Source organism: Vidua chalybeata, chromosome 2 (genome assembly GCF_026979565.1).
Source record: "Vidua chalybeata isolate OUT-0048 chromosome 2, bVidCha1 merged haplotype, whole genome shotgun sequence".
Lineage (NCBI taxonomy): Eukaryota > Metazoa > Chordata > Aves > Passeriformes > Viduidae > Vidua > Vidua chalybeata.
In genome coordinates, this window is record NC_071531.1 from 13,638,098 (window position 1) to 13,710,186 (window position 72,089).

At 42.9% G+C, this 72,089-nt stretch overlaps 1 protein-coding gene across 1 annotated transcript; it reads right to left on the reverse strand.

Annotated features, from left to right (window-relative positions):
* Nucleotides 1-15,222: 15,222 nt before the first annotated feature.
* On the reverse strand, nt 15,223-48,766 carry PTCHD1 (patched domain containing 1). The gene is made up of 3 exons (XM_053936649.1): nt 48,297-48,766; nt 35,491-36,151; nt 15,223-17,467 (listed from the first exon to the last, which is right to left on the reverse strand). Exons 1-3 carry the CDS (start codon nt 48,723-48,725, stop codon nt 15,813-15,815), a joined length of 2,745 nt encoding a protein of 914 aa, XP_053792624.1. The 5' UTR covers nt 48,726-48,766; the 3' UTR covers nt 15,223-15,812.
* Between the last annotated feature and the right edge of the window lie 23,323 nt (nt 48,767-72,089).

Sequence of the window (72,089 nt, forward strand, 5' to 3'; positions counted from 1 at the left end):
ACAGGAACAATGCCTCTTGTGTTAGCTGGTCTGTCTGGCATCCCTAAGCTTCATGACAAAGATGAATTGAAAGTTCTCCACACAAGCATTTAATTCTCTGTTTCAAGGAGCAGAAGGAGTTCTATGGACTGTACCCAAAATGGTGGAGACTTCAAGTATGGTGGCAATTTCCTTCGCGTAGGAACTACAAAAATGAGATTCAAAACCGAGGTCAAAATCCTTTGCCTACCTCTTGTGTGCAAATCAAGTGCAAGCATGCATATAATACACAGTTGGAGTGAATGACCCTAAAGGTATTTTCCAACCTAAAGCATTCCATGATTCTATGACAATGTTGACTAAGAACAGCCAATGGAAGAGACAGGGAACATTAATGGCAGAAATGGGATGCCCGGAGGAGTGCTGCTTTTCTTTCCCTGGGTAATCTTGCTTCTCTTCACCCAATTAATTTGGAAAGTGGGACCTCAAGAGGCTCCTTAATTTAGCACTGGCCAGCCTAATCCAGATGCCCACATCAGATCCAGCTGTTCAGATTAGGAGGTTATCCCCCTCCATGGCATCAGTGGACAGAGAGATATCCTGCAGAGCCTGGTGAAAGTGGGACCTTAACTCATCTTGAAGGAATCTTTGCCCTGAGGACAAGAGGAATTTGGTGGGACCCTTGCCACATGTAGGTGGTATGAAACCTGAATTGTGGAGCAAAGCAACTGCAGTGAAAACACACTCACCGAAGGCTATATTAATATAATTTTGAATAATGAGTATGTGAGAGGAAACCAATTTGCTTTTAGATATCCCACAAACAGAAAAAAAATCAGATAAATTATTCATTGTGAATTATTTGCATAGACCGATAGGAACTCATTAAACACCAAAAGACTGATTTGTAAGAAAGAAATGGAGAAAGTATTTAATCTGGTATTTCTTGTCTCCTAAGCTTCCAATAATTGTCTATCGAGCAAATTAATTTGTCTCTTTCTTCTGCTGTTATTCTGTACTTCATGGACCCTTCTAACTGAATGTTTTACAGCAGAGATTTTCTGTGAGCTAAAGAGCTTGAATTTCACATATTAAAGTGCATCAGGAAACAGTAGAAGACATCACATTTTCTCCACTTATTGTGGCTGAATTGCTACAAATTTTAAATTGCCGTACTTAAAAGTATTAGTTACAGACACATAAATCTCCCATTTTTTTGAACACGTCCCAGTCTCTACAGGCCAGGATTCCAGCTTTTATGCTAAGTAACATGACAAGCAATTCAAGGTGCCTCTGTTTGTGAATACATAATCTGAGCCAATTTAAAGGGACATAGCTTGGGGCAACCTAAATTGCTATACCATACTTGAGTTGGAAACACTGGATTTTTGTTAAAAAAGGGGCTGAATCAGTATCTAGGTTGCTTCAAGCAGTTTTTTGTGAAACCTCTTCTTTAAACCCTGCTAAACAAGGTCCCACAGCCAGCCTAGGCATATTCCCAGTGCATGCCTATTCTTGGAATTAGGATATACAAATTGACTTATATTTGCTGCAAATTAAAATGATTGTGTCTTGTTCCACCTTCATGGAACACAAGAAACATTTGATACCAGTTCTTATATATCCTTTTCATACAGAAAATTGTTACTGTGGTTCTCAAATTCATCTCTCATAGAATAAGCAGGCTTTCCTGAACAAAGTGCATTTTTCTGACTCTTCATTCTCCTTTAATTCCATACTCTTTCCAAGGGTCATGTCCACAGTGTTCAGTTGAAGATTCATCTCCTCTAAGGAGAACAGAAAAAAAAGTCTTCCATGTCTTCTGTATGTGACTCTTTTAATGAATTGGATAAGGATTAGATGTGGTGGCTTTGTAGCATTGCCACAGTTTTTACTTACTGTGAAGCAGTGACCAAGTGCAATCTCTGATACTCTTCTGCAAAACTGCTGTTTAATCAGTTTTTCCATACTTTGTGTTTGCACCACTGATTTCTCTTTCTCCCACGGACTTGGCTTTCTGAGTTTCTTGCAGTTGATTTCACATCATTCTTTATTTCAATGGTCTGAGTGTGTTTTGACTCTGTTCTCAGCCTTCAGAATTCTGCAGTTTTTCCTAACTTAGGCAGATGCTAATGCTTTAGTAATATATTCTTTTGGGCATTATCCATGCTGGTAGTAGTGAAAACATTGAATGGAGCTGGCCCTGAATAGCCCATGTGGGATCTCCCCCTCGTGTGTCTGCTAAGAGTACCACTGAGTACACCAAATGTGACCCTGCACACACATGCAAATGTAGAGATGGATTTGAAATGTGACCTGATAATTCCTATTGTACCACAATTACTCTGGGATTTGAACACAATTAAATTTCAGAAACACTTCTCTTTTTTTTTTTTTTTTTCAAAATAGTGCCATTTGACATTGTAATTGCTTTGTATTCAAACCACAGACCAAAACTGCTACCACAAAATGATGATTTTGTAACCAATTGTAAAAAATAATGATATGCCCTCTCAACTCATTGTACTTACACTAAACTCACAGTACATATTTTGTAAAAATTAATAGCATGCTTGTCTTTTGTTCCCTCTGCAGTATTTTGGATATCCGTCATTAGATCATCTTTCTCTGTTTCTTGTGGTGTATTGAGGAAAGGAGAAAAATGATCATTTTGCCAAAATTGTGGATTGCTTTCCTTTGCCAATGGAAGTCGTGTTGGCTCGGGCCACAGAGGAATGGACTGAGATCAGCCTTTTGCATAGGAATCTCTTATGTTCGTGTCTGTGAGATAAATGAGGATGAGAACAAGCAAGGAGAGAGAAGGAGGGCGGCATTGCAGGAGGGCAAGGTGCCAGAGAATCTTCCTCTGAAGAAAGACAGAGATCTTGAAATGTGCATTGTCACTCCCAGAGGAGAGGGGGAGAGGAGAGGAGAGACCTCCTACTGGAGGTCTGCAAAGCTGAGCCTTTGTGTGTTACAGAGACTTGGTGGAATAAACCATGGGTCCTTGGGCAAACTGGCAGGACCTGGCTCCCTGCCAGCTGTGTCACCTCCTTGTTTTCAGGGCATGCCAGAGATGATCAGTTCTCCAACTGTAAGTGGAAGACTTACAGTTTTTCCCCTTTCCTTTTTCCCCCAGACTTTGTAGCCGAGGGAGGAGCCCAGGAATCAGAAACCCTTTGGTGTTTCATTACTGGCACATTGCTGGAAAAAATGCAGTCCTTTAGGCAGTGACCTAGTTAAGGCTCCTACTTGTGCAGAAATTTGGTGTTCCCACCTAGCAAATGCCTGGTGAGCCATTCCTTTTCTCTCCCACACTCTCTAGAAGGTTGTCTCCCTCTCTTTGCAGGTATAATTCAATTCAAACAAGAGCTGCATATTCCTTGCTAGTCATTGCCTATTTCCCCAGGCACTGACCGAGTCACTGCCTTCCCATCAGCCTCAACAGGAAGTTGCCTAATGCTGCAGAGACGCAATGGAGAAAGGCATATTTTTAAATGTGTGCTTTATTTTTATTTTTATTTTTCTTAAATCTGTATAAACAAATACAAAATGACAAAGAGGTTCATGTTTACTAAACATTGCATTTGATTGTATGACATTACACAGTGTGTGTCACAATAGTTCACTTTGTAATTGTGTCCTTTTAGCTGTTGGTGCATAATTCTATAACTCATAGGATACAATTAGTCCTGAAGCTGCATCCAGCCACCCCTTTAGTGGAACCCCTGAGTACTTACAATTGCAAGAGTGTATTAGGGGAGCGCTTGAATCAACTGGCCAAAACTGGGGAATTTCATAAGAGAGGTCTGGCATAGCAAAAGGAGAAGGTAATGGGAGGTGTAGGATACATTCTTGAGAAAAGAAAAAGCAATAAAGATTTGGAGGATTTTTATTTCTGTCTTTTGTCCCCTCAGTGGTTAACAGAAACATACTGGAATTAACCAAAATCAGCAGAAACCACAGGCTTGTTTAGGAATATGATTTTTTTCATGCTCACTGAGAGCAGGCAAATGGATAAACCTTGCATGATCAGTTTTTACCTGATGAGCTGTTTCATATTTGAAAAGGGTAAAAATATACTCAACCACTTGATGAAATGCTGATTCTCCAAACCACTTACCATCCTCACCCATTGAAGGTCAACTGCCAGGGTATTATAGACATTCTCTGGTCATGATTCGCTTGCTTGCTTCTTTAAATTGCACTCCATGTGCTTTTTCACATTCATTCTCTCATTCATTCTCTTCAAAAGGCTTGAATAGAGCTACTTTACCTTCACATTTGAGCTTATAAAAGTATTTGCTGCAAACAATTTTTCAATTCTGTTTGGCCTGTTTAAAGCAAATTGTTTCCAGGTAGGTTAGAATTTTGTATAGCTTTTTCCAACTATTCTGTGACATACATACACTTGATATGTATTTTAGGAGTGGGGGTAGCTCTTAAGGATGGCCTTTGACTAATTGAGATCTATGTGTGGCCACCTGGGTATGGTTTGTATTTGGTCAATGGCTGAATGTATATTAATGATAACTATGTCTAAAGAAACAGTTACAGATTTGAATGGAGTGTGAAAGCCACAGATCTGGTACCCTTACAAATAAGCCATAACAAGAAGCTAAAAATCGCAGAAAGGTTTTTTGACAATCTTTCCCTGACTTTATTTTTCCTGCATTAGGAGATTTTTGGTAACATTCAGCCAATTATGCATTCAAATCTGTGTTTCCATAGAAGTGCAATGTTTGCTATTGTTTGTATTTGCTACTGCCTTGATATCTCTTCTCAGCTCAAGTCTGGCCTCTCCTCTCCTGAATGGAAGGTTTTGTATATGATTTTATGTGCTTTAAGTTTGTCAGACTTAAAGACTTCTCCTTTCAAAACAGATGCAAAAATGCGAGCTTTCTTTGAAAAAAGAAAACCCAGTCTTTTCTGCTGAAAATTTCAAATCCAGTAACCCTATTCACCTCTCCTCCCCTTCCCAATGCTTTATTTCCTCTGGGCAACATGGTTTCAATACAGCAGTTATATTCTGCTTGGAGTATTCTGAAAATCCATAGTTCTTCCTGGCTTAGGAGTGGAATAGTGAGCACCTTTTTAAAATTTGGTACTGGAAAATGAGGCTCACAAAATTCCTGGTAATTGAGCCTCACAAAACTAGCTGCCACTTAACTGAAATGATGGGACTTTTGCTTGCTTTTCAGTTCTCTCCTTTCCTCTGTGGCCACCTTTATTTCTAGATGTACTAACAGAGAATAGAGATGGCAGGTGTGGGAACCTTCTGGGGCGAATAGAAGAGTTCATATTTAAAAAGATTTGTTAGTTCTGAACAAAGTCCTTTTCACCAGAAAGGTATCTCAATGAAACTTGCAATATGAGTGTCAGAGGGACTGCGTGGCATGAAGCCAAAGGCTGAGGGCTACTAAAATTTGGGAAAGCACAAGCATAAGGATGCCTGGACAGCATTCATAGCACATCTACTGCTTAGGGAAACCACAGTGTTCCACAGAGGCCAATTTTTCTTATAAGCTTTTAAAGTACATTAAGAATTGGAATGCTCTCTTTTGCACAGCTGTCTGCTGAAGGAGGAACAATGCTTTGCCTTGCCATGGCTCAGGTATGGATTTCCTGTGCTGGTCTGTGCTGACCTCTGTGTCTCAGGTCCTGTGTCACTCAGACACTGTCACAGGGATCATCTGCCTTGAAAGCAGACTGACAAAATGAAACTCAGCCTTTGGCTTCCAGTGGAAGGGGAGAACAGTTGTCTGGAATGTGCTGGATGGTGCTTTAAACAAATGCTATTAGCTGTAACTCCTGAGAAGTCTGTGGAGTGGTGCTGATGAACACAAAGAATAAGTAATTCAGTATTTTTCCCATAATTTTTCCATTTCTCCCCTACCCAAGTTCTACACTTTAAAGCTTTGTTGGTTGTAGTTGTCAATAATTTAAAACTCTTACCTCATTTTTGATCTGGTGCTGGAACAGACCACCTGAAGAGCTCTCCAGGGCTGTGAGTACATTTAAGAGGTTTTTTGTTCAGGCTTTCATGGAGTTCTCTACAATAAATCTAGGCATTTCTCATCTGAGTTGATTTTTTTGTCTCCCTTGACTTTACAGTTTCCAATTTATATTTGTCATTTCTATCTGTGAAAATGTTCTCCATTAATTTATTATTTGCTTCTCACTTCAAATATTTTGTATTCTGAGATTCTGACTTTGAAGCATATGCTGGAAAAAAAAAAAAAAAAAGAACTTGCTGATGTTAGCAATCTTATCCATAATTCTGAAGTCACATATCACTGCTCCACATTTTCTTTTTCTAAACCAAATTCTTTTAATCTTTTCCTGTAAATTAGATTCTTAAGGTTTGGTATCACCACTGACTGGGAGGCAAGAACTCTTCCTTTGATGGAGAGGTTTGGAAAGTGCTGAATAAACAGTTAAATTGATCTTCTCTCTCTCTCCTCTCCCTATTTCTGCAAATTCCATATAATAAATCTGCTGTATAAACATCCCCACAGATGGTGATATTAAATATCCTATGATGTCCTGACAGTGAGCTTTGGATGCTTCTCCTTGCTAGATCTAGTACTGCTACGTCACTTGTGTATATCAGAGGCATGCCAGGTCAGCAAATTGTTGTTGGTTGTCCTGTGACAGCCATTGTAGCCACCCTTCCAGTAAGATCCAAGATAGTGACAGAAAGGCTCCCATGAGAGGGGCTAATGAGCAGGAATAATCCTGAAATTATAATGTGGCCACTGCCTCTGGAGCCAGAGTCAGGAGATGCTTGGCAGAGCCCCACCTCTCTTGCAAAGAGGGTACGATACACTGATTGGTCAAACTGTCAATAGACAGGTTTGGAACTGCCTGCAATAGTATGCAGAGAGGAAAGAAAAGAGAAATCCAATTGCAGATGGATGTCCTTGAATCAGGAATCACCTCAAGAGAGGAATTTCCCACTTCTTGCTGTGGGTTATATGGCTGGGGTCTCACTTTGTCCAGAGAGAAAATTGATCACCTCTTCAAAAGAAAAGAAAAGAAATCCTTCCAACACACAAGTATTTTGTCAGGAAGGCATGGCTGTTTCAGAACACTAAAGTCAGCTGCTCTTCTCTAAATAGGAGCTGCAGTAAAATAGTGAGGGTCAGTTTGTCATTTTTAAGTAAGTTATGAGCCAGAATCCATGACCAATCTTTTTTTTTCTGTATGATACTGTTTATAGTTCATGTCAAATTCTTCAGCTCTGGGCCCCAGATTAGATTATGAATTATATTCTCCTTTTATTCCAAAACAATGAGGTATTGAATCTATATTTGAAATCATATAATTAGGCAGCTGTGAATTTTTATTTTCCTTGTATAGACAGATCCTGTCTTTTATTAAACAGCCTTAATATACATTACAGCTGCCAGTCTTACATATGTTCATATAATTTTTCTCAGTCCCAAACTAGCTTAGACCTTCCTTTCCTTTGCAACTCAGAGGGTTTTATATAATTTCTTTCTCATCCTCCTGACACAATAAAACCTGAGTTTTATTTGACAGCTCTGCATTTCTGTAGCCAGTTTCTTTGTTCCTAAACTCCTTACCAAACTTCTCTGTTGTTCCTCCCCTGCTGATCCATTACTAATCTCAGTACAGATAAACTATTCTTCCTACCAGCTTTCAACTACATTTCTAGATTGGCTTTTTCTCCTCTTTATACAGAGCCAACTTGTGTTGGGCGTATAATGCATAATTGGTATGGGGGTGTATGCACTATATATACATTAGTGGGGCATCTCATTTTCCTGAATATAGCTGACAAATAAAAAATCAGTTTTTACTTGTAGCATCAGGGAACAGATTGCTTATTATGAAATATAATCAGTGTGTGAAGGCATACTTTTACAAATTGTGTTTTCTGGCATCAGTTTGTTTGTATACATTTAAAATTTTGTTTCCAGCAAACTTCACCTGTGCAAATTGGTAATTTCTAAGAAGATAAATGTCAGTTTAGCTCAAAAGTATGCCTCTTCACAGAGCAGAGCATATTTCAGAGGATTCAATGTGACCAAAAAGAATCAGAATGGAATATTCTGCATTATATATAGCATATGCTATGTATAAACTGGATACCCAGCTAAGGCCTTTGACATGATTCTTACATTTCTCATACATATAAATTTTCAATGGGACTTTTTTCTCTGCTGATGGACTTTTGGTTCTTTCTAGCTAGTGCTTGGCATATATTTCAGTTATATTCTGCCATTAAACCGAAGTCAGCAAAAAAAATCCTGTTCTTCTCAATGAGTTTTATATTGCCATTAACCTTTAAAAGTTTAAGTGATGTTTACAGGATGAATGTAAACATGAGCATGCTTCACTGTTTTGGGCCCACAATCCTGCCTAGTTTCTGTATGCAAATTAGTTGTATAAATAAGGGAATGCGTTATTTGGGAGTGAAAATATTCTGACTTGTATGCAGCAGTGAAAGAATTGCATGTGGAATTCAGACGTGCTGCTCACGAACATTTGTTGGGTTGAACTGTATTCCTTGATAAGCTAAAAATCAGATTTAACATGCCTTTATTTTGAAGGTATATGTACAGATGAACTTTCAGAATAAAACACGCTGATTACACATTTGTAAAGCCTGAATTTTGTAAATTAGAAGGGAGGAGATTTGCAGGAAAGAGCTCTTGCTAACGTAAATAAGGAACACCAGCCTGGTACCAGGGGTTTTGCTTTTTGAGTTCCTGTGTGATGCTTAGACATAGCTTCTCTTACATTACACTAGTAATTGGAAAAAATGATATAGTTTGAGTTTCTGTTTCAGACAGAATTTTTGGCAACAGTGCTTCTGGATTCTGAATTTAAGGCAATGAGAGAAAGAATGACTGAAAGGGACAAGACCAGGAGCCATAACAGGTGACAAGAATCACCTTTAAATTGCAGACCCAAACTTCCCATTAAACTAAAGTGGCTGAAAGCCCTTGGTAGCCAAAAAACTCTAACCCCTGCTATTTGTTGCAGTGACTTGGGATTGGATCTGGCTCACCTGCTTTTTACAGTAAAGTGATGCATATCTCATTTCTGCAGTCACATGTGACAGAGCACTGGTAGCTGTCACCCTCATCAACCTGGTGGAGTGGTTTGCCTCTGCTTTGAAGCAGAAGGTGCATATGGGCCTGTAGGAATGCTGCTCCCCTTCTCCAAAACATTAGGAAAGAAGTGTAAATGGATTATCTCCTTGGGCATGGGAAGAAGATGATTGAGCACAGGCATCGGAAGATCCTGGAGCAGCAGCTGTGGTTCTGCTGGTGAGAGAGGTGGGTCTCTCAGTGATGATGGGGCTTTTAAGTTTGTGAATGGTAAGGTATTGGTTAGAAAATTTTTAATAGTAATAAGTCTGTTCAATTGCAATACTTCTGTTCAACAGTAATACTTCAGGTCTACCTACCTACCAGATCTCAGAAGGTCCCGGTCTTGTTTGAGGAAATGACCTGTAGTTTTTGATCAAATCAGTTTCAGATTTTTGCCTTAGCTGTTGGTTTGCCAGCCGAGGCTGGAGTCCTGCTGCTGGATTATCTAGAACATCCCCAAAAAGCACTTAGATCCCAATAACATGGAAGTGAATAGATGTGGCTTTCCCTGTGCTTGCAGTGTGCAGCCTGGAACAAGAGGGGCTCCTGCAGAAGCAGCATGCCCATCATCTTGGGGACATGGCTGGCTCTGTGCTGAGCAGGTGCCCCTGAACTACTCCACCACCCCCTCTGTGGGGACTTGGAGAGCATGCTCATCCTGATTATTTGGGTTAGGCCAGGAAAACCAGATTTCTGCATTGGCAATGGCATGGGATTTCTGTAGCAGTTTGGGAGCACAGGAAGCAGAGAGAGAGATAGCCATTTTATTTTAGGCTTATGCTATACATTGAGATTCATTATACAATTTTTCCCCTAAATTAATACAAAAATAGTAAAAATAGGTTAAAAAAAGCCTAAACGAAAACCCCTGACATCTTGCAAGCCATTTATTTGATGCACAGATTAAGACTTATTGGAGCTTAAATAATCTAGAATTGTTTCTGCCGAACTTTTTTGTTTTGTTATTCCCAAGAATTAAAAAAAGGTAATGACTTGCAGAATGCCAACGACATCAGAACAATTTGTGCCTGAGAAGCGGCTGCCCCAGGCAGGCGCACGTGATGCTGAGGTGCCCTCTCTCCAGGCAGGAAGCTGTGCCAGGACAACAGGGCAAGGGGTGGCATGTCAGGGCATGCCATTCTGCTCCAACCCACGCACCATGGACAGGAATTTGTGTTCAAATGCCCTCCTGGGATACTTTTGTCATCTCTTTCTCAAAAAAACCCAACCAAACAAGAAGTTTGCCACTGTGCTTTCCTGGCAGTGGATGGGTTTCACAAGGGCTTCCTGGGGGCCCACACCCCCCACAATTTGGAGTTAAAGCTTCTCCCTGTTCTCTAATAAGGCTGGGGATGGGGGATAAGGTTGCCCTCCCCACTGCACTGAGCTGGGGTCACTGGGGGTGCCCTGCAGCGATGGTGTAGTGCCTGGCCATGGGTGGAAGATGCTTCCTACCTTTGGGAAAAGGAAGGGGCTGTCCCCCCTCCCCACCTCCTTCTCATCAGACTTGTGTGTACCCCAGAAAGGCTTACTTATTTCACAATGTTTATACGAAAATAAACGACAGGTACTTTTAGTGATAAATGTAGGGATAAAGCCATGGAAGAAATACTTTGTCCCTACATAGCTAAATTGTACAATCTGATTTTTATGGATTAGGATTTTAACATGTGCAAAGGCAGGGGAGGAAAAGGCTCTGGGTAATTCTTTCTAACCAAGAGCTTCCAGAAAGTGGTTTCCTACAGGGCTGGTGCCTTACCACAAAAGCACTGGTTCAGCAAAACCTGCCAGCAGTGCTGCCACAGTGTGAGTATCGTGAGGAACTGTTCCTGCACGGCAGCTGATGCTCTCTGCAGGCTGCACGCTCCGGAAACTCCAGGGCAGGGCTGTGGGATGGGGACAAGGGAAATGGCACCACCACAGCCCCTGGTCTGGCATCCCCAATACCCACAGAGCAGTGCCAGCCCTGCCCCTCCCACATTCCCATCCTGCTGACAGTTCCCAACCATGCCAGAGGAGCTACTGTCACTGCAGTGCACAGCAAACCCAGAGCTGACTCCTACTAACTCAGCTTCCCTTCCCCGTGTCTACCTGAACATGCTGTTTGCTTTCCGAGTTAATGAAATAGGAAAAACCACCACTTTGCTAAGTTTTGAAGTCATCAGATCTTCTCACTTGCTTTGCTGGCTCTCTCTGTTTTTCAGAGAAGCCAGTCTTCCTTCTGGACTCCCCTGATTTCTGCCCAGTCGTGCCAGCACTTAGTTTTGTTTTCCCTTTGAATAAAAATAAAAGTGTTGGCTGATGTGGGATTTCATGGCTCACAGGAGGACAGTCAGCCTAGAAAAAAACATTTAAAAGTACACCTTTCAATTTACAGTACATGTTTTACCTGAATTCAGAGAGCAGATGTGAATCCTCTCGTGACTCAACATAACCTCAGGCCACTTTGGTACTGTATTCCCTCCAGGTTCATGCAGTTGACCATAATAAGTGTATTTGCTTGTCTTTGGAAAAGTTCTTTTTCTTTGACAGACAGGTTTTTCTCAACAATTCCAGCTCTATTTTTAATCTAACTAGAACACTTCCACATTTTTGCTTTGGGCAGAAAATTCTGTCTTCATCAATTAATGTTTATGGCATAGTTATTCCAGCTATAACAAATTTTCTTTATTTTTTTTCTCTAGTTAGAGTAATTGTAAATTGAAAGTGGACTTGTGCTAACACAATATCAGATGTTATATTACAAGGAAACTGGATTGATCTTGAGGGCCATATGCATGTAGGTTGGCTCTTTTTCCCCATGCTTACCCTGTAGTAAAAATATATACTATACACCATACCTTACTTGGGAATACCGTACAATGGGAATTTTCATGTTTGTAAAAGACATACGTGCTCGGTGAGCCATAGTCCTACGTAGTCTTGTTAGCCTTAGCTAAAATTTTCACTGTTAGATTTTAGTCAGTGCCTGACAGTGTATAATACTCTGTTCTACTCACTGCATTTATAAAAAATTGGATAATCTATATTGCAAACAAAACCACAGTGATACCTGGGCTAAAAAGCCACTTAAGAGTATGACAAAAATCTGCTTAAGCCTAGGTAGTCTTCCAAACTGGAGATTCACCAGTAAGGGTAAAATCTCATGCACAGTTAGCCACTGGGAGTGCTTTGGATTGAGAACAAAGCGCTGCATCTGCACCTACTAATCAATCAGTGCAGGGAGGTCCATTGACTTTGGTGAAGGTAATTGCTCCAGAGAAAAAAGTTGAAGGGGAGGAAGGCCAAAGTGGCTTAGCATAGTCTGAAACCTTGAGAACGTGGTTCATGTTGAGGTATTCAAGCTACCTGCAGAGAAGGAGTATTTGGTGCATCCCTCAGACACATCAGGGTTCAGGCCGAAGTCTCACGGACCCGGGCTGAGTGCACCTTGGACACTTCCATGGCTGTACCTTGCCAGTGCTGGAGGTGGGGAACAGAATGACAGCTTGATGTGAAACACAGTGAAAAATGTATGTAAGTTGGTTTTGGCTCTGTTCTGGGTTTTCACTCTTTTGGGGATGCTCCAGTCTCCTGCCTGTCCTATCCCTGTGTAGAGAGGGGCACGGCTCCTCTTCTCTATCCCAGTCTTGGTGGCTAGCAGGAGTTACTGGTTACTGGAGAGGGTAACATGGCATTGAGGGGGAAGTACTGGGAGAGGAATCTGCCCTTAAAAAGACTTTTAGGAATGGGCTGGACAAACATCCTTCAGAAATTATTTAAATGTTGTTGGCTCTGCCCTGGGGGCAAGGGCGTGGACTTCTCACCCTGCCTTCTGTGGACACTCAAGCCTCTTCTGCAGCACTTTGTCACAAGAATGCCTCCACATCCTTTTTCTGACAGGTTTGGAGATAGAGAAGTAATTTTATCCCTGGTTTTATCACTTTTCTTGAAGATCTCTGAAGGCCTCACATGGTGAGATTTAATAAGAGATCTGTGAAACTGCAAGCTTGTCTTTGGACATCTCTTTAAAGATGCTCCTGTCTATGCACTGCAATTAGATGTGAGGAAGTTTATGGTAACTATCTTGGAGTCTGGTGTTTGCAAGTGAATAGCATGAGGGATAGCAGAGGTGTAAAATCAGTGTTTGCCATGTATTCCTCTCGGCAGTGTACAACCAGCCTCTTTGACACATCCCATTTCCAAGTGTCACACAAGTCAGTAGATTACTGCAGAGAAATTGCAATTCCTCTGGAACTCTCAGCTAATTTGCTAATGCCCTCAGAAGTTTAAAAGCCACTGCAGCTGCCTGTTGAACAGCCAGGGGACAGGGTGACTGGTATTTAAACAACATACTGACAATCACAGAAAATCTACAGTGAAGTATATTTAAGGAATATTTTTTTGGCTGGAAAAAATAGCCCCAAGCCTGAGTCTAAAGAAACAGGGGAAACATCTTTTTCCTAGCCTTACATTCATTTGGCTGTCTTCAAGGTGTCCGCCTCTGTTCTGCCAAGGCTGAAGTTGTTGTTACAGCTTCCCAGCTGCTACCGAAGCAACTGTTGTTTACTTAAGCAAAGAGCCTGTGCATTCCTGGGCACAGCTTCCTCTCTTCTGGTCAGGGAAAGGACTTATCCCGGGGAAAATAAATGTTGCCAGCTGCTCTGCTGAGTTGTTTTGCTAGTGAGAATGTAATATTTTGCTTCAGGGCAAAATATCTGATTATCTTATTTTCTGCTGGGAAGGATGCTTTAGAAATATCTCTTTGAATTCTTTGAAATATCTCTTGAAAATTAATATTCAGTAGGTGGCATTGCAGGTTTTGTACAGGGCATTTGGGGGCCACTGGGATTTGGAAGCTAAAGAGATGTTTCACGCAATGAACCACATCCTGGGTTTGTGACCACAGACGTCCTAGTGACTGTACAGGTACCACAGGCAGCCTCCCGAGCCACGGTGCTCCCAGTGCTCCAAGCCCCATGGCTCTTGCAATACCCCTCCCCACCAGATTCTGTCACTGAAGCAAACTCTGTGCCAAATGCTGAAAACTTTTCAAGTACTCTTAGTTTCCAGATGAGCTGCAAAAGGGAGACTGGTTGGAATACATTCATGTTGCACCAAAAAGCAACAGTCCATATGAAACCACCCAGCACACCAGCCAGCTTCCTGCTACTGGGTTTCCACAGGCAATGTATGGTCAGAATACTCTTAGCAAAATGTACAGAATTGGCTTACATATCCCCACAAGGGTTCAACCACATGATAAAACCTTACAGTAATGAGCCCGTTACTCTTAAGGGTGGAGGGGGCAGAGGAGGGAAGAGATGCTGCTTTATCTGTTTTACTCCACATCACAGATGCTGACAGAATTATTGATTTAGAACTCACGGCTCCAAAAAGACTCGGTAATGTAATCTTTTTAAGTTGTTGGTTTTGGTGGGGTTTTTTTGGGTTGTTTTTTTTTTTTCTCTCTCACACATGATGTTTTCAACAGACCCCTTAGATATGGGCTCTTTGGGGACATTGATAAACTTGCTGCTGCTAAACCACAGTCCCAACCTTCAGTTTGTTCCACACAACTGTTACTGTCTCCTGGAAGAGCCCATAGCTGCAAGGTCTATTGCTTTACAGGTACTCTAGGAAGATTGAGGGATTAAGTCATACATTATGTAAAACTACCCACTAATCCTCTTAGTGTGCATTACCAGTGAATGGCCTGAAATAGGCTCTCAATAAAAGAGCTCTAACATTCACTTTCTTGGTGACATTTTAGTATTTGAGGTTTGTATCATGGATTTTGGTGCTGAAATATTCAGTACACCATCTTCTGTCTGCTGCTAGATCCACTCATGTCTTAGTAGAGTGCTAACAAAATTACAGTTGGTAAAGCAGATTACATGTTTAACTAGTAGCGAGACATGTATAAAATAGAATTATATATTTTTTAGAGTGACAGAGTCACATGGATATTTTTTTGTTCTTTTTTTTTTTTTGTTCTTTTTTTGTTTTTATAAGAAAAAGAAACAGCTATAAAACCATGATTAAAAATGTTACAAGGGATGATTTCAATTTTAAAATAATGATACTTTTAGAAAAAAAAAAGTGATTCATAACATAAAGGTGCTTGGAAAGCACTTGGTTGCTGTGTACTGCCTTCTTTCCCAGTACAGTTTGCTATCTTTTATATAGTCTTGCATAAATGTTTAGATTAGGGGAGAAAAGAAATATTAAATGTGATGGCAAAGACTTATAAGAGCTGACTCACTGACTTGAGTTATTGCTGTGCAGAAAGTTTGTAAAGCCTTTACATCCAGCAAACATTTAGTGCTACTTCAGCCTTGACAGTTGACCTTTCAACATGATTTGGTTTAGCCACAATAATTGCAGCATCTGCAGTACAGGCGATACAGATGACTGCTTAAGAACCCAACTTCTTCCATTAGATCTTACTTCATGCATCTAAAATTTAACCTTTCTTTGCATGGGTGTGCAAATTCTCCCATATAACCTGTTATAGGAACTGAGCAAGGTACAATACCCCGGCTCTTTTTATTTATTTTTTTAAATTTATTTTTAATTTCTCCCATAATTTTGAATATTCCTGGATTTAGCTTAAAAGAAGGAGGGGAAAACCTCCAATCTTTCTGTACCCACACATTTAGTCAGTACTGGTTTCTTTTTTTTTTTCCTCAGTAAGACCTAGTGTAAAAAAGCAACCAACAAATCAAGTTAGACTGTTGTAATTTGGTCAACCACTCGGGTGCTATCCATATCCACCATTTCAACACACTCTATTTCCTCACGGTTTTCAGGATTCTTCTTCTCTTTCCTCTTCTTCTTGGAAGGTGGCAGGAAAGTCAGTATCACAGGTAAAATGGCAAAGCAGTGAAAGAAGGTGACTAATGCTATTAAAAACAAGCACCTGAACAGTGTACGGGTCAGATTTGAAGGCACAGCTGCAAGAGGAATCAGACCAACAATATAGCAGAGGTAGCTCTGCAAAATAGCTACCCCATGCACTTCCAGGGCATTTTTCACCCATTTAGTTCTTGTGAACTCTTTGCCCAGGACAAAGGTTGATAACAGTGGAGCACAGTTGTCAATTGTATAATTAATTCCGTAAATTAAGCACAACACAGAAATACAATCTAGTTCCACTTTCCACAAGGTCATAAAACCTATAACTCCGAATTCAACCGAGGCAACAGTTAGAGTGAGCCAGACATTGATCAGAGAGTCTGCCACCAGGAATGCAGAGAAGAAGAGCAGAAATAAAGCACTAATGCAGGAGTTTTGTAAGGGGGCTCCCACTGAAGAGGCATAACGATCCATGTACACAAATGATGGATTGAAAACTATGAATTTCACCTTGGAGGTGAGAGAGAGCTTCCTCAGGGTCTCCAGGAGGTCATAAAGTTCTTCCCTCTTGGTTTCCATTGTCTTGGCCACCAAGAACATCCTGGAGGCCACAACATCAACTTCATTGTTGTATTTCTTGGAAAATATGATATCCTCTGAAAAATGGGCAAACTGAGGGGTCTTCAGGAAGGAGTTCCTCAACATATCAGTGAAATTCTTCTTCGGCAATCCAGTAGATATGTTGAGTTTCCTAAGGTAATTTAAGTAGCTTTCGAACCAAGATATCCTCACAAAGCCCTTGGTGTACTCCAACACGTCCTCCTGGACACTGGTGTTCCAGTACTCGATTGACTCATAGATGTAGAACCCAATGACCGGGCTGTAGTTGCTGAAATACTTCTGCTGGGCAGTTGTGTACTCGATGGTCCGAGTCGCAGTCGCTACGATGTTGCTCAGGTCTGACCCCTCACTGACCTGCAGGTAGCCCATTAAGGCAAAGGAAATATAAACAAGGTAAAAGAGAACTACAAAAGGCTTGACATAAGTGTTTGTTATCCAGTCACAATAATAGCGTTTCAGGAACCACACCAAAAGATGACTCTCGTAAGTGTTCGTTTCCTCTGAATCATCTGTGTCCTCACTGAATCTGGCTGTCAGAAGAAACCTATACCATGCAGGCTTCTCTTGCAATACCTCTGGCTTTGGTACCTTTCTGCAGAAGATACTATGCTGGTAGTTGTTTTCTATGTAGCCAGTAAACACCAGGCTGGAACCATAAAAGGAGAGTACATAGAGGTAGTTGAAGAAAATTGCAATACAGGAATTGCAGCAGAAAATCCTGGCTGCTTCAATGTTAGTGAAGGGACTGGCACCTATTCCAAAAGTGACCAGGTACATGGCAGTGGTGAGAGAAAACGAGAGCATGGAGTCTGCAAATACAGCTGCAGTTCTGTCTTTAACATGTTGGTCTTCTCTAGTTTTTCTCCAGGAGGACAACATTTCAAAAGTCCCATACAACCCATGACCTACAATAGAGAACAAAGGTGGTGTTTAATGTATTCAAATCCTGAATTACACAGAAAAAAGTCATGTCGACACGCTAAAGGGCTCAAAGGAGACACAGCTGGATGCTACCAGTGCTTGAAGGAAATGTCCTGCAGAAGAGAGAAATTATTATAGAGGTGTAAATCACAGGAGCGTGTTTGCTACCTGCCTAGCAAACCTTACTGCCAGAGCTTGAGGAGAGTTCTGCACTGCTGGCACAGGATTCATGGGTTAAAGAAACAGGATTTTTTTACTCTGCTTGGGTGTTTAGTTTCATTATTTCCGAGTGCCTGTGGTGGAAGATGCTTTCAAATTAGTTTTTCCTGGTGATGGTAACTGACCTGTGGTGAAAACAAAGAAATACGACCTTGAAGTGCCTATGCTGGAAGCAGAGCATTAGTTGGCTGCATTGTAGAAAATCTGTAAAAAATGAAAATTCCACATAAACTGAAAATGATCAATTAAATCAGTTACTGATTTCTCCACTTCTTGTACAAATTTTCCATCAGGAAAAAGAAATCCTAGAAATGAAACAGACAAATAAAAGAACAAATAAATTTTAGAGAAGGAGAGTGGTAAAACTGATATGGAGCTGCTTAAGGCATGGTTGTTCTTTATATATCTGAGAGCTTATAAAACCAAATACAGCCCTATATTTCTTGTAATGCCTACATTTTGTAATGTATTTAATTGACTCTTAAAATGGATATACCATTCACAAAAGGAATGACCTAAAATCCTGTGTTTAACCCCCAAGTGCAGGTAAGTCAGGAAAAGTACATGCTTTTATTTTAATCCCTGGCTGGTAATCTTCCTCTTACAGTTTCTATGTTGTGAAGATGCATTTGGAGGACACAGACCTCTGCTCTCTGGTAGTGATCCTGAGCTGGGAATGCAGCCACTGACCATCTACCAGGTGAGAGGAGCTGAAGTCAATGTAGTTTGACGATTTACACAGAAATAAACAGAAGGTAGTCTTTGTATCACACCTAAAATGTGACATGGTAATATTTTTCTCATAATAATTCATTATAATGTTCATCTTTACTTAAGAGATCTTTTCCATATAATCCCAGCCTCTTTGCTGCCTTTTAATTCCTCTCCTCCTTATTCTTTCGCTGAGTTTGCCGTCACTTTTCTGCTTCTCTGGTCTGCTCTTGGATTATCTCCAGAAATTCCCAAAAGTCAGTCCACTGTGTTGTGCTCTTACCCATCTTCTCTGATAGTATTAGATAAAATGATCAGTGCTAAATTAGTTGCTGATAACACTGAAGTGCAATCACTGAACTTTTGAAGATGATGCTCCAGTCAGGAAGGTCAAGGTAATTCACAGATCTCTCTTAGAATTTCAGACTGTCTGCAGAGTACCAAAATTGCTGTATCAGCTCTGTTCTCTCCACCTGTAGACAATTATCACTTTTGCTACAAGGGCTATAAATACCAGTCCATAAAACCCAAGCAAATGAGGTATTTTGAAGAACTGGAATACCACAAGATATATTAGGGATGTTGGAATTAGATGATCTTGAAGGTCCCTTCCAGCCCAAACCATTCTATGACGCTGTGAGTCTATAACCATGTTAATTCTTAAATGCCTTATACAGGCTAAATATTTAATTAACTTGACAAAATAACCCTTTTGTGGTCAGCACCTTTTACTGTAGGGGCAGTTGTTGCTGATTCACTCTACCCTTCTTGAAATCTGTATTTTGACAGATGGCAGAGCTGGTCACTCTGTTATGCTGAAAAGAATAGTTATGGAGTATTTTATAAAGAAGTCACAATACAGAGCTCAATAAGATGAGATAATAGCAAAGCTGGTGTATCTCCTTATCACCTGGTGTTTAGTGTAACAAAGTTCACACTCTCATGTATATCAGATATTTTACCTACTTTGTTATTTAGAGTCATGGCATGGACCTCAAATGTCCAATTTGTAGCAGTATTACAGACCTGGCTTTGGCATTCATCTTAATTTTCCCCAACAGTGTTTTACAGCTGCTTTCAGAGGCCAGGTCAAGACTGTCAATTTGATAACTAGCACTGTGTCCCCTCTTAAAGCTAATAGGGAATACTGGAACTCCCCAGACATAAAATCAAGCAAAAAGCACAATCAGTGACTGGCACCCTGTTGCTAATTATGCTTCAAATAGTTATGTTCTAGGCTCAGTAGGGAAAGCTATTAAGCTTGCTTTTAGTGTGTTCTTTGTAAAGACAGACTGACCTTTATTTAAAAGTAACTGATCACTTGCCAAAGTAGGGAGTGAGAGGTTTAATCCATTTATGGCTCCCATGAGTCTTGCAGACAGGCTCGTCTGCGAATTTCACATGGCATCATATGCATTAGCATTGAGTGAGCAAAACAGAATAAAATGAGGTCATTGAATATTACAAATTACTTCCATCATAAGCTTTAGCTATAGCATGTTTTTGAAAAAAAAAAAAATCAGCATTAATAGGCTCTTGCCTAAAAATACTCAAATAGCCATATTAATTTGAGGAACCTTTGACTGTGCAATGAGAGAAGGAAATTAGAGCTAGTTAAATATGATGCTGAACATGACGTTTTAACTGGTATAAGGCTTTGGATGATGCCTGATAACATGACTTCTGATACCACATTCCTTCTTTAAGCAGAAAAGATAAAACCACAATTTGCTCTTACATAATCTTCAAGACTACCCTAAAATGGAATCTGATTTAGAGAACTGCTCAAGTAAATGCATGAAGAGGCGTCACCACATCTGCTCCACAAAGTCAAGAGAAAAATATTTGGATACTTTCCTATTTTAGGATAGGTTCCTTTTGTTGTTTGCTACACAATCTGTGTACTAAGAGCTGGTATTTTCCTTCAATTTTACAGTTTGTGATTTCTCTGTCCATTTATACAATAGCTACAGAATTATCATTTACATTGAGAGGACATGCCTAAAGTTGCAGAATTTTGCACCAGTGGCACTCCTGACCTGATCCAGTTTCCTCAAAAAAAAAATTAGGCCCAAACTCAAGCACAAATTAGGCTTGGCAGTCAACAAATTAGCTGTATTTAGCTAGGATGGGATTTATCTAACCTAATTTACTTCTAAATACTGACTGTAAACACAACTTGAGTAACAATCTCCAACACTCTAACTCGCTGATGTTCATATAAGTCTAGCCCACAGAGACTAGGGTGATATCTCCATGGAAGCATTTTGAGAGAATTTCTCTCACTTCTCTGTCATTTCAGAGTTTTCATTTTTTGCATCCCTAATCAATTTGCACCAATTACCTCTATTTCTCTCACTGTTGCTACATCTACTCCATGTAATATTAGTGCGACAAAGGGAATTTTTTCCTTTTAAATAAATTCTGTAATTGCTTCAACTGATTTTCCCTTTTTAATAGAGATTTAGCCACAGATCTGTAATCATTTAGAGCAACTTGTTCATTATTCACGGTCATTCAGTAAATAATAAATATGAACTCAAACAGCTAATGGGCTACTGGAGATCTTTTCCTGCTGACATTTGCTGTTATGATTCACCGGTCGTGCCCTACAGTCAGGCTGTACAATCATGAGCTAACAAGAAGTACACAGAAAGATGGGAGTTTTTTAAGAAAAAGAGGTTCAGGGTCAAAGGAAAATGTTAAAGGGATAGGAGAAAGGTATTGGACAAATGGGAATCAAACTTTTTTTTCTTATTCTCTTTTTCTGCTGCTTTGCATTTAGGAGATACTCCTACCATATGTTGGAGGACTGAGAACAGACATTCTGACTTCTGTAGTCAAAGAAAATGAAGAAGAAAATTATTGTTAATGTTGAGGATCTCCACAGGTTTTTCAGCCTGAGATGGACTACCTTTAATTTTAGAACATGATAATAATAGTAATACTACCAATAAACTAAATAAATTAGGTCTAGATTAAATACAGCACTTTTATGAGTAGCCTGAAAATGCTATAAAAAGTTTCATTTTTCTCCTTCAGAAACAAGTCTTGCAATTACACATGCTCTGCAAAATCAATGCAGAACATACATCAGAAAAAAAGCACTTGTAGGAAGTTGTGAAAGCGAAAGCAAAATTTTATCTTCCTTAAGATTATTGAATCATTATCCTCATTTTAAAATACTATTTATGTGCAGGCACTGAAACAGTTCTTTCTAGTACCATTTTCAAAGCTCAAAAAAGAAATGCATCCTTTCCCCTGTTAAGTGGTTGCTCAAGCAAGGGGCCTTCATGAATTGGCACGGGCAGCCCAGGCTTAGTGTTGGCTTTGCTCCTGACTGCAAACGGTGAGACCAAAGCAGAGGGAGCAGAAGGGATTTAAGCAGCCCTAGAGCCTGTGAGAGGGCAGCAAAGTGACCTTCTGGTCACTGGAGTCACAAACCAGTTCTCTATTTGCTTGGCTTAATTGCTTACCTGAAGCAAGGGCTCCTGCATGCTTTTGTAAAACAGGTGAGGAATATGTTCAATTGTGCACTAAAATCATGTGAAGTTTTCATCTTATTGTGGTAATATGAGGCTTGGATATCCAAACAGACTTCTTCCATCAGAGAAATAAAGGGGAATGACTGAGAAAGAGGTTTTTGGTTCTTCTTTTTGCACTTTTACCCATCTATGAAAGTAGAGAATAATAGTACACTGTGGGTCTCATCTTTTTTGTCCTTATTGTTTTGAAGGTTGTATGTCTCTGTATGTGTTTGACACTTGAGTAAAAGCTCTCTGAGTAAAATGCCACTTACAGGTTGTGAAGTTCCAAACTTCTGTGAGGAAGGTAGCATTTCAGGGCTAATAGATTTTATTAATCCCATTTTAATGCAGAGGTACACAAAACACTAATAACAACAGATCTGCCCCTCAAGGAGGCCAAGTACTGTACCAGGATGTATGGTGCCCATTAACAGCCACAATAAACACCAATAAAGCATCAAATTGTCTTCCAGAGGGATCAGACGTCACTAATGGCAAAGCTGGCCTATAGGGTGTTTCTCCCTTCTCAGGCATTACTTCTCCTCTCCTATTGTATTAGTATTAGTAGCCACATGGTTACTAATTCACCTGTTTTAGTCTACACTGGACTAAAGGAATGGTGGGGATCAGAAAGTAGCCTTTTTTTTTTTTTTGAAGGTTACTTTTGAAACAAAACATTTTCCTGATGCTGATGTCACAAAAGACTGTCTGAAATGGGTAATGACTCATGGTAGGATATATGGGAGCCTTGTAAACTGGGTGGCTGAAAATTTGAAATGGAAGTATGCTCTGATGGCATTTTGGAGGCTAAGTGAGGATTTTGATTTAAGGTTTTTGCTTGCACTGTAATGGCTGCATCCCTGTAAAACTATCAGTTCAGCTGGACAAGTGTTGTCCCACTCAGGTTGATTTAAGCCTGAAATCACCCTACTGAATTGGAGCACTTGTCTGCAAAAGGAATTTAGTGTCCTGTGAAAAGGGGTGTGAATGTACAGAGGGCAAACTATGTTGCACCAGCTTTCTTTGTGGGTATCTGTGAAGCACAGCTTGATTCACATTCAAAGTGGAGTGAAATATCATCTGCAGAGACAAACACCAGATGAATTAACATGAAATAACTAGGATGCTGTAAATTCATATCCCAGCTTGCTGCCAACGCAGGCAAGGTCTCAAGAACTGCTCTTGTGTGCAAAAATAGTACATAGGAGATCAGAATCATATCACAGGAATTGCCCTTTCCAAAACGGTACCTGCAATAACATATGATATAATGAAGGTGCAATGAATTTTCCTAGCTGACAGTATTAAAAATAACAATGTACACTGCTCGACTCTAGAACTGCTTTCTACAGTAATGTCAACAAAGAGGCTGAGATAATTTCCCCCTGCTGACTTATTTTTTTCCAGCTAGATCAGTGATCTCATCTCCCATCTTCTGACAAGCCAAGTGAAACCACTAATCCAGACTCCCTTTGTCACAGGAGCTGCAATCAACCAGTTGTTGACTAAATACCTGGCCTGCCTCATGTGGCCTCTCCCAGCAGGCTCGATTTCAGCCTGGACCATATAGCAGGCTCAAACTGTTACTGAATGTGACAGGCAGAGCAAGAATGTTTGCATCCAGCTGAAGAAAACATCTGGCTCCATACCCTGTTCTCACTAAAACAATAAAATACTACAGCTGAACAAGATCCTTCAGCACGCAGACAGAATCAGCACCAAGCCTAATTTATACAACACTTTTCACTGAGTGGATAACAATTTACTGGCAAGGGTTGAGCTGACCAGCTATACCATCATTAGCACGCTGTTGTAACAAACCCTAAGCAATGTCCAACTTTGTGGTCCATAAATGGTGCAATAGATGAATGTAAAACATAAATGGTTTTGCTGCATGAATGTCAGACGTGAAGGAGGGGGTGTATTGCTGAACATCCCACAGTGCAGACTTGTCTGTCCCAAACATTTGTGCTGAGCTGAGAAATGCACTGCAAATCCTACTTGCTTTTCCTACACTTGTCTGTTTGTGGGAGCCCAGTTCACAGTGTAGAGTAAAATCCTGGAGAATACTAACATCCTGTAAGGTACTCATCTAAACAACTGTGTTTCCAGGCAGCAGTGTTCGTCTCAGGGAAATTGTGACTAGGGGACTGCAGGCTCTGGACAGCTGAGTGGTGTTAATGCATCCTTTTTGGTAAAGTAATTGAAGTCCCAGCCACACAAATGCCTGACCTCAGGCTGACCTGATTTCATACCTCCAAGCACGGGTTCAAAGGCCAAGTAAGCCTGAATGCTATGTGCAGGCATGGAACATGGATTCAGGACACATGAAGAGCAACATGGGATGGGATGTACTGGTATAAACATAGGCTGTATGTATTGCAGTGGTTTATTCACCTCCTGTCCCTACATGTCAGTATTGTACCTGCATTACAGGTATGACAACACACCTCAAAAACATGGTAACGGTACTGTTGGGTAGATTCAGTATTTGCAGTTATTGCTTTAAAGGATACTAAATTTTACACATATTATCACCTAAGATGTACTATGGCTGCAGGTACTAACATCTGACTTGGGATCTTCCCAAAGGAGAAACATACTGAAATTAGGTAGGTGAGCCTGTTAGGTATCTAGGCATGAAACCATTTGATCAGTCTCTGGTTTGATTATTTGATTATTAGCCATTCACCCTCAAGTGTCAGGCTGATCTCTCCAACCGTGTTTACAACAGCACTGGCCATCCCAGTCAGAAAGCCCCATCCATGCCCAAGTACTCCTCAACTTACTACCAGCATCAAAAACACAGTATCTTGGTGCATGCACACCAGATAAAAATCTGCCTCAGTCTCTGGAGAGAGAGCTGTGTTTTGTGCTGTATCTACTTGGCAACAAAGTAAGAGAAACCAAAATGTTTAATAATATGCTCTCAGAATCTGCTGTGTTTCACAGCTGTGGGCGGCTGTGCCCACAGAAATGCACTGTGAAGAGAAAGTGTCCCCGTGCAGCACACGCTGGCTTGGTTGGTGTGTGCAGAGAAGACGTCTTCAACTGGCGCTCAGTGCTTCACACTGGGAGACCACAATGATATTTTCAGTCATAGATCCTGCTGAAAGACTCTCTGGGCCATTAAGCCTGCACTCAAATTGCTTAATGCACAGTCAGGAAAGTGGAGTGTGTCTGGAAATCCAGCACAAGGTTGAGGCCTCATTTAGGTCTTGTGCAGCCTATTCCCCCAAGCACAAAAGGGGAGTAGGCTCCTCATAAGACTCGTGTGGATCTGCTGCACCAGAGTAATTTAGATCCCAGTCTTCTGGCAATGAATGTCTGCCATAATATCCTACATTTTTAAACTGAGCTTTTGGAAATGGAGCACTCAGTCAACTCTTTGCTGTCCTGTGAAACTGTCTGTTTTGGTCAGGTGTAGCCCTTTCTGACCTGTACTAAAAAGCACACATTTGCACAAAGCAGGCACGGACAAAATGAAATCATCCCCTTGGTCTCACCCTAAACTGTGGGGACACAGTCAGCAATGCTTGGGGTATGTGGTGCACACCAACTATAAACTCCCCAGTACTATTTTTTATCATGGCAAACAAACAACAAGGAGCCAATATTTTCACAACCTAATTTTAAAACTATGATCACATATTACACACACACACACACACACACACACATATATAAACTATGATGACATATAACTATTGAAATGAAAATCATTCTACATATAAATCTCTATCTCTGAAGAAATACATACACATACACAAGAAACACATAAACATTCTATCTATTTAATTTTTCTATCTATTTAAGGGGAAAAGAAACAAAGAGAATGAGAAGTATTTTAATTAAGTAAAATTAAACAATGCTTTGGTATTCATAGTCCTAAACTTCACCACAATCCCTAATCAGCAATGGTGGTAACGTGGTTTACTACTTTTTATTTTTGGAGTATTTTAGAGCTATTTACTAATTTAAAAAAACATACTATTTAATATAGCATTTTCAAATTATTTTTTTAAAGTATACCAAATTCTGTTTAAATTAACAGCCTCCTACTGTAATGATTATACACGCAATTCAGCACTTACATGGCAAATCCTGAACAGACCCATTGATTTCATTAAATAAAGTTATCGTTTTAGGTTTTGGGAAAATGATGGATGTTTTTCTTGTATCACCCTTTTTTACTTTTGAAACAATGTAATATTTGAGATTTTTTTGTTACAGTGATAGCAAGAATGTCATATAAACACATTTTAAAAAAGAGATACATTTGAGAGAAAGTTTGAGTGGCTCTTGTATTTTGATAAGCAAACTACGTTATAGTTCAAAATCTACTTTTATATATAAAGAGAACATTTATTCCACTTAAAAATGAGTAAAGGGTTGTTTTGGCATTTAAATAGCAGGCTGTCAGCTCTGTTTAAATGTGTCACTTGCTATCCTATGTATTCACAAAAGACCTGGCAAAAGTTAAAAGTCATATTTCTTTCAGTGCAACAGAAGGAGCTGTGCGTTAGCAAAATTTGGTTTTAGCTGCTGGAATATTTATGTCTGCATGGTTTGCTCATCTACTGACTCCCCAGACCTGTTGCAGATCTGAACCAAAAGCATTTGAGCCACACCTGTGCCATATGTGCAAGTCTGTGCTTCTGGAACAAACACCAGGGAGCACCTGACTCTGTCTGGCCTCCAAAGAGTCTCCCTGCCCCAAAAACCTCCCAGGAACGCCTCTTCATCCTCTTTAGCTCAGAAACACCAGAAAATCTCCCAGGAAGCAGAGTGCCCTGCCTAAGCTGTTTTCTGAAGAGAGAAGGAGGATGACAAGAGGAGGAGGGCAGGGGTCTGCTCACCACTGCTGCTGGCAGGGGGTGCAGACCCCAGGGTGTGTGGGGAGCCAGGACCAGCCTGTGCACCAGGGGAGCTGTACAGGATGGGAGAGTGCCATGCCAGGACAGTAAAGGAATGAAGGTATGGCTGGCAAGATGAATTTCCCCGTGGTGCACGTAGTTCAAACCTCACTAGCTGAGGAGGTGGTTACATGTGGAGTTAGTCTGTTAAGAAACACGGACTCGTCTCACATATGACATGCTATGACTCATATCAGCAGACAAAATTGAAAACTGATTTTCATCACTAAGTGATTTTTGGACAGATTTTATGCATGCTGTGGAAAGGAAGTACTTAAAAGTGAGAGCCTCCTGCAATCACCCATGCTAGGTTAATGTTTACCATGTTACAGAACAGCCAAGGGACATACAGCAAACCTCCTGAAGATGGAGTAAGACATAGTGGGTACATTTGGGGCAAACATGTTTTAAATCTGCTTTAAATTTCTAAGGTTAAAATATCATTTGCTTCTAGGATTGCTGTCCCAGTGGTACATGGACCAGTGGAATATGAACTTGTTTACCACTCTTCAAGTTTCTCCCTTTCTGGTGAGAAAGTTACAACTGCAACATCTCAGGCATACACTTAAATTCTCCTGTTTTAGTGATGTTTGTCACTACTCTTACTCATAATATATAGATCAACCATATGTGAAACACAATGTTCAGAAAGTTGCAAAAATTCAGTTAAAGCACATCCAACCTACTATTTTTACTGATTAAAAAAAAAGAGAGGTTTGGAACTCAACTTGGGCTTTTCACAAAGCATCCAGACTTATTCCAATTTATTTAATCCACCTCTGGATCCTCTGCCATAGTTTTCATGACCTGAAAATGACTGGTCCCCTCTCTGCATACCTCTAGGTTGTTGCCTATTTGAGGGATGTCATTTATTTGAAGCTCACCTTCTCTCTCGCAGCCAGACCTAAAATGAAGTCACATCAGCTCCTTCTGACATTTCCCAGGTCTTCATTGACCACCCAGGCCCAGTAAATAAAGTGTACCACAAACAATATATATATATACACACACACATTCTACATGTAGATATATATAGAGAAAAGATTCCTTTCTTTAACCTCTGAACTTCCAGTGTATTGTCATATATGTGAAAGTTTCTCTTGAGGGACTTCGCTACTTGAAGAAAATCAGGATGTCAGTGCCAAACTCTTGGTACCTGTGACTGTTTGGGACACCTCTGACAAAGCTCTCCATTGAGCCCTTGCATGCACTGAGTTCCCCACAGTTAAAAGAATGCAGACAGTGAAAGTGTAACAGCTTTCTGTTACTCTTTGCATAAAAGAATATTCATTGAAAACGCTGTATCACCTGTAAGGTATTTTTCACAAGTGGATATTGGAGCACCAAAAATGAAGAGGAAATGGCTGTACAGCACTTGGTTTCAATATTAAGATGTTCTCTGGACTGACTTCCTATGGATACAGCTCCTCTCTTCCAAAAAACATTGTAAATTATCTGAATCATCAGCAGTCTTCTGAAGCCAAGAAGCATGTACGTGTGCAGGGATTTCACTGGGCTTTGTGGTGGTGATGGGGGAACTTGGACACCATGTTGGCTGTATGTCATGTGTGCTCATGTCATATGTCATGTAAGCTCTACCTGCTGCTTTTGGATTGCTCAGGAAAGGGCTAGTGTCTAAAACAGTCTGCCACCATTTGTTTTTCAAGTCTATTTCTTTTCCACACAATAATGCCTTCTGTGTTTGGGTTCCTTAAAGGGCTTGAGACATCATCCTTCAGGAGGAGAGCTGGAGTGAGGAAGACCAGCAGGTGAAGGAGGTGATTAATCAGCTCCACTTTGGGTGGAAAGCGTTGACTTTGGTGAGGGGACTAATTGGTACATTGAGTGAGGAGGGGTGGCCTGGGAACCTACTTCTGCTCTTACTCCCTCTTCCACATGAGGAACAGAAATGCCAGGTGATGCTTGAAGGACTGCAGAAGATGCATGGCTGCTTAGAGATGTCATAAAAGACTGAGGGACTGAGAATAGAAAAGGGAGAAGAAAAAAGCATGATGAGGAAAATGACATGCCTGGGATTCTGTCTGTTCAGGGTAGATAAAACCAGATAATTTTATTCATTTCTTAGAAGAGGGATGAAAGGACAAAATGCTTTAGGACTGTAACTGAGCTGTGCAGGGTTGAACTGGGAAAGCTGAGCAGATGGAGTGACAAAAAACCAAGTGTACTTCCAGGGCACTCTTGGAGTGCTTTGGCAGTATGAAAAAAGGAAAGAATGAATGGTGGAAATCACAAGCAGCTGAGATACAACTGCAGGGCATAGTGGGGACCTATCTGAGTGCCAAGGAAGTTGTTGAGGAATATAGGGAAAATGGTGGGAGCAATGGGCCCAGCTGTGGCTGAGGAGAGGGGAGGATGAGAGAGGAGAAATTTAAAGAAAACCCAACCAAAATGGCAGAGAGGACACACTGACAGGAATGTGAAAAACAGCAGAAAAGATGAAGGAAGCTTAGGGAGACCAAAAGATGCTGAGATTTGTGCAGGCATTAGGAAGGAGGTGCCATGGCCTGGAGGAGGAAGATGGGTGAGACCTGCTGGAGAAGGCTGCCAGATATTGCAAAAGAGATGGATGAGATGGGAGAAAGGGACGTGGGGGCAGCCAGCTGAAGGAGGACATGCTTCTTCACAGCATGAAAAGACAGCTGAGGGACAGTTGGACAGGTAGAGTGAGAAAGCTTAGCTGGGGAATTAAAAAACCAGACTCAGTAAGCTTCACATTTTTATTAACTGACAGCAGGGAAATTGGTAGAAAAATACAAAGTCAAACATTTGGGGGGGGAGGTGTGTTACTTCTGTGTGTGGACTGAAGGGCACTGGGGAGACCTGTGGAGGGGCTGCTTCTCTCTCTTTGAAACTCTCTATATGTAACCAATGTTGACTCTTCAGCTTTATTGAACACAGCAAACACTTGGATGCTTGATAGGGAGCATAATGGATGCTTTTTGGGTGTATAAATTTGGCATATGTTGCAACTCCCTACCAGCATGTTCTTCCAGAGAACTAAGAAGCAGCCAGGCCAGGTGCCTTATGGGCACTGAGGCACAGCACCAGTGAGCCCCATGTACTGGTGTGTGCTGGCCTGAAGAACACCCTCAGGTTTTTGTGCTGGTTGTCAGCTGCCCTATTTGATTTAGTTGCCTGTTGCCTTTGGGGTCTCTAACCTTCAGCAGTCCTCTCGCTTGCTCTCCTGCGCTTTTCACCCCTATCATCAAACACATTGACCTCCCCTCTTCTTCTGTTACCTTTTTCCTTCAAACTTTCTTTCCCAACTGTCTCTGACCTCAGATCTAATCTGTGGTCTCCAACTTTTTGCATCTGTCAAATCCCCATACAGGTATCTCAGTTCACTTCTCCATCAGCACAGTTCACCCCGAGGCAAGCCACGTGGAAGGTGTGTGGCCAAGAAATTTGTGTTTATAAGAAGTGACTGGAACTTCTCTGCATCTATAAGGTGCCACTATGATACCTGGTTCCTCCAGGTACCTTCCAAAGTGCTCCACACCTCACCCTGCTCCTGTGCTTCCTCCTGCCAGATGCAGACCTGTAAGGGTGTCCTTCTCCCCCTGACTTTCCTCCACTTGAGACTGAACCTCAGGAGAACCCTGCCTAGGTCCTACCTGACATTTCCACCTGCTCCTTCCCACTTATCCCTCCCTGGATCTCTCTGTTGACTGCTTTTCCCTTCTCTCATCCCAGAAAGGGCATGCGGCAGGGCGGGATGTGATGGAGGTTGTAAGAAGGGGTTTTCATTTGTCCCTGTTTTTGCTGAGTGTCACACACGGCCGGCTACCATTTCCTTTTACAGTGTGCTACAAGCTCAAGCCACTCTCATAACTTCTACCTGGTTTTCCCCTGCCAGCATTGGAGGCTAAATATAAGCTCTCGGAGCTGGCCCCGTGTCCCTGCCCATATCTGGCAGCGCCCGGCGTTCCACCGCGATTTCACACAGCTGATGCTTTTCACGAACTTGGCAGCTGAAGAGAGCCACTTCTCCCCGAGTAAGCTGCATTCATTTCTGAAGGAACAGCAAACACATTGCTCGTTTGCAGTGCAAAGGGCTATGTTGCAATTTTCTTTTGAGTGCCTAGGTTCCACTCTGCTTCTGGGAAGGAAAAAAAGTCACGCCAAAAACTTGTTCAGACAGCGCTGGTTTTTGTCCAATGATTTGTTTGGTAACACTCTGATTTTTTGAGGAAAACATTATTTTTAAAGGTTTGGCAGTTTTTAAACAGCATTTAATGTGTAAGGGAAACTTATGACGGATATATTAGCATCTCTGCCAGACCAAACATCTGTAGTCTTTAATGAAGTAGGCAATAGGAAATCAGAATTTTAATTCTGCTTTTCAGCTGACACTATAAATCAGCCATTTTAAGCCCAACCCAGTTATAGATTTTTTTTTTTTGTTCCTATGGTCAAAAATGAACATCCCTAATTCAGCAAAGTATTCACAAGATCTAGACATGTCAGCAAACTTGTCCTTAAATTACTTGTTTGCACACTGATAGATGTGGATGGCAGTTTGAAAAAACCACAGAGACATATGCTAATTCATACTACGTCCAGACGAATGGTGGGAGCCTGCTAATTTTCCCAGGTTTTAGGCTTCACTTTCAGGTTAGAAGTACCTGTGTTAACCTGTAATGGGAAAAGAGCAGTTCCCAGTTTGACTTGACAAGATATCCCAGAGAAAAGAGTGGCTGCAGCCACCCTGGACTCTGCTGCCGCACCCCACAGCCCCTTGGTGGGGTTCAGGCCAGCCCCAGCCATGGCCTCTTGCAGCTGGACCTCCAGGCACCAAAGGGAACCTTCACTCTTTTAGTATCTGCTGGGGAAGGGGGTGTCTGGCAACATTTCTCCTGGCTTCAGTTTTTGCCATTGAATTAGAAATCGGGGATGGCAAAAAAGAAACCTGCCTCACCATAAAAATCGTCACAGTAGTGACATACTCAGTCTGTGTAGAGTCATCTTTTGTAAGATGGGTTACAGTAATCTGCCTTAATTAAAAAGTAAAATAAATTAGAATAAACGACCATGATTAAAACCAGAGTATGAAGTGTTTAAACTGGCATGTCATATTTAACAGGTGGAGTAGGCAAAAGATATTCCTGCCTACACTTACACAGCCTGAGTTTAAGACTGTAATTTGGTAAGTCATGGTAATTTAGTAACTTTTTAAATTCCCTGTTGATGCAAAAGCTGACGATTCAACATCTACAGAGGCTGGTACCCTTCACCGTAGATTGTTTGTTCTTGGAAATGGCTGATGAATAAGGGATGTCAAAGAAAACAGGATAAATGAAAGAAGTACTTTGATCAGACTATTTTCCAGACATACTGCCTATATTTTTAGAATGGGCTTGTGACTGGACAACCTATTCAGAAAGTAATTCTTGAAAATATGAAAAGGTTGATAATTGCAAAACATTGCTGACCAGCTAATACATCTTGGAGACAGTGATGGTCTCCAGATAAACTTATTGAGGAGAAATGGTGTGAGATAAACAAGCTATAACTCAGCAAGGACAAGGGCAAACTTCTACATGTTTGGAATAAATGACTATGAAAACAGGGTAGAAAATGACATGAAGGATCTGTGAATTACCATGTACCACCAACCAAATGCCAACCATTTCATACTGCTGAGAAAAAAATGAATGACATATGGCGATGTATGAACAGCAGTGCCATATGCAAGATGTGAAAAATCATCCTCCTACTCTACGTGCTGCTGAAAACCTCAGTCTGAATCCTGTGCCTGAATTTAGGCACCACACTCCCTGGAAGATGTGGAATGGTCAAAAGTAAGAAGATTGCTGGAAGTCTGGTAAACATAGTCTGAGGAAAGCTGGGATGAAAAGGAAGAAGACTAGGCAAGTGAGAGTGGTACCAAATATGCAAAGAAAATGAAAATAAATTATTTTCCAGATGCACTGGATAAATAAGGAGGACAGCTAAGTTGCAAAAGGGGAACTCAGGTTAGACATGATACAAATGCTGTAGTGGTTGTGCAGTGAAACACAGGAAGAAGTGGTCCAAGGAGGAGACAAAGTGCATGATGAAAACTATTTGTTATGAAAGATGTAATCTCATCCTGTGTCAAATGATGTCTGGAGAGTGTCCCCCCGCCTCCGCAACGCTGATGGAAAGTTAAAAATCCTCAGCTGCTATAAACCAGGGAAACTTCATTAATGATGTACACCAGTAAAGGGGCCGTGCCTGAAATGTGTCCAGTGTAATAGTTTTTTCTATCTCATTTCTGCTTTTAGCCATGAGATTATGAGTAATAGATACAGGGCTACATCGTTAGCCAGAAATCCTTTAGCTTCCTAAAGGTCAGTTAATCTATGATCTAATCTGACGGTCACTGAAATTAAGTGGAAGCAGTTCAGCGGGCTATAACGGAGGATTCTTGGTGTCTGCAGCCCACAGTTGCTTTGACTTAAAACATCCTTTATAAGCAAAACAACATGTAGGTATGAAATACATTTCAAAACGCATGCTGAATCTTTCCGTTGTACTTCAGGAAGAGAAAAAAAAGGCCAACCTGCCTTTCTAGCTATCTAGCCAGTTTAAACAGTTCTCATTAAAAACTCCAAAATGCTGTCAGTGCCTTCTGTTCACCTGTTGATATTCCCATCCCTTGAGAGATTTTATGCAGCTGGGGAAGCAGGCAAGATTTACATGAACTTGGCTGCTTTATCTTGACTTGTTCACAGTGGGAGCCAAGCTGCCCTTTTAAGAGTGGAATACTTCAACAAAGTAAGACCAAAAAAAAAAAATCAGGAAAAAGAAAAAAAAAAAAAAAAGAAAAGCAGAGTTGTCTATACAGCTTGGCACTTAATGGAGCTCTAAAATAGACATGTGAAACTTTTCATAGTAATCTCTAAGTCTTTGAGGATTTCAAGTCTCAGCATTGTCATTACTAGTAAATTAAAGATCTGAAAGGTTGTCCCAGTGAGCAGATATTTGATCCCTAAACAAAGCTAAAATTTCATATTTTTGAGTCAGTTTCCCCATGTACTTTCAATTCATATGTCTGAACTTTAGATTGCTTTTCTGCTACTCTTGTAACACGTCTGAAAATCCCCTCCTATCTAAAGTTACACTTAATATACGCTACTTAGTTTGAGGAATTGAATTTTATAACACATGAACGGGCATAAAAACCCACCAAAGAAACCAGAGACTCAGGTCAGAAAGATACCCTTCTTTTGACTCTGACTTTCTTGTGTTGCATTTCCTCTAGATTACAATGTAGTTTAATTTTCATGGATGTCATCTGAAAACGACAGCCGATGTAATGTAGCTGAATTCTGTTTGTCACTGAATATATTCTGTATGTTAACTGGTAGTGTGATGCACTGAAGCATAGTCTTTAATTAAAGTGCAACAATACCACAATGCAGCAGCACTACAGTACCAGCATGGCACAGGAACCTGGTGCTGGATATAAAAATAGCTGTGCTCAAAACGTGTCATATCACTACATGATGTGACTAAGTCAGTGGAGACACTCTTACACTTGAAACCTGAAGTATTACTGAACACTGATTTTCAGCTGGGGAAGCTGTGATCAAATCAATGCATGTATTATTCTCCACAAATGAATAATGGCGTGAACAAGGACATATTAAACACCTACAGTGCACAAAGCTTTTCACACTGGTTATGAACCAAAAACAAACAAAGAGGCTGTGAACTCTCCAGAGCTCTCGTTTTGTCTCCCGTGAAGTCCTCCTGCCTCTCTGGGTACAATATGCAGAATTCCCACAACTGCAGGAGAGGGCTTTGACTCTGGGTTGTGAGCAAGATGACCAGACTTCTGTCCTCCCCTTTCCTACCCTCGATGAAAACAAAACAAAACAAACTGAAACCACTCCATACTCCACAGTGAGTGAAGGTGGTACAAAACCCAGGGAGAGAAAGATTCTCTGCTGGCACAGGAGCCAGGGAACAGCCAGTGCTGCTTCCCTCCATAACCCTCTGCTGTGGAATGTGCTGGTGCTGAGCTTACAGGTCCATCCCTGACCAGGGGTGCTAAAGTTCTCTCCCCCAGGGCTGTGAAACTCTCCCTACACTTGCTCAGCCAATACAGGGACTTCTGGAGAAATGCAACCCAGAACCAACCACCGCTCTTATTCCACAGGAAGGTACCTGCCAAGCCAGGACAGCATTGCTCTGGTCTCCAAAAGAGCCAGCACTTCCTAAATGCCCAACATGGGCAGCCCTTTGACTTGCCAGCATAGCTGATGCTGTCAGTGTTGCATGGGGACCACTGCAAAGGTCTCCCTCCAAAACCAGAATCAAACATCCACAGAGAAGCAGCAGCTGGGCTCCCTCTCTGCAAAAGGCACAGCATTTGCACATCCTTGTTCCTTGCTACTGCATAGGCTCCACATCCCATGGCATTGTGCTATGCCATACTGGAGCCCCAGGCATGATTTTAACATCCAGGCACCATAAAAACAGTTTAGGAAAAGAGGCAGCATGGATTCGGCACGGGGCAGTTCTGCAGGAATGAGACAACAGGAACCATGCAGTGATGCTTGTCTGCTTGCTGGGAAATGCGTCAGGGAGGCACAAACACACAAAAGAGAGAGAGGAGATAGTTACCTAACATGACGAAGGGGATTCCCAGGAAGGTGGAATTGTATTTCCCACCAGTGAGATTGATGATCCCAGCAGCAGTCAGGGTGGCAAGGGTCACTGTCAGCAATCCCAGCAGGCCAAGCCAGGGTTTGCTGCGGACACAATCCTGCATGGAGCAGCAGAGAATGGCCAAGGTGACCACAAGGACCAAGCTTGTGATCAGGTAGCGTTCTGACACCCTGCTCGTCTTCTGGAAATCCTCCTTCAGCGAAGAGGAAGTGAAAGGATACATTTTGACTTTCCTGTTGGATTTCTGGAAAAGTTCAACAGTGTCACAAAAAATGGATTCCCACTTCTCTGCCACCATGTCATTCAAGGAGTTGATTGCCTGCAAGTAGTAGGTGAGCTGAATGGCTTCTGCAGACTTCACCCGGTCCTTGCTGTGCACAGTAACCCCACCGAGCTGATGCCCATTATACACTTCCCTGCCATCCTTTAAGTGAGTAATCGGATAAGTGATTGCAAAATTAGTTCGATTAGAAGAACGAGCAGCCTTTAATTCCTCCAGTACATGCACTATGTCGTCCACTATGCATGTCTTGTCATTGTTCAGGATACATATATGGGCAAACGTGTAATTGAAACCAGGTCTTTGAACTTGGATCCTGGTCACTGCAGAGTGCAACTACAAGGGAAAGAGAAATCACACACGTTATTCATCAGTTCATCTTGCACAGTAGCAGCCAGAACGACAGCAGCTCCTCACCGCCGTCCCTTTTCTATTTGATCTAAGCAACAACAACAAAAGTTCTGGTGACTGCAGTATTAATAGCACACTCATTGCAAAAAAAAATTAAAAAAAAAGGAAACATGCATCAAATCAGCAGTTTTATTCCCCTGTGTCCTTTGCTGGTAACTCTGGCATAACGTGACGTGCAGATGTGCCACGTGCAGCTGCTGTTTGGCCTCTCTAAATAAGTAAACTCAACAGGTCCAGCTAAAGCCCAACCATGTCCAGGGACACTGTTGTGCTCAGGATTGCCCAATTACTCTCTCAAGAGATCAACTTGAGGTGTAGAGGCAGAAGAGCATTGTGACCAGATGTGCCACCTGTGCAGGATGCACTGGCAGCCTGGCAGTACAGGGCACCAGCACAGGCCACAGCTGCATGTCCAACATACAGAGACGGTTGGCACAGCAGGGAAAAGAAATCTGGAAATAAATAATTTGCCCTCTTTTCTCCTCCCTCTTTCTCCCTTCAAATCCTCACTAGTCTGAGAGCAGGAAGCAATGGCAGAGACAGACACTGGTTTTCTCTTGCTCCCTCTGAGAGGTTCTGTTAATTAGTGAAGGTCCCCTAACTTTAGGGTTTGTAGGTTATTTTGGGGTCTAGCAGTTCTTAGTGCACCTTCCTTTTTGTTTCTCATCTTTCTGGAATTTGCCATGCCTAAGCTCTGACTCCAAAAATATTCAGTTATTTTTGAGCATCAGAAAGGCAGAAAAAATTAACATCTCTTCTTGAAAAAATATAGAAAACTCTTGCAATCTTTTCTGAATCCATTTTAGTCAACATAGAAGAAACAAGAAATTTAAAATATGGCAAAAGAATAGCTCAAATAGGCTAGGGTTACAATGTTTTTGAAAAATAAAATATTGAGTTTGCTAATGTATATCATTCTGTCTGATGATAAACACTGTTTAAAAAATAGAAGATAGTGTACAGGAGAGCAGTAGAACTTATACACTCTTCTTGGGACAAAGGGAAAAAATGTCAAATAATCCTGGCTAACCTCCTGTGTCTGTTGAAACTAAACAGTCATAGTGACTTTTGTATGGTATTTGAGACTTATTTGCAGCACCCCACCCAGCCACCTTCCCCCTTCCTAATTTACATGGTACTAACAATCTGATTGTTTTGTGATTACATTGCACACTCTGTGATGGGTAGAAATTTAGCTATGTTGCCTCCATTCCTCAGGATAATGTGACATCATATAGACAAAGATTACAGCATTCCTATATTCTCAACTTGTTTCGCTAGCAGCTTGAGGGTGTGTTTTTCCACCTTTGAGTAGTTTTAATTTTTTTGACAGAAATAAGAGTTCAATACTGACATTAGGAAGATAAGTTTGAGAAATGAACTGAACTAACAAATCTTTTCACAGTACTGTGAGAACACGATACCTGGCCATGGTGAGAAGCAAAATTTTCCATTGTGGTGGGAGAAAAAAAATGTAACTGTTTGTGCAACAGATTAGGGTCTTTTGCACAACTTTCTTCTAAAATAAAACAAAATAAAATATTTGCAGGAACATGACAAAGAAATGAACCTCTATGGGGAATACTTCCCATTTTTCAGATTGGAGTTGCAAAGTTCCAACTGTTTTGGGGTACAAATTCTATTGTATGTGACTACAGTTTGGGGAAAATGCCCTGATTTACCAGATCAAAGACAGAGATCTGATTTTAATTTTTTTGCAGTGGGAGCTACTGAATGGTTTTCATTGACAACAGCTATAAAACAAGACGTCACATAAAGAAGTGCAGCTGAGGGAAACCAGGAGGAATAGAAGGAATTTCCTGCCTTTATTAGATTCACAATACAACTCCTTCAGAGAGGATCTATGGAGTGACACAATGCAGAAGAAACTAAACTGACATGCAACTTTTATCAAACAGTGTGTCTTGCTATTTACCCACCCTGCCTCACTGCAGCATTTGCTTCCTTTCATGTCTGAAGCACTTTCTTTTAATATTTAGGTTATAAAATAACCTCATCTATTACAGCTATTACTTCATCTTTAGTGAATGGCTAGAAGCTAAATGTCATACCTAAAATACTCCTTTCCTCTTGGAAATGATCCTTTCAGGCTGAGGAGCTTGTCCTGCAGCAGTGGCCTGGTGCTTCTGAGATTGTGCTGGGCTGGACAGGGCACTGCATGGGGAGGACCTGCCCATCCCACCTCTCGGCAATGGGGCTTTGGGGAAGAGAGGGAAGGAGGCAGACAGCTGTGTCCTGGCACATCCTGGCAGCTGAGCAGCTCCCAGAGCTGGCTGCAAGCTTGTGCAGTTTAGAGCAGCTATGAGATATATTCTGAGCTTTGCCAGTAGCCAGAGTGTTTGGTCTCAAATTGGCGGCAAACAGCCAAAGAAGAGGAAAACTTGCCATTCCCTCCACCCAATAAAGTATGCTGAGAACTGCACCAGCATGCCCAAGGATTCAGCCCTAGGAATTCAGACCCAGACTTTCCTTCTCAAGACAAACACAACGCTTTATCTGCACTTTTTTCAGACTTGATGCTAGGAAAGCCCTCTGCTGCCTCAATGCAGGGTAGTGTGCTGCAGCATGGCTGAAGGCTCTCTCCTTTCTCCCTTTGCTTGCCTGTGGCAGCCCATGAGCCACAGGATGCTGCCTCCTCCTGATGAGAGTTGCAGTCCCATGGTGCTCTCCTTTCTGCTGCCATGCTGGGAATTCAGCTGCGGCCACACAGATTGTTCCACCCATCCAAAGCCCACAGTCATAACCCTGGGTGACTGGTTTCCACAGAAAACAGAAGCTCCAAGAGCTTACAAGGGCACATCCTGTGAGTTCAAAGGATTGCACAGTCTGCAATTTGGCTTGCCTATGGAACACCAGGAGGTCCCCCAGGAAACTTCAGTCTGATGGTAAAGGCTGTTGTGTGATGGGGACAACATCAGCAATATGCTAATGCATAATGCATATTGCACTTCTCAGTGCAGAGGATTCTAATAGCAAGTAACCATACTCAGAATAAACCTGGCACCTAGTCCTGGGACAAATGACTGACTACCAGATCCTCATTTATCCAGCTGTTCTTATCCTTTCCAATCCTATTAGGAGAATGCGAAATTTAAAGGAATAACAAAATTTGAATGAATGCTTTTTCTTGAAGGGAGACATGCACTGCTTGCTCATCACTCCCAGCTTTTTCAGCTAGCTAACAGTGCAAAAAGCAGTTCACTGCTGAGATGCCAGAGCACTGCAGCATGAGAACTGCACAGCACCACCTAAGCTCCCTCACCACGGTGGCACACGGTCCCTGAGAGTGTTCAGACATGAAATAATAACATCCACTTCTTCCTTTTGCCATTGTTTAAACAGTGACCATTCCTTAGACTTCCCCTTTCCCTTCCAAAAATGGTATTTATCTGTCCTGCACCACCTTAGAGATTTCTAGAACAGTGTTTTCCTTTAGTCTTTAGTCATTTGCATTTGGTAGCATCTTGGTCTTTGCTTACTTTAAGTCCCATGCTCACTTGGTTATTTATTTTAGACAGAGAGGCATGATGGCTTCAACAAGGAGAGAAATCCCTTTCAGCCAATATCTCCAGGTGAGGGCTGTACTGGTTTCACACCTCCCCACCATGCCATGTTTAAGCCTGTGGCACAGCTGACAGATGAAAGGTGGTGAAATTGCACTTCCCTGCCTGTGAATACCACACCTGCCAGCTGGTTCTGTCCATGGGCCCAGGAGGAGACGCCAGGAAGCAAAAATCCTTCCACTTATCCTGGGCTATGCCGTTTGCACCAGGGCCTCAGAGAGCCATGGCTGGAAGTTCTTTAAACTGTTTTATTTTTGCTGGTCCTCCTACCTCTGCCACCAGCACAGGAAGACAGGTGCTGGGAACCAGAGCCCTTCAGTAGAGTCAGTTTGGGTGCCCTGGGATGGCCAAGCCCCACACTGGGCTCTGTCAGCTGGCTCTCCACTGTAAAGAGCTTGGCACAACTTTCAGCAGTGCCATCAAAGCTGAGCCTGAAGGCAAAAGGGTTGTACTTGGAGATGTATGGTCATGACAGAAAGGAAAGCTTGTTTTTATTCTTAAGTCCCTGCAAAAGACGCAAGAAGCTATTAAGAAGGGGTGAGAAAAACCTGTACCCCTTTGCTTTGTGGAAAAATCCTTTAATTCAAAAGTGAGAAGGTATTACCAGAATTTTGTTAATTTAATCAGGTAACAAAGAAGTCTGCAGCCTCCCTGTGAAGGAAACAGATCCCTTCCCAGCAGGGATGGGTTAGAAACTGCTGATTCATCTGCAAAATGGTCCAATCCCAGAAATCCTTTAAGCTCACATTACATAATTTCCTACCCCAATCAAATCTATGGGAAAGGGGAATGAGGACCCAACCACCACTTGGATCTCACCTCGCTGGTGGCACAGCTTTGCTCCCAGGGACACAGTGTCCACAGTGACAGCAAAATGCAATGGCACCATTCAGTTTTTAACAAGCTCTCATGCCCAGCTCATGAAAACACATCCTGACTCTCTTGGAAGCAGGGTCAGTCACAGACACCATTTTTAATCATACCTCCTGCTTATCATGTATACCTCAAAAATATGTTTGGTTTTGCTGCTGAGCAATGATATATGGTGTTTATAGAGGACATCACTCATTGTAAGGACTCGATTATACTTTGTACTTGACATACAGTCAATGAATGGCCAATGAGACAAAACTAGCTGGATATATGGATGTCCTCTTGCACTGCAAATGATCTGGCATGAAGACATGTTTTACTCTCAGGAGCATCATCTTTGCAAAGCCGTATTACTTTGTTGTTGCTGCTATTATTTGACTTATTTAGTCTTGCAGTCTTCATCTGATGGTTCAAATCCAATATCAGCTTTGCTTTTCAGTGTTGACACTCTTAGAATATTTTCGCTGTCATTTTCACCAAGTCTGTTTTTATCGTGAGTCCTGGAGCCTGAAGTATTGTGATTTTTTTTTTTTTTAATCTCAGCTTTCATTAAAAAAAAAAAAGAAGAAAAAAAAAAAAAGACTGATCTTGTGGTTATGGAGGAAAGACTGAGAAGGCTCTGAACTCATTACCTATTACCATTTAAAATTTTATCACTGTTTTGGATTCAAGACTGAAAAACTAGAAAGCAGGATGAAGACAATAATTTTAAATATACACTTCATTTTTATGAGAAGCTGGTTTACTCTTTTAGTAATTTTTACAGGTAACTTGTGCCAAGGAAAATGAAGAGGAGAAAATGCCTTTAATGGATAGCTATAAATTTCTCCACTTTTTCTATGATCTCAGTAATCTCTGGCATTTCATACCTTTGCAGTGTACTTTTTTATTCACGTCAAGAGGTGGCCTCAGTCAAAACGTAAAAAGGTTATGAGAGACTTGCACAGCTTCCAGCTTAATTTACAAAAAAATCCCCACTGTGGGTTTTGCAGATATGGGCAGAATTAAACTTTCAAGAGTGCATTTTCATCAGAAGGTGCAGAGAGGGAGGGCAAGGGAGCCCCTGGCCAGGGCTGTGCCCTGCTGTCAGTCTGAGACTGTGGGTCCAGGGCAGAGGTTCAAAAGGGTGGTGGGCAGTGGCCTCCTGACCATGCCAGCCTAGCAAGGGATGAAGAGCGTGCACACAGCCAACAGAGGAAGCCAACAGATCCTAATGGCTCGGGATAACATTAGAAGTCACAGCTGGAGAACAAGCAGCAAGGATCGCTATGAGTAGTTTGGCTCTTTTTCTCAGTCCTACAATCAGGTTTCCTGAAGAGACACTAAGATACTAATTATGCACGGGATTTATTTTTGCAACTGATTTTTTCAGCTGTCCAAAACACAATGATTTATCTTTTCTCCAAACATTTTTCAGAAAAATAAAATGTAAAAATTGTTCAAACTACAAGTCATCAACTGAGGGACAACTATTAGTGCTCGAAGCGACAGATGTGCGTACATTTACATTTCCATCTGTCTTCTTGGTAGCTACAGAAAATCGCTAGATATGATTTTTCTTTTCTAATCTGAAGCGGAGAAGCTATTCTAATCAATACCATCTTAATTCTGACACCTTGTAAATCTGCCTGAATTTGTTCCACCGAGAGAAGCCCACTCTGTTTTTTGGGCTGACTGCTGCTGGATGACAGGACACCTGGGCAGCAGAAACCTCTCCGCACAGCCTGGTGTGCGGCAACAAGATCAATTTTTCATGATGGGGAAAAAAGAATAAAACTTTGCTCCTGTGTCTGATCTGGTACCAGTTCCACCACGGGTGGCTTTCTCCATGCCCTTCAGATGTCTCCATGAACACCCTTCCATCTTTCTACTGCTTCTCAGGGGGCTCTTGCCAAGCAGAAGCCTGAGGAACAGCCCCTTCTGCACCACAGGGAAACCTTAATAGCTGCAGGTTCACAGCCCACGGTGTTAGTTAACAGCTCAGCTCCACCTTCTGCCTTCCAATTGGAGAGAGGGGGTTCTCCTGCTGTAAACCCTAACTGAAAGGCAGGGCCTTGTCACAGCTTTTAGGAAGTACAAATGTGGTCAGTGGGGGGGGCCTGGCAGCTCTCCCTCAGCCCTGTGACACTGCCTGGGGGTGGCCTGGTCTCGGTGGCTGTGATGCACAGATGTCCCTGGCTTCTGATGCCTGCCTTGCCCGCTTGTGTGCTCTCCCTGAGGGGTGATGCCCCCAGCACACACAACACATCCAGCCCCCTATTGAAAACACCTGTCCTCCATGTGTCCTGTTTGCTAGAGGGGAAGCAAAGTCTGACCTTCCAAGGCAGGAAAGGCAAGGCAACACGGGATGCTGGGCATTCTGAGCATGGGCTGCTCGGCTGGCAGCAGCACAGGGTGGTAGTGAAGAAGGAGGGAGAGCGGAGGGGCCTTGTCCTGACTGGTGCTACTGGAGCAGGGCCGGGGGGTGGTGGGCACCAGGGGAACGTGATCTTCCTCCCAGGCACAGGCAACTTTAGGACTTCTGCTCCAGTCACTGACCAGTGCCTGCGGGAGAGACTGAACCCTCTTGCCTGCAGGAATCACTCTGAGGAGCTGCTGCTGCTGACACCGGGAGCTCAGGGGGGTTTCTGCACACACTTCCACACTGTCCTTGCAACGTGCTATTTACCTTCCCTCTTCCTTGGCTGTGCCCAGATCTTACCTGCGTATCTTAATTCTCATCTGTTTTCGCATAAGATACATTTTAGCCCTGCAGCATTGTGCTGCTATGACAACAGGCTTGCACTTCTGCTGCTTTCACACCCTTGTTTTTCTCGTATTAGGACTCTTCCCCTCATCTTACAGCCTTGCTCTAAAGACATGACTTCATCCTTTATTTTGTTTTCAGCAGAATGCACTGTATGTTCTATTGACTGTTTCCCAAGAAGTGTTTTTAGTGCCCGAGCTACCTTGAGAATGTGGAGACCTATTACATCCATTGCTAGATCCACAGCTGACTGCCCGTGTCCAGGCATTCAGGAGTAGCCAAAAGTTTCTAGAAAGGGGTACCTTGCGTTACTCAGGATCGCAACAGACCCAGCTTTCGGCTCCGCTGAACAACCACAACCCACTTCCACTGACTTTGGAAGTAATGGTTTAAGTGTGCCATGTTTGTACAGCAAAGCAATTGGGAATACCACAGACAAGGGAACGTGGCTATTTCTAAACACGGTTGTTTCCTCCACGAATTTCCTCACACGTACAAAGTAAGTGAGGAAATCCGTGAGGACCGTACACAGAGCGTGCCAACACACACGTTAACAGGAACAAAATAATTAAGGAGCAGAGAGAGGAAATAAAATCCCAACAAGTATGAAGTCTGCAAGATTTTGAAGCTAAACTGTTTTGTTCTGCAGCAATCAGAAGTTATGAAGTTCTTAAATAAATGTGTCCTTAAACAGAAATACCTGACTTTACTTCATTTGTGTGTACAAATACATATTTAGTTACCTAGACCAAATAACGGCCAGTTTATGAGAGAAAAAATCTATAAGCACTACAAATCTGTAGTTAGTAAAGGTTTCTTTAAGAAAAAAACCCCTGTCATCATCTACAGATTTTTATAGAAGGAAACTGCAAATGCAATCCCCTTCAGTAAGGCGTGTTACATTTCAATCCCTTTTCATCTTTATGCCTTGATATCTTAAGTGGAGATTTTGCCAAAAAAATATTAGTACTGTGTTATTGTTACAAACAAAAGAATGGAAATGGAAGAGAGAATATTCTTCTGCAAAAAAAGGTAAATCTTTAATGTAAAAAAGTCTTTAGTATGGTGCAGTTGACTCACTGTTAGCATACAGGAATAAACAGAATCAGAAGGATCGGTGTCTCAAATTCTAAGTTAGAATGTATTTTCTGAGGTTCAAAAATCTGTCTAGGTCTGTATTCCCAGGAGTTTGTATAACTTTAACCTAACAAGTCTCTTGCTGCAAGTGAAAATATCACCGTGAAATGATAGGGGCTGTTCTAACACTATTTTTAGGGGGGATTCTAGGTTTTCTTAGACAATTTCTACAGACTTTATATAATCATCTGAACCTCTGCATGATGGTCCACACCAAGTATCCCAATTATTTTTGCTTTTCTAAGCACTCATTGGAAATACAGGGGTAAAAGCACACTTTCTTCAATTAGGTGCTTTTACCTCCTACCTCTCTCTCTCGAAACACAAATCTTGAGGAAGAAACATCCTGCACACCAACAGCACAGCATGCCAGTTCCCTATGCTCAGCTATAGAGCAGGTACTGCAGCAAGTAAAATTTCATTCTTGTCTTCCCGTGATATCTCAGTCTCAGGATGCATCTCTTCCATATCTGAGATTCTACCCAGGCTTTTTATTGGAACACCTATTCAAGATCAGAGACTGAAGATATGTTTAGATTTCTCCCTTCTGCAAATGACTATGGCAGCTGGACATGCAATGTTGGGATGGCAGGCCTAGAATGGTGTAAGCACTTACAGGGAGCTATGAGAACGACGGATAGAGATTTACACAAAAATAAGAAATAAAAGAGTACTTGGCATCCTCTCAAAAGCAAAACTATTCTATAAGGGAGCCACACACCTCTCTGCTAATGAGGAGAGACCCTGTGTGGAGCAGCTTGTCTGTTCAGCAAGACCTGGGGCTGTCCTGGGAGCAGCCAGCGTGGCGCTGGCAGATGTGCACTGACCGCCGGAGCCCTTCCGCAGCCCCTGCTCTGGGAGCGCTGCCTGGGCCCTGGGCTGAGACAGTTCTGAGGCTGAGCCCTGCCCAGAATCCCTGCCCAGCCTGCAACAAGGTACCCTGCAGCACTGGCAACAGTGACTTTCTCAGCCTGGTAACGTGCCCACCAGGAACTGCACTAAGCTAACCAGAGTGTTTTAGAGATGTCACCACAAGAGTCATTTCATTGAATAATGAACTGTCTTGAATGTTAGACTGATTAACTTCTGACAGGACCATCTATGTTTCAGTTTCAACCGCTCAGAGCCCAAAACTTTGTATCCCTTTGCTAAGGAACAGTAACAGACGTTGACTTCTTCCTCTGCCTAGATCTGGGAAAATCTTTCCTTGGCACATGACTAGGGAAGCTGTAGCTGCTCATTCTCTTCCCTCTTTGGCAGATGAAGTGGAATATGGCAGGTAAGAAAACCAACGAGATGTGCTGCAAGAGCATCCAGCATCTGCCTGGGGCAACCATCCTCCTGTGTCTCCCATCCTCCTGCTTGTGGGTGGAGATGCAGCAACAGCCATGTGGGAGGAGCCAGTGTCCAACCTGACATTTATTCTAAAGCAAAACCTCTCCCTTGGGGAGGTCATCCTCCAGAAAAGGAAAGATAAGCAAAAGCTGCCGTGTAGGTTCTCTGCCCTGCCTGTGCTTACATGGCAGCTTCAGAAACGTGAGTGGGATTTACTCTGTGGTTTCACCCAGGACACTTATTTACAAGCACAGTCCTTTGAGCTGGCTGGCTCTGGACTGAAGCTGGGGCTGCCTTTGCTCCCTTCTCCCTTTCATGCAACTGAATGTGTATAGGAAAGCCTTGATGGCCACCTTTTTCTTTCCCCCTTCCTTGTGGGCCCTGTTAACACAAGATGATGTAGGCCTGCATCACCACAGATATAACAATATTGGGAGCTAGGAGCCCTCCCTCCTGTTCTGCTGTTCTGTGGCCCATGGGACAGGCCATCCACAGGGCTGGACAGGCAGCTGCCTGAGCCTGCCTCTGCCCACAAACAGAAGCATAATCAGGACAAGGAACTTAATCCATTCTACACAAAGCATATTGGAATAAACTAGATAAGTAAAGAGTTGGAAATAATGCATCAGACACGCCTGACAATGTCTAAACAATCAAATGGCAATGGTGTTCATTATCTCACTAAAAGAAAAATAATAATTTTTTAGTGAATTTTGTCTATTAAAAATGATGCTGTGTTAAATACTGACAGAACTTTTAAAGTTATATCTCTTTTGCTGACGTGATAAATCTTATGCAGAAGTTTGCCTGCAGAAAGATTCTGAGTACCATTTATTTGTGTGTCACTCTGCTATTGATAAAACTACAGATCTCTAGAGAAAGCAGTACAGAGAAAAAATCCATTATCATTATTATCCTATGACTGAGTAAATGTGCACATACTGGATGCAAATGCAATTCACAGTGCAAGGAAATGAAGGAATGAAAATCATTTCTCTGGAGTTTTCTCATTTGCCAGTAACATTGCTGTTACTGTACTTAGTGAGTTGACACTCATTAAATGTTTGCTCATTACTGTTGGATAATATGACAAAAGGAAAACAGAAAATACTGTGTGGCTCTGTACCACAGTTCTGTATGTGCCTACAGTGGAAATAAAATATAAATAAATTCACTGTAACAGTTATTTCATTGTTTAGTAAAGAGAGAGGTCTCCCTGAAGTCTCTTACAATAGGTGTTTGCATCTGTTTTTTTCATTTCAGAAGAGACACTCCTTGAAGCGATAAAAAAGAATTAACATTGGCATTTATATGGGCTGACAGTTTGACATTCAGGGGAAAAAACCACAACAAAACAATGCTGAAATCTTTTGGGCTTCCACAAGGCAACAGCAAAAATGTGCAGGATTGAGCTAGCCACACCTCTGCTTATTTCCAAATGTTCCTTTCCTTTTTCTTGAGTCAACCTGACCCTCTTAACACTCAGGTTTTTGCATCTATCATCCCTGTTTTTCTTTCCAGGATTGTTCAAAACTACTGGGGCATAAACTAGAGTACCAGCTTCAAGAAACGTAGGTTTCTGACATGTTATGATATATAGTACAGTGAGATGTCCTGTCAGATTGTGACTCGCACACTCCGTGCTGCTCAAGTGAGAAGATGCTGCCCGCTCTAACTTGAACAGGCAGCACAGGCTGCACCATGCCTGCAGTCTGTGGCTGGGCTGGATTTTCTTTTCGTCTATGAAACCGGTGGTGGTGGGCTGGGAGTGGAGGGGGAAAAAACACTACCCACTAAAAATAAGCAGCTGAGTTATGTCATTTGCCTTGATGAGCAGTGAGAAGAAGGTTTTGTGCTACCCCTCTCCATGCAGAAGTGCAGTCCAGACACAGCAGCAGCCCCCCAAACCATTCTCGGCAGCCTGATAGACTGGTACCTAACTGTTTTTGAAGTTTGAGTTTATGAAAGCCCGAGACGCCCTAACTCGGGAGCACAACTGCCACGCGAGTAGAGAGACACTGAAAAAATTATTTAAGCAAGCCAGACTGCCCTTCTCGCTCACCCAAAGCAAACAAGAGCAAAACGGGGAAAAAAGAAAAAGATGGGAAAAAAAAAAAGAAAAAAAAAAAAAAAGAAGAAAAAAAAGGAGGAAGAGAGCGGAGCCCGCGGCGCTGGCGGGGAGCGCGGTGCCGGCTCCCCGCGGCGGGCTGGCGTCCCAACTGTTGCAGAGAGGTGACCGGGGAGCTGCGGTGGCAGCGCCCGTGCCGGGCGGGCAGAGCACGGCATGCGCGGGTGGCTCCGTGCCGCTGGGCAGGTGCGGGGAGCGGGGCGGGATGCGGAGCGCCGGGCCAGTCGGGGTAGCGATGCTCGGGGCCGGGGGACCCGCCGGGGTTACCTTGAGGATGAGATCGGTGTGGTGCTGGTCCAGCATGTTGGCCTTGCGGAAGGAGGTGATGATCACCCGGCCGTATCTCCCAGGCGTCTGCAGGTCGGAGTAGAGCCGGTGCTTGGAGCGGTTCACCGGGAAGAGGCTGTCCACCAGGTTCCTCTCGATCTTGGCCAAGCTGTGCGTGGGGGCCAGGAGGTGCTCCACGCTCTCTTCCACCTGGTAGCGGCTGAAGCTGGCGCCCAGCAGGATGGAGATGAGCACGGGTGCCGAGGCGAAGAACACCGGGTGGCTGGCAACGAAGTGGCCGAGCCGGGAGAAGGACGTCCCCAGCCCCCTGTGCAAGACCTGCCGCAACATCCTAGTGCGGAGGGCGCGCAGGAGAGCGAGCGCCGCGCCGGGGCCCCCGCAGCTCCCCCACGGTCCCCTCAAGACCATGGGGCAGCCCCGCCGGGCGCCGCCTCCCCGCCGGCCGCGGCTGCGGGGCGCCGGGGGCCGCCGCCGCGCGTGTGCGTGTGTGTGCGGTGTGTGTGCGCGCCCGCCCGCCCGTGTGCGTGCGCGGGGCGGCTCGGGCGCCCGTCCTCCCGCAACGCTGCCGTGCCCGAGAGGAGTTTCCCAGCCCCTCGGTGCCCGACTTCCCAACCCGCCGCCCCTCGCCGCGGACCGCCGGGGGGTGTGTGTGTGGGGGGGGGGCAGCCCCGCCGCCGCCCCGCCGCGGGAAGGGGAAGGGGCAAGCGCCGCTCCCCGCCCCCGCCGCGGAGTTTGCGCGGGAGCGGGGCTGCCCGCAGACTGCTGACTAATCCCCCGGCCGCGGCAGGCGAGGCGAGGCGGGGCGGGCGCGCAAAGCCCTCCGCGGCGCCCCCGCCGCCGCCGCCCTCCGCCCAGGGGCGCGGGGCCACGCCGGGCGGCGCCGAGCACGGGGCGGCGGGCGCAGCGCCGCGCCTCCCGCCGGGGCCGCCCGCCCGCCGGCCGCGCTCGGGACGCCGCGGCGCGCCCCGCCCCGCCCGGCCCCGCCCGCCGCCGCCGGCACCGCCGCCCCCGGGACGACGGGGCAGCGCGGGCTGCCCGCGGCCCCGACGGGCGAGCGGCGGGCCGCGGAACGGCTGTCCCCCGTGGAGTGGAGAGTTGGGTGTGTTTCGTGGGGGGCTTTGTTGCGGGCACCCGCCGCCAGGAACGTCCGGGCGCTTCCCCCGGCGACGGGGGCGGGTCGCGTCCCGGGGTGCCCGACGGCGCGCCCCGCGCTCCCGCCGCACGGCTACCGCGGCGGCGCCGGCAGCGCGGCGCGGCACAGCCCGCCGGCCCCGCGCGGCCCGAGTGGGCATGTGCGAGCGCCGCACATGCCCATTAGGGAAAGCGGGTGCCGGCGGGGAGGCTGTCCCTGCCCGTCTCACGGTCCCCGGCCACCGGGCATCGTCTCCGGAGCCGCCCCGGGCTGCCCCGGCAGTGCCCCGCGCGGGGAGCTCCGGCACCTGCCGGCACCGCGCCGTGCGCAGGGAGAGCTGCCGCTCCCCTCAGCGCGAACCGGCAACCCCGGCGGCGGTGCCCACCTGTGTGTAGGTATGACCGGATAGGATTCGGGGGCACGGCCTCGTTTTTGAACACAAATTGTATCTAAATAGCAGAAACGAGCACAAATGCTCTGGCTATTGGCATATTTGGGCACCCTGATTCCTAGCGCTGTATCTGGCCATATCTGCTCCTTCTCAATCCAAAGGTGTTGGTAATGGAAGTCCAGTTACTACCCAGGCCGGTGGTTTTACAAATCTGAGAAAAGGAAGTTTCTGTTTGACAGCTGTTACATGTATTGCTGCATAAAACGGCAGTGGCTCCCTGTTTTAGTTGTTGATAGGCTGACAGTCATCCTCCCTTTTACATTTCAGTAGTGTCTGACCTAAGGTGATGTTTTGTCATGGACGCTTCATGCACAAAACTTTGACATCATTCCTGTCTCCTCACTGCTAGGTCACACAGCTTGAATGCTAAACTCGTTCCATGTTTCACTTGTAACATGTTGAGCAAGTGAGTGGCTTGATTAAGCACAGCCAAGGTCAGAACCAACATCTCGTGATTCTTCTGGGTTTCATGCCCAAGACCAGGAATCACTCCGAGTGATCTGCCTGTGAGGTCAGTGCAGCTGCCTCTGCAGTGCCCAGTCCAGGGATGCTGGGGTTTATAACATGATCGTGCCCCTGCTTGGTTCCACTCCCACAGAGGTGGGTCCACACTGCTTGTATCAGTCCTATATAAGTTAAGAAAGAAAATCTAATTTGAATATATTTTAAAGAGCATTTCAAAGGTGGGCATAGAAGCACAGACGTGGGAGAGGACTGGACCTGAATGTAGGTGACTGTTCACTATCAGGTCAGGCTCAGAACCCAGATCTCTTGTCTCCCAGTCCAGCACTTTCCCCTCACTGCCATGGCTGTACACAGACCTGAACACAGGCTTACTCACCTGCGTGTGTGTCGAGGGAATGTCAGGATGTGCCTAGTGCTCTACATCATTAGCAACAAATAAAGAACTTTTGTCATTGCTGCAGGCAGTATCATCTGTGCTGGCTTTTTTGGGTCTCCATTAAAGATATTTTATAATTATTAAAAAGGAAAGGAGATTATTAATTGTTTCAGTAACCATCCAGTGGCCAATTCACAGTTCTCCAGGGTATCTCAGGAAAACTAGTTTGAGGATCTGACATCTAGCCCAGTTCTCAGCACATTAACTTTGGGTAAGCTATAGGTGACCCCAGGAAGACTCAAAGAATCATTTGACATCATTGAATCCAACCATTAAAATATATATGCATTTTTGCAGGGGCATAGAGGAAAAAACTGATGCATCAGCAATTCTGCTGGATGTTCCTCTGTCTTCCCAGAGCAGTGTCAGTTTTACTGCCTGTTGTAACCAGCATCAGGCTGCATTGTTAGCTGCAGTGGAAATTGTGTCTTTCCAAAAAGAGACATAGAATTTCACTCCACAAAATCCTTCCTCCCTTTGGCCCAAGGAATTGCCCTGACTTTTACTGTTGGGGATGTCTGCAGGGGAGGAATATATGGGGGAACGTTGACATATGCTACTGGACATGTCTGAGATCAGCTGTGCATGCTGGAACTGCACTGAGTACATTGCAATGCTGCGAGCACCCTGTGGATGTTCCCAAACCAGCAGGGAAACCTGCATACTGCTGACTTTGCAGGTGGTGAAATCACCTTGTTACTGAGCGTGCCAGAAATTGCCATCAAAATGTGTTCTGTGGGAATGTGGTTGTCAGGAGTGGAACAGCTGGACGCCTCCCACAGCACTCTGTGAAGACCAAAGCCTGGTGAGCTCTCGCCTCTGTTGTAGGGGAAAGCTGGCAGCACGTGCTGCACAGCCAGCACTGAGCATTAACCTACTCTGCATTTCTCTTGGAGCAAAATGGAAGGGTAGGATTTCTGTCACGTATGTGTGCCACTCTGCTACGGCTCTGAATGGCGCTTTACAAAATAGATAATGATGTCTCATTGCTCCAGAGAGTTTCCAAACTAAATTAAGAGAGAATGATGGGAAGAGATGACCGTACAATGAGGTGCAGATGCTGGGAATAGGGATAATGAGGGGGAACAATATGATTATGTCCTTTCAAAGCAAACGCCTCCGGGTAGCTACTTTTGGGGACAGAGTATAAAAGGGAGATGGGGAAGATGTGACTCAAAGGCAGCATCTGTACAGGGTTCAGGTCTGCTCTCAAGAGCAGATTTGTCTGCTGGGGAGCATTTGTTGACTCTCCGATCCCTGCAAAAAGACTGTGTTGACCCACACTCAGAAGCTCTCAAAGCCAAACAGGTCATGTGGATTAGCATGAGGCCATGGTGTCATTCCCAGGGCCTGCAAGGCCTTGGTGGGTTCAAACAACCCAACAAGCCCAGGCCAGAGGGCTTTAGGGTGACTTGAACATTCAGAAATGAGCATATCTTTATGCATCTGCTCAAATCTTGTTATGATGGGAAGTTTTAAAACTAATGTGAGAGAAAGAAGTTGGCAATGTTTTATTTAAAATAACTTCTTTCTCCTAATTCCCCAAAAGTGGTCCAATGAAAGAAAAAGCTGAGAGAAGTGATGGAGGAGGGCATTCCTGATGAGTAGCTTCAGATGAGTGAAGAGGGCCTAGGGGAAAGAAAAGGTGTCAGGAGCAGCTGTGATGGCTGTGGGAGGTATGCAGAGAATCAGGATTTTGCATTGTTTAGTTAGGCATGAGGAACCAGAGAAGATATTTTAGGAGCATGTGCAGGGGATTTAGTGCTGCGAATGGGGAATGTTTTTTGCAATAGGGCACTGAGCAAAGTGTAATGCAGGTTCCAGCTGGAGCTTGGAGAGAAGGAGGTTACCCACAGTGAGGAGATGGGTAACAAAGACTTTTTTTTTAAAGGGAACTAAAAAGAAAAATTTCAAGGATAATTTAATTATGATTAGACTCTTAGGGTTTACAAAACCTTTTTTATTGACATTGGTTATGTTATGCTCATTTATACTGGCTGAAGGTCTTGCTGGTGACATAGAAAGACCCTGTGCTTTGTGCCAAGGGATCAAGGCAATGTGGCCAGTCCAGGATGGCTGGGGGGAGGAGTAGCTTTCATTGCATCACCCAACCAAACTCTGCTCTGTATTTCTTGGCCTCAGGTCTGGGACCTGGGCCAATGCCAATTAAATAGGTGAGGGCACAGACAAGGTTAATGATAAAGTTAATCTCTCATTGCTGATTGGTGAGGGATCCTCTCAATTTGCAACTTTTGTCCATTTGCAGTTATCAGAAAAGTGAAGCATCCTCCTTATTTCCAGCCCGGGTTCCATCACAGTAGGAATATTATACAAAAGTATCACTCTTTTCGCTCTTATGTGCTGCATTTCTCCCAGAAGGATGACAATTTTCTTATACTAAAAAGGACTTTCTAGAAGTAACCTTGGGAAATTGAAAGCTGGTCTCAGTGCAGTTAGTAGTTTATATTTAATCAGTGAAACTTCACTTGCCTCTTTTCCTCTCCTCAGTCCCACCTTCTTTTGGCTGGGATCAAGGAGTGGGGCATCATGGGCCCAAACAGCATGATTAGAGCTTAAGAACCCCAAAACTAAGGTGACTTCTTAAACTGTGCAACCAGAGAAAGAAGAAATTAAATAGAGGAACAAAGCAGCATCACTGCCTGTCTATTCCCTCGCTACACCAGTCCTTTGGGTCATGAAGGATGGCTCTGTCTCAAGAACAGCTGCCTTTTTAACCCAGCATAGAAACCAGGAAGCAATAGCCTGCCGAGGGATGGCCACACTTTTTGCAAACTGCATCCGCAGATTTCATTGCTGGAATACAAGATGGCTGATTTCTTACCTCCCTGAAACAGGCTCCTGACAAAATCAGTCGTGTTGGAAGTTTTTCTCCAGTGTGTGTAAGCCCCTAATGTTCACCAAACGGAAGGGAAGAGAGGGACAAAGACGAGGAGGAGCTGTGGCTGTGCATGCCCTTTGACGTTGCACTCCCTGGTGCCCTGATGTGCTGCCACCCGTGAGAGGACACACACGCTCCACACAATGGACTTGCTAATGCAGATCTTGGGAGAAATCACAGGAACTGAAATATCTTTTTGCATCTGCTGAAAGAAATCTTCCCTCCTGCTCCTGCATGACAGTATCTCTTCTTTGCAGTCTGTCCTGTAAAATGCAAATATGTAAATGCTCCTCTCTGGCCTGTTCCTCCAAGTGGAAAGAGAGATATACGAAAATGTTGTAAATCACCAAGAAATACTTTGACAGCTGGCACCTGATTCTTTCCCAAGTGCCCTGGTGGTCACTCTTCGACAGCTCTTTGCAGATTCATGAGGACTGCTAAGAGAAAGCATGTGTGACATCTTCTACAGAGTGTAATAAAAGGAGGAAAGTGCCCTGTGTGGCTGGAACTGTGGTCTGTCTCTGAGATGCTCCATTAGGCTGCTCCTGGCAGTGATGATACAAAAACTGGAAATCCCCAGTTGTACCATTAATATGAATAGATTGGAAAAAAAAAAAAAAAAAAACCTGGAATGTAACAGGGAGCCAGTGAGCCTGTGCTTTTTTTTATTTTCTTTTTTGCTTTTTTTTCTTTTTTTTTTTTTCCCTCTGCTTGTATGAAAGCTCAGTAGAGGGGAAGGATGGATCTGTTCCCTTGCATATTGTAATAGGCTGCACAAAACCACAGCTCTGCTTTTATTTGAGTTCCCCTAAATTTTGTTAGATCCAGATTTGCTTCTTAAGCTGAAACCTTTGGGTGTCTCTCTGGCTATGTTTTTCACTCCACTGTCTGATATTTGTGATTGACCAGACTATTAATCATGGCCTCTCCCCTCTTTATTTTAAAAGAGTGTCTGCTGACACTTCTGCCAGACTTAGGGGAAGGCCCTTCCTTCACAATAAATAATAATGGCGTGATAAAAAAAGAGTCCTTCCTTGCAGAAAGATGGATTAAGTTCTTGTTTTGAAATGCAGTCTGAATGGTCCTGATGTACCGAAATGTTACAGCTAATGTAAGCAGACGAGTCAATTTACAGCTTTCATACTACATTTTAAGAAACAAAACAAGCAGACGACAATGCAATAAATCTGCTTGGTGTCTCGGTCTGGTTGATGTTAACTGAATGCCATTGTATTAGATAACTGGATGATGCAGCTTTCTAAAAAAATAGGAAATGCACAAATTTTATCAAGAATATGAATTTTTCTAAAAAAGAGGACAGAATTAAACAATATATTCTTTGGGAAAAATGTCTGTGAGCCAATGAGGAAGCATTGCTGTATGTATTACCCTGGGTGCACAATTCGAAGTTCTTATTGGAATAACCCTGATTATTCTGATATTGAAATACTGCTAGAAAAGGAATTACAATATTCAGGGTTCAGAAAATAGAAAAGAAGTTTCACTTGTGGATAAATTATTTTTGAAAAATAGGTATTTTTAGTTTAACTATCACAGTTAAGTGTATAAAATATCTATTTTAACGGTAAAGCACTGCTTTAAGAGACAAGGTTTAGCATAAAACAACATTAACTGGGAGTTTAGTAAATATGTCTGGAGATACTGGGATTTTTGGCAGAGTGTAACTCCTAGAATAGTGTGAGTGTTTCTCTTTTGTTTATATGCCTTCATACAAAAATGGGCAAAAGTAGTAGGTTGCAAGTGAAAGCAGAAGAAAACACATGGAGCTATCAAAATAGGTTAGCATCTGATTTCAGATTTAGGAATGAATACATGCATATGCACACATAAATGCACATGTATATGTGAAGATACACACATACACTATATATATGGAATATATGTAAATGCTTATTTATATATATATATTATATATATATTTACATAGGCTTAAATAAAAGCAGGAGATGTTTGAGTTGGATACTAAAAATGCTTTTGATGGTGACACTTTTCTAATAGTAATGTGGAGCAGCAGGGTCACCTGAGAAGGTGCAGGCTTTCCAGTACTGGTGGGGTTAAGTTGGATGAAAGTAAAACAAGTGGGATTGCTAATCCCACTTTAGGGTAGAAGAATGGACTAGGAATCTTTGAGGACTCTGTCAGACAGCATTATTTTCTGTGACTCCAAAGAATGGAGCAAAGAATAGGTTAGATGTCACACTTCCACATCTGATGAAGTATAAGAAAAATAGCCTGTGATTTGTGATGCAAGGAGACTCATTACTGAGCACAGTGAACAGCTCCTACTTAGCTCAACTACTTTCTCTTTCAAGAGAAAATGTGGGTTTGATGGAAGTCCCTGGCAGAGCAGCCAAATTGTGTAGACAGGCCTGATCAACCCATTTCTCCCCTGCTTTACTTCTTTATATTCTGACTTACATCCCCTTTACAGCCTTTGGCTAGGCTTTGTGTCTCTAAAGCTGTTAGTAAAAACAATTATCTAAATATATATTACAGATGTACAGCTTTGGGACAGCACACTGACTCAGAATTGTCTTCATACTGCTCTGTCACATTATTCCACCTGCATCTAGATTGCGTATTGAGTCATATTGACAGAGTTGTTGGCTATAAAGTAAGAGACCTTCAGTAAAGGACATTTTAAAAAAACCTGTAATTTTTCTCCAGTCTTTCAGAATGTCGTTATGGACTGGTATCAGATTGAGTAGATTTTAGACAATATCACAGGGATTTTGCATAATTTATAGAATACAGCATAAATGACAGACCAAGGACTGAAAGCTGCTGGCATCAGGTTCTACAACTGCTGTGTTGCTGTAGGCAATTCACTTTTATTCTCTCCTTGCCTCAGTTTCCCCATCTTTAAAAGTGGGATGATAAAGGTTGTGTGCATCTTACAGGGACTGGAATGACCATAATCAGCAATTTAATAGCATTTAGGAAACATAGTATGATAAATCAGTGCAGAGTTTTATTCAGAACCCTTACTGTAAGATCATTCTTAACATTACACTTTGTTATGTTTTATCAACTGTTCTTAAATTTTGTCATGAGCCAAGTAATAGAATGAATTGTAAGGGGAAAGTAAGTTTTACCTACTCTTTAACCAGCCCATTTTCAACTTCCCACAAACATGGATCCCAGATGGCCATTGTTTCAGCCTTGCACCAGTGCTTTCTCAGCAAACACCAGAAAAATGCACCAGGGATGTGTTTGTCAGCAGTTTGGATGTACCTCTGTGCTGCTGTACCTCTGTGCTGCTGTCCTTTCTATCTGTCACAAACACATCCTTCCCCTGCATTGCTGTAAGCACCCATGGATGAAGCCAGAGACTGGCTATAATCAGGAGAAAAATAGAAGAGGAGCTTCCTAGGACCTTTAAGAAGCAGAACAACAGACAAAACAGAACAGTCACATTATCATAATGCAAAAAATTTGCCATTCTTACACCCCTTATGTTAACACAAGTTCACTAAAAACATGCCACAACCATATTAAAATGACTCTAAAATGTCCCATTACTTGTTTACCCCACACTGCCATGTGAAGAATATGCAGGACAGTAGGAAAAGGTTTCTCAGAGTACTGTATTTAGGGTAAGACAACAGTCTGCGTGTTTGTATTTTTAAGCACTAAATGTCTCTCATGACAAAGCATGGATTGTACAGTGCTGTATCAGTAAGTCACAGGTGTAACTTTAATGAGCAGGTGAAATGTATACAGTCTTTGAGAGAGGTCAGTTATTCTTAAGGCATACATTTTCAGTTCAGAACCATCAGATAATTAAGCAAATGTGTATTGAAAATAAGAAAACATCGTATTCCTTTGTCTCTTACATACTTTTCATAGGACTGGCTTGATTTTCCAATTGTTCCTGATGTTTCTGGGATAAAAGAGAAGCAGGGAATTATCCTACTGTATGATGCTGTTTGAGCTTTATAGGGTTTTTTGGCTTGCTTTCTATGAAAGCTGCATTCCAAGCAGCTCTTTCTGCTCATAAATATAGAATTACACTACTGTAAATGTTACATATTGCTTTACATTCTAATTGAGGAGCTGGTGTTCTACCTGGGTAAGTGCCCATCAGCATTAGATGACACACAATTAAAGCACAGTGTCTAAACCTAATTTTCTAAGGCAAATGTTTAAAATCGCATCTGTGCCTATTTTTGGATCAAAACCCCTTATCAAGCTGTACACTGGCTTTTCTTGCAAATCCGAATGTGCAGACCATGGCAGTATGAATCATCAGCCTGCCTCTGATCAGCATTCAGGGTATATTCTGGTTTGTGTATAATACTAATTGAGTTTGGCTTTGCACCTGAAAGCACACACTTTATTTTGACTGCATGGGAATATCATGCAAGGAAAGACTGTTCTGTATTTCAGTGAAATTTACTGTACATTTGAGGAAATCATTAAGAGTAATTTCTTTTTCCCTCAAGGCTGCTGCAAGCTTACATTTTGGTTCATGGGAGATGAATTCTATTCCTAAAACTAAAATCAGTGTTTCATTATTCTGTAATACTTATGTCACAGTAGTACTTAGAGCCTTCTCTTGCTGTTCCTGTAAAATTCTTCCAAAATTCGGTAAATCATAATAATCTCCAAAGTCACTATTTGCACATGCTAAGCAGATGGTTCCTAAGAGATGGCTGCTTAAACCACACTGTATTTAGCATGCTCAGTTTGGGGCTTTGCAATTGCTTTTTTTGGAAGCCAGGGGCTGCTCTGGTCCCTGACAATTCTGTGAAGTTCAGATTGTTTTCCTGGGTTTCTTTTTCTTTTTCTTTTAATGCATCCTTCTCTGATATGATGGAAGGTGAATTAGCCTGACTGAAATAGAGAGGAAGAGAGGCACATGAAGATACAGAAATCTTAGGCAGTTGATGGAGAATAATGGTGCAGAGGGGAACTGGGACCAGCAGGTGGGATAAAACAGTGAGAGGATGAATCCTGGTCTTGAGGAACATATTACTTACAGGAGTGGAAAATGAACAGGGAGAAGTGTCTTTCACCATCACCATACACCACCCCTCTTTGTGTTTCTGTGTCTCTTCTGTTCCCAGAGAAGACTAGTGACAATCACAGTAAAGGAAGTGTTTTATTCTCCCCTGAAAAGTTTCCTTCTCAGCTTGTGAGGTCAAAGCTCACAAGATCTGTATATTAAGTCTTCAGATCTCTCAATGAGTCCTCTGATAATAATGCATTCAGAGACTCGTGTGGGGGGTGGGAAGCCATTTGCTTTAGAGACATTTGCCCCCACCCCCAGCCCCATGACAGAATTTATATGCAGATATGTATTAAAGAGCATTCCTGTTGCAGAGTCAGACACTGAAATGTTCAGTTGGGGACCTAAATTCAGGTCCCAAAATTACATTAATTTAGCCTTAGTGTAAGTATACATTTTACTTGCATGCTGACACATTAGGTTTTTTTTTTTAGGATTAAGCCATTCCTTTTTAGGGTCAATTAAGGAAGGAATCAGAGCTGCATGTTGAATGAGTCTGTTCCCTGGGTGCCAGACCCTGTGTCTTTTGCTGTAGGTGCTGGAATGTTACGGTAACTGAAATGAGAGGAGAGAAGACTTAAAGAAAAGACTCAAGAGTTACATAGCTGTACAGCCTCTTGCACATCAGACTTTTTCCTTGCCTCTCACTGCTATATCTGGCTGCCTGAAGACTCATTTGAGAGCTGAGAAGCAGAGTTTTGTCTGGGTAAAAGTATGGGAGGAAAGGGCTTGAGTGGAGAACAGCTGCAGTAAGGTGGGTGAACTCAGCTTTGGCTTCTGAAATTTATCTATCTTCTTGTCAGGGCTGGGAGATCCTCTGAGTGAAAGAGAAAATCAAGATAAGTAACACTAATCCCTTGGGTCACTGATCTGTAGCCAGAGGTCCAGGTGGCATGGAATGGCCTGGACAAAGGTGAAACTGGCTGCAGCTTGATAGAGGAAAGGGAGTAGGATATGAAGAAGGGCCAGGCTTTGGCACAATCAAATTCACAGATGTGAGAAAAAAGGTAATGAAAAAGGGAAACCTTCAGTAAGGTGTTGTTCAGGGTCGAGAGTGGCTGCTAAGCTCCAGTGTCTCTTGGTAAAACTTTGTAATTTCTTCCCATTTGCCACTGCTGAGTCTCTGCTGCTTTCAGTGCTCTTTGGGGGATGCCACCAGCCCGCTGATGCATCAGCCACAGACTGTAAACAGAGGATTACCTGGGAAAAAAAAAGAGTCGATTAGTTCTTATAAGGAAAACAGCGCCTTCCATTTATACTGACTGTGATGTTGTGGGGGTCCCCTTGTCTCCAGTTTTTAGAAAGAGCCTACCAAGGGGCTCGCTGGCTCTCTGGGGATGCGCTCGGCCAAATGACGGGGCCATATCCCCACCTCTGCCGGGCAGCTGCCCAAGGTGCAGTTGCGTCCTACGTCCATATCAGATCCCGAATATTCCGCTCTTTGGTGCTCTCCTTTCCTCTGTCCTGTCTCCCTTTCCCCCTCGCCTCAGACCCGCTGTAGGCTCCCACCGCTCCTCTGCCGCTTTCTCCGCGGCCCTGCGCGTTCGCCCGCGGGAGGAGAGGGGAAGGCGGGACGGGGTGCGGGAAGGGAGGCGCAGGCAGCTCCCGGCGCTCCGGGCGCTCCGGGCACCTCTGGGCTCTCCGGGGCACTCCAGGCACCTCCGGGCTCTCCGGGGCACTCCGGGCGCTCCGAGCAGCTCCCGGCGCTCCGGGCAGCCCGGGAGGCGGCGGGGCCGCGGGGCGGCGGTGTCGGGCAGCGCTGCCGGGCGCTCCCGCCTCGCCCCGCCGGGACACGGCACCGCGCCGCAGCTGCCGCCGGACACGGGCAGCGACCTAGAGCACTGGTGTGGCACTTTGGGAAAACCGGCCAAAAATCCCTGAAAAAGCAGCTGGTGGTGCTGGCGCGAGGCTGCGTTAAGCATATGGGTGTTGCCCTGCCAGCATAGCGAGCATGAAGTAATACAGTATTTCTGCCCCAAAGAAATGGTCCGGTTCTGCGCTTAGGGGTTTTGTTCACCTTCCACTGATGGAAAAGCAAGGCAGAAGGTGCAAGCAGCCGGGGAGTGCCCAGGTGCGGCACTGGAGTGTAGGGAGTCAGAGGATTCCCGAGCAGCAGCGGCAGCAGCAGAGTGTCTCTGAGCAAGTGTCAGAGTGTCTTGGCAACAGTACAAGATGTCTGCAACTTTCCTTCACTTATGCAGAAAACACGTCGTGTAGGCAGTGCAGTGGTGCGTGAACACAGCAGTGTAGGCTTGGGTTTGAAATATTTGCGTTGAAAGCAAAGGTTTGTTTGGTCGGTGTAGGGAGACTGAAAATTTTGTGACAGAGGCTATGGCATTTCTCTCCCTGGCCATTAATTGGTTGTTACAAATCTGCAGTGCAGTAATTCTCTCTCTCTTTCCCCCCCACCCTTTTCCTCTCCTTTCCTCTCCTTCCAGTCATTTGTTCTGATAGTAATATTAGTTTTCAGTGGTGTAGAACATGTACTAGTTTCTTTGGTAACCAAGTCGGTTACACACCCACACAAAGTTAGAATCTGCTAGGTGCAGACATTTTCTCTTTCAGAAAAGGTGTGGGTTTTGAAAAGCACAGCAGTAGGGCAGCAATATATGTCTCAGGGAGTTGTTTCAGAAGTCCCATATACCATATGCAGATTTATATGCAAGTCCTGGTCTTTTGTTTACACACACATAGGGAACTTGAATATACTACCAATGTATTGATTTGTCCAGTGACTTCAGGATTATTTACTTCTTGTCCCAATATTTAATTCTTCCCACTTTCTCCCTCACTCCTACCCACTTGTAGAGAATAGGTGGCTGTGAAAGAGCATGCAGTAGGGGTACAGCATAGGTGAATAAGCTTGCAAATACGCACTGCATTTCTTCTTAATTTGCTTGGTGCAAGTAAAAATTTGTCCCATTTCTTAATCCGCTCTCTGAAATTAAAGAGACAAAATTCAGCAGCTTTTGTAGATAACTTCATTTTAGGGATTTAAGTAAAAAATTGACCTTTCTGTTTTGATTGGATTTTGAAAGCAAATAGCTATACGCAAGATTAAAACCAATTTGTGAGTATGAATTGTAACAATTAATGTGACTAATAATCCCTGTCATATTGTCTTGATCATGATCAGTAGTTTGGTCTAGAGCAAAAGCAGAAACTTGTAGACTTTTGTTGCATTTTCTCTAGTGACACGTCAAATCCTGACAAAATTAAAACATGTACATTTTTAAACATACTTCCCTTGTTCTTGTGTATGAGGCAAGAAGGCACTAGTACCTGAGAACTGAAAGGTAGCTATAAAAAGAGACTGAGCCTGGCGAGGCCATTTCATTGCTCTTGTCTGAATGAAGTGTTAAAAAGGAAACAATAAATAGGTAAGAGTGAATTAGAAGCCTTACTTTCTTTCCTTTCCTGATCTGAATCATCAGTTATAATAGTAGTTATGTTTTTAGTTTTAGTTAAATATGGTTTTTATGCTAATGTAATGCCTTTTAACTGCAGTTCTTCCAAAGAGGGAAAAGCCTGACACAAATACAGAGAGCACCTGAAAGTACTCTTATGCAGTATTTCTTATTTCATAATAACCCTTCTTGTGCCACAGCAAAGTACATAACATGCCGTGCAGTTCTGCACTAGAAAGCTGGAAAGGTTACATTTCACAGTTTTCAGGAGCCTGATGGAGATTGAGCTGGGTGGTGTGCAGTACGCACTTTTTACAGTACTGCGTGCTTAAAATTTAATCCATTATAAAGAAAAAGTAATGAAAGTATTAATGGTAAGGAAAACCTGACTTGAAGCAAACTGACACTTATTGCTATATTCCTTTGGGTCCTTTGTTGTCATCCCGTGGCCACATCACTTTCCTAAGCCTTCAGGGAATGTTTCTCTCTGGTCTCCTGCACATTCTGCTGTCTCCTCCTGGTGCCAGACAGTCCTTTCTGCAGCATCTTTCCCAGGCTCTTCCTGTCTCTCATTGCCATAGAGACAGTGTGTGCCTGTTAGAGTCACTGCAGAGATGTGCTCATTCGAGCCCGGGGATGGCTGGAGAAGGCAGGCCATGGGCAGACCTGGAGGCTTAGGGTGCCATGGAGAGAATTTTGTGCCCAGGTCCTGATCTGTGTAGCTGTTTCAGTACAGAAGGGCAGCAGACTCCAGAAATGCTCCACAACTGAAATGAGCTCATGGGGTCCAGCCAGAAGAGTTAAGGAACTCATTCCCAATGCCCTGGGTCATCTAAGGCATTTCTGTTAAAGCTGATGCACGACCTTAGTTCATATTCTCAGCAGTAGCCAAAAGGATGCTTAGAGCAAGAGGGCTGGGATTGTAATACAAAAAGTAAGCAAGGACTCAAGGCAGCTTTAATTCCTGTCTCTGGCCCAGCGATTCTGTGTGGTTCTGACCAAACGGTTTCCTTTATTTTCTTCTCTTCAGATTAAGGATGTTGTTTTGTTTTCTCCCTTTGTAGGATAAGTGAGAGCCTAAAGTCATCATCTGACATAATCTCCATGCACTTACACATTCCACATTTGCTCCAGAACCAGGCAGTTGCAGCCCCTGAGCAATTCCACGAGACTGAGCACCTTTGGTGCCTTGCCATGTATGTGTAGGCTCCTACATCCTGTGTGGAGAGGCAGGTTCAGGCCAAGATACCTCAAGGAGCGGTCCACCACCAGGTTTCCTCAGTCCTGCTTGTAGTAAGTAACATTGGCACTTCGGGCCTGAAGTGCAGTTGGAGCAGCAGGAGCGTAGGTGCCAAATACTTGGTGACAGTGTTTACTGAGAATAAGCATCAGCTTAGCTCCAAAGCTGAAGTTGCACTGCTGTCCCAGAAGTGGATATGGTTACTCCTATGTAGGGCAGAATGCTGTTTCTGCTGAACTGGTGCAGGGCCTCTGCAATGTTTGCGTGTGGGAGAAGAAGTAGTGGGAAAGAAATGGGGAGCAGGGTGAATCATGCCCCCACTTTTCCCACCTGGCCATGGCACTGGAGATACTGGGGCAGAACACTGCACCAGGGACAGACCCAGAACATGTTGGGTGTCTGTGTGTCGGCGTCTGGTGCAGAGACCCTTGGCCAGTTCTGGCCAAGTGTTGTCCCTGATGGTGAGACAAGGTTAACAAACATGCACTGAGGCTAATAAAGCTTGACTCTCAGTGGGGCTAATTAGCTTCTCTACAGCAACATGACAAAATGAGTGGCAGTTCTGCAGCTGAATCACTGGGCACAGTCCCATGCAGAGCTGCTCTGCCTTCCTTGTCTGCTTAGAGAGCATCTCCTATTCATGCAGCAGCAGCAAAGTCGTGAGGACAAGTTGCCTTTGAGGAGTTGAGGTGCAAAGGTGGTATCCATCATGATTGCTCTTTCTGAAATGGTAGCTAAAAATAGCAAAGGCCATAATTTACAGATACATTTTTGTATTGATATTCTAACACTTTCAGCCCTGGTTAGCCCCATTTTCCTGCTCTCTCTTATTTTCTCCATCTCTTAATGAAACATGTCTTAGTCCACAACAGCCCTTAAAAATGTATAAGGATACGTTAGCATGCGGGCTGCAGTGAGCACTGCTGTTACTGGTGGTGAAGAGAAACCAGTTTGCAAGAAAACTTGATGTTAGGTGCACAAAGAAGATGGAGAGAACCTGTGCCTACAAGGTGGATGAGCCACGAGATGTCTAGGGAGGAAATAAGTGGTCAAAAAAAGGAAGGGATAGGGCTCAGTTCCCCAGTTTTTATGCTCCCAGCCTTCTCTTGTGAATTAGCAAATGAAATTCATCGTACAGCCCTAATACAGAAAAGCTCCAATGTGACCCTTTATTACTTTTGGGTTTGTGTCTACATGCTTATGTTTGCTTATTTACTGAAGCCAGAACTGTTGTCTTCACCCTGAAGGTAAGGGATGGAGGATGTGGCTCACTTACCCTCAGTGTGTGGAATCCATCTGGTCCCTGGATCAGGCCTGGATTTCCTTTGGTTTGGAGCCTCTCATTGTTTAGGGTTGCCAAACAGCACCTGCTCTGAAGTGAAAGTGCCTAATGTCACCAAAGCCTTATAAGAGCTTTACAGTGCTTTCATCAAAACTTGGATTAAGCTCATATTAATATCCTTTATGTGCTGCAAATACATTAAGAGACTTCTCTGAAACAGAGCCTGCTTCCATTACTCTGGTTCCTGTGGCACACAGGAATTATTGCCTCCCAGAGAAGTGTTAAGTGAAATGTCGCCAGGGGATTATCACCTCCCTTTCCTGCATGTTTTGCTAAACTGAGCAGGAGAAAAGAAGCTCCCACTGCCCTGCTAGGGAGCCTTGAGGAAGAATTCTGGTTTGTAGTTTCTTTTCAATAAGAGGGTGAGAAACATTGTTTTGCTGTAAGTTTTTCTGGTAAGAAGGGCTGTTCCACAGCTCACTTCCAACACTTCTAGCTACCTTTGTGGAAAACAAGGCCTGGCCCTGGAAGATTCACCTAATGTGAAGCTTTCCCTCTCCTCATTTCCTTATGTGCTTCAAACATGTCTCCAATGGGGTTTTACTGATCATACATTGCTTACAAGAACCAATGGTAAATTTAGTTGCTTACCTTTTGGGTTCATTGTATTTCTCATCTGCCAGCCTCTGCTACCAGCACAAGCAAGATCTTTGATCTTGGAGTCTTTTTCTCACCCTGGTCACTCTCATCTTCCCTAAGATGAATGTGCTGTACTGCGAATTCTAGTTATTATTCACTGTGATTATTGCCTAACTGTGATTTATGCAAGCCAGTGTTACCTCAGACAAGGAGTGTGTACTCCCTAGCTTGTGTACACAGGCCATTGACAGCATGATGAAAATAGTTGACTATGATATTTTATGATAATTAAGAAGTTAATTAATCCTAGAATGTATTTCAGATGTATATGTATTGCAGATATGAATGTATTTCAGCTGTGGTGGCAGGCCATCATAAGATGTGTTCTACAGCAAATAATACTTGGAATGAAGATACACGGATTTAGGCAGTGATATATTAAAAACTAATTGTGGTGCAATGCTGCTGCCATTTAAAAAGGTTAAACATTGAAAACTGCATTGGAGCCAAGTTGAAGGGCTTGCTTCCTCTTTAGCTTGCATTTTTCCCATGTGCTTCCAAACACCCAAGGCATCTGATGTACAGGAGCAGAGGCACAGCCCCTGCCTGGGTTGGAGCCTGGGCAGGGCACAGGGGGAGCAGCCCTGGCCTGGGGCTGGGGGGAGAGAGGACTGTGAGCTCCTGCACCACTCACTCCTGCCACACACAGTTCCTCTTCCTGCCCTGAGAAAGGATTACCAAATCTTTGTGAGAGAAATACAGATCATAGGCAGGGGAGTAGATGTGAGGGAGGAGAGGAAGGGAGGTGGGGAAAGCAAGGATAACACCATTTCTTACTGCAGCAGGAATGTATCTCGAGGTCCATTTAATTTCTTTTTCCTCCCTGTCTTTACCTTCCCACGCCCTCTCCAGACGACTTGAGTGGGAACTGGAGTGAGGGGATGGAGATGCTTTGGGAGGGAACTGGATGTTAAGGAGCATGTGGAGCAAAACACGACAGCTTGGGAAGAAGCAGCAGGGTAAGGACACAACAGTCGGGTGTCTTAGGGTAGCTCTGCAGCTGAGGGTGGCTTTCAAGTAGAGCACATAAAATCCTCCATCTACACCTTTCTAGAATTGTGTCCAGGCATACTTTATAGTGGGAAAATATTTAAGTTGGAGGTGTTGACAAGGCAGAGGTGATGGGGGCTGCAGAAAAAGTCCATATCACAGAGGGGACGGAGGGTGTGTGAGACCCACATTGCTGAAGGTACAGCTGGGGATTTTGAACCTGGCACCTGCAGGGTGGAGGAAATTGCCTGCTTGTTGAGTTGCAGAACCAACACACCTAGAAAACTTTGGCTTCTTGTAAAGCCTCCTGTGAGAGACTTTATATTCTGTGACTCAGCTCCCATAACTGCTAAAGAGAACAGCAGTGTATTTGTCAATGTCAGGGGAGTTAGCGCATCAGTGCTGGAAAATTGCTGTGAGGTCTTTGGATGGACAGTACCACAAAAAGCACTTTAGTCAAAGAATCACTGTAAAAACACTTAGCCTGGTATCTTATTTGTGTTTTAAAACAGATTTTTCAATATCATATTCAGCAGAGTGAGCTAGTGTTGCTGTTAATTTAAAAATGACTTGTATTGTCTTTTCTGGTTTTGTGATTTAAAAAAAATGCCTGCTTTGTTTTGCTTGTTGGTGGGGTTTTTTTTAAAGAAATATTTTGTCTTTCTTTTTTGATTTTATTTTTGGTAGACATAAGGTTAGACCTTGATGAAAATGTAAGGATTTTTTTTTCCCTAATATGGGCTTTTATCCTGTCAAGAAAAAAAAAATTATCAACATTAAAAAAATAATTATCATAGGGAAACAATGAAATGGGCATAAATACGGTTTCTGAATGATATGTTTTCTAATTTTTTTTAGGCTGTTGAAAATGTTACTGTCAGTATTTACTCCAGCTGGAGCCTAATGTCGGTCTTGCAAGTAGTGGGAAAAGGCTGTTTTGTAAGAGGGGAGGTGAGATTGTTCAGGGAAAATGTCCCAAACAAAGGTGAGCGTGGACCAAAATCTCACAGCAGGGGAATGTACCATTACAGTGAAACCCAGCCAAACTGCTTCAAAACATCAGCATTTTGTGTCAAAATAAAGCATTTACATCTGAACTGGAGTAGAGCTAAAAGTTTTTGTGGTTAGTGAAAACAAAAAGTATCATCAGATCTCCTCCTCCTCACCAGTGTTTTATTATGTAGGTTATGCATTAGCCACTAAAATATCTTTCCAATATATAACATTTCTAGTTCATTTCTAGGTAGGATGGACCCAAAATCCAGTGGGTCTAGTGACTGCCTCTTAACGTCTCAAATGATTTAGTATAAAATTGCTAGTCCCTACTGAGAATGAGTGTGTTCTGAAGTGTTGGCAGGGAACATCTGGTAACAGGAAGGGATAATGTTGGAGAAGCAGTTTCTAAATTAGTACCTTTGTATTTCAGTGAGAGACATTTTAATGTTACCTTAAGCTTTCTAAATTTGTTCAAACTAAGTTGCATTTAATATTGTCTGTCATGATACAAGTCTCAAGTGAGGCCTCACAAGATGTGATAGTTCAGATATCCATGTATGTGATACAAACTTATGTTTAACAGAATTCTGTCTAATTTAAGGCCTAGATTTTAGCTACCTGATATACAACACACAAAAAAAAAAAAAAAAAAAAAAAAAAAAATCTGAATTCTAATTCTACCTACATGTCATTGCTGAAAAACCAGAAGGAAAAAGTGGTATGACACCTAGAGTATACCTGTAATGATTTAATTTGCTGCAGAGTCATCCATCAGCAAAATGATAACTAGCCAACCCTTTTGTCAACAGAGCACTACAAAATTTATCATTTATGTTGGTAGGTAAACAAGAGAGTTAATGAACCAGAGACCAGCTGGTCATGATGGGCAAGAATTTAGGGATTCTGCATTTTCTTCTCCCTTGTTCATCCTTTCATACCTGTGCTACTTTCATTTGGCACCAGTTTAACTCCTGTTTTACACTTGTCTTACACTGCACTAAATAATTACACAAAGATGAAGGCAGCTGCAAATGAGGCTTGACATATTCCATAGAGCAAATTGCAGGAACCATAGTTAGGACTCTTTAGGTGCTTGGTTTTACAAATCACTTTTTATATGACCTTTGACAATTAAATTTGCTGTGTTTCTGTTTATCTAACTGCACTACCTCCTGGCATGTTATTAGGTGTAATTTATCTATCACTCAATATGCTCTTATAAGATATTTTGAGATCTCTGCTGAAAGAGACCAGGTAAGTGTAAAATAAAAATTAGAAGGATAATTCACCTATTAAATGGGGTTTGTTCTCTCTTTGATATACTAGGCTTTATAAACAGAATTGTATGCAAAACTTTTAGCAAGTGGAGATGAAGGAAAGCAGGAGAGGGTTATCAAACTCATGGGTATTTAAAAAGATTAAAAATTTCAAGAAGTGGTGAATGAGTCTCTTTAATCATGGTATGACACTGTCTTTCAAAACAGCTTAAATAAATTAATATTTACATTAATATTTATTATTCAGCAAGGTATTCTCAATGTTTCTAACTTGCAAGCCAACCCTCAAGAAAGAGATAGAGTTTAAAAAACGATCTGTAAATACTGTTAGTCAGAAAAGAGAATTTCCAAGCTTTGTTCATATGTTTTAAATGAAAGTTTCAGTCACCTCAGAAGAAGTAAAATTTTCAAGGTACTTTTCTGAGCTCATGCATCTCTGTGACTGTAAGGTTTAAGATTGCAAGTCCTCACTTGAAGTAGGCAAAAAAGCTTTTTTGTTTGCTAGAAATCCTTTCTTGGATGTGCAACATCACCTTCATAGAATTTTATTTTCTAAATAGAATTTAATTTTCTAAAGAAGATGATTATTTTTAATCGGAATTGTTTTTGTCTAGACTACTCTATAACAACTCACAAACTATAAATTCTGTCCAAAATAATAAACTATAAGCTCTGAAGTTTCATTCACTGATAACTATCCATTACTCTCCTTACACCAGTGGCAACTGGGAGGGTTTTGCAATGGCTGCCCCAAGAAAGTGAGAGCAGCTGGAAAACTAACCCCAGACTCACCGATGCCAGAGAAGATCACAGCAGAATCTAGAGACTTGATGAATATATGACGCAAGGTACAGGTGTTAATGCCAATATATTTTTTGTTAATTGGAAAAGCATTATGAGACAGTCTGCTGGACATGCTACACTGTAAAGAGATAATGGAGGAAAAATGGATATGCAGCCATCAGGATGGTAGCTGTAGAAGTTGAAAGAACTAATTTTTATAATGAAGAAAGTATGGAGAAGTATGTATTGTACATGAGATGACTCTAGACATGATGTTAAGACTGCATATTTTTTCATTTAGAAATCAATCCTGCATGCTAAATTGCTGTGGTAACATAATTTCTCTTCTGATTAACAGGGCATTTCTCCCTCTTCAGAAGTCCCAGCACCAAAAAAAAAACCCAGGCAACAAACCCTTTGCTCTTTGCAGAATGCTGTGTTGGGATTTGGGGAACTTGCTGCTCCACCCAGGCAGGAGAGCTGGGAGCCCTGTTCGGTGCCAGCTCAGGCTGCTGACCCAGCTTTTCTTCAGTGAGCACTGCAGCCCTTTTGCCTCCTACTCCCAGCCCAAGCTGCAACATAATAAGGTTATTTCCTCCTGCTGGCTGCAAGGAAGAAAGCAATTGAAAGGGTGCTGTACCTATGCTGAAATACTTGTGAAGGGCTGACGTTTTATGGCATAGGAGGGTCATTACACTTTTAAGAAAGTGTACACTTTACACTTAAGATTTAAGAAGATAATTAAACAGATGCAAAAGTGATTTTTGTGCTTTGCTTGCTCTCAAGCTGAAGGCACATCTTTATCTATAGATCTATCCTGGGAACATCATGGTTTGTCTTTAACAGGAACTCAATTTTGTCTGATTTTCAGTAAAAGTTCTCAAGCCCATGCTTTCTTTGGGGATACAATCTTTTGAGGGACAGGCAGTAATAAATACTGCCCTTATAAGCTAGAACCTTCTGAGTGTTGATGCTGCCAGGCTGCCACATTCTTAGAGGTATCATCACACCCCAGTGGCTGATGATCCTGTCTTGAGTGATTAGCCTACTGTGGGTGGTTGGACACAGGCAATTTCTTTTATTATATAGCTGTTCAATATAGGAGACAGTGGAGGCCTGAATTTCCATGGAATGAATGCACTTTTAACCCCTCAGCTGACTCAGAATGAGGTAACTCTGTGGGTGGAACAAGGGTGTCTGTGAGCACAACATCAGGTCTGGAGAGGCTTTGTGCTCTGTGCCAGGACCCCTCTCACAGGGCAACTGCAGCACAGGGGAAGCTGCTCTCCTGCTGGCTCACAATTCCCTTTCTATACACGACTCACCTCATCATTATGCCGGGTTTTTTTATCAGCCAAGAAGTTGTAGGAAGTAAAACCCTTTGAAAAACCAAAAATACTCATCAATAGTTTATACATTGGTTGTGGAATAAATTATTTGTGAGCATCACTGCACTGCTCTGTTGGGAAGAGTTATAAGCCCCTGGCTTTGCTTACTAAGTCCTGGCCAAGCCTTCCTTGGTCGTTTCCATTCTCTCTGGCATTTCCTTTTCCCATTGCTTTATTCATAAGGAGATGATTTTTATCACTCTCTGCTCAGCAATAATGTGGTTCCTATCCTTCCTGCAAGAAGAAATTTCTTATTCTTTTTATTGCATATAATCATTCTTTTCTTAATTTATATCATGTCATGTATTATTCAGTGACATCTCTTGGCTCTGATTACAGGTTCTATATAATCTTACATACTTCAAAAATGATTGTTTAAATTACAATAAAATAATATCGAGCTCATTTATCTGCTGAATTTGTCTTTCATTTGCAGTTATCGGGGCCAATGTTTTATACAAAAGAACTTTCTTGAGGAACCTTGCAGAGAGGTGGAGCTGATGTGCTGGGATTCCTTGAGAAAGAGAAGGAAACAGCTCTGGGAAGTACTACCTGCCTCGGGGGAGAGATGTTGAGGTTTGGAGGGAAATGGCACAGAATCTTCAATTCACTGGATGCCTGAGCCAGGATGCATTGAAGACAGTGGGAGCAATGTCAAGTGATGGCAAATCGTGATCTCAGCAGGTTTTAAAATTCTTGCAAAGGTGGAAAACCAAATGAAACATCCTTCTACTTACTGCCTACAGACAGACTCAGAGCTCAGGATCCTAAGGGATATAGAAACTGCCTCAATTCCTCTGCTCTCCTCTGTGGCCTGAGCCAGCAAGAGCCAAGCATGGGTTGGTTTAGTTTGGTGTGAGATGAAAAGAAGATTCATGCAGGAGGTGAGACCAAGGGAAGGGACTTGTTTTAGGAAGTGGACAAATAAAGAGGGGCTTGAAAATTTGCTCTTCCTTGACCCTGATGAAATTAATTTTCACACATTTTCTTGAGATCAGTGAAATCATCTGTGTTGTGGTCTTTTCCCATCAATCCAGATGGAAATTGCTTCTATTAATAGTTAAGTATTGTGGTAGTGTTATGAAAACCCTGTTGGAAATTGGGCTGCTGTGGTTTCAGCAGTGGACATCCACAGAGGATGGTATATCCGCTCCTTTTAGCTCTTAGTTTCAGACAAAATTTCTGGTCTTTTTATTTATCCCTTTCTTATTTAGAAGATCTCTGGTCCTCTCCTGGATCCCGGCTACCTTCTTTCTGTTGGAGAGAGGAAGAAATTCCTGCTGTGTTGTTGAACA

Coding starts and splice junctions, on each gene's coding strand:
- PTCHD1 (XM_053936649.1), bottom strand. CDS start 48,725: ATGGTCTTGAGGGGACCGTGGGGGAGCTGCGGGGGCCCCGGCGCGGCG. Junction 36,152..48,296: donor ACACCGATCTCATCCTCAAG/GTAACCCCGGCG, acceptor TTTCCCTTGTAG/TTGCACTCTGCAGTGACCAG. Junction 17,468..35,490: donor AATCCCCTTCGTCATGTTAG/GTAACTATCTCC, acceptor TCTCTATTGTAG/GTCATGGGTTGTATGGGACT.